We start from the raw sequence: 67,087 nt of genomic DNA, 5'->3' as shown, positions 1-67,087 counted from the left end.
CCATTCCCTAGAACTCTAGAATCCTTTCTCCTCTGGCTGGGTTCAAGTCCTGACCGTTGGCCATGAGCTCTTGGGCAGGCACTTCCCATTTTGGACCTCAGTTTCTTAATGATGCCGAGCATGTGGGATGTGGCCGGGAAAGCCCTGTGGACCTAGAGACCCCCCCAGACCTGACCCTTGTGGCCCCAACTTCTCCAGTTCCGCCTCAAACGCTGTGGCCTCAGCCACAGGGTGTACCTGGTGGAGGATCATGGCTCTTCCCACAGCCTCAGCCTCCCCGAGAGTACCCTGCTGCAGGCCGTCACCAACACTCAGGTGAGGTTGGGGAGAGCAGGGGGCCCGGGGCCCTTGGGAAGCCACCGGCAGGGCCCTCACCTTCCCAATCCCGTCTCAGGTGATCGACGGCTTCTTCGTGAAACGCACGTCGGATCTGAAGGAGTCCACTGCCTATCTGGCTCTCCTCACCCGAGCTCTGCAGAGACTCTATGAGGTAATGGGGGGCTGCCACTGATCAGGCGGGGGGCGTGATGGATGATTGGCCTGGAAAGGCCCATCCACATCTTTTCTTTGTCAGGGTCAGATTCTACGGCGCCGAACCTGGGGGGACGAGAGAGACCCTGGGGCCAGGAACCCACCCTGTTCCCTTTTCACCTTCAGTGATTTCAACGAAGGGGCCATGAAAAACAAGGTGAGCCCCTGTCTCACCTCACCCCAACCCTGTGTCCTTCCCCTTCTCCCCGGCTCTCCAATCCTGAGGCTTCCTCCTGAGACCCCCCCTCCTTCCCTCCCTTGCCAGGCCCAGTCGGTGAGAGAGGTGTTTGCCAGGCAGCTGATGCAGGTGCGGGGGGTGAGCGGGGAGAAGGCCGCTGCCCTGCTGGAGAAGTATAGCACCCCTGCCAGGTAGGTGGGCAGGCTGGCCGCCCGCCCTCACACCTGCCACTGCCCCCCTCCTTTCTCCTCCTTCCTTTCCGGGCTCGTGCGCTCTTTCCCACCCAGAAGGCCCATTGCTCACTTTTCACTGGCACCAGTTATGGAACAACAAGCCTCCGTGGCACCGAGGACAGCCATGGGACCTCAGTTTGGGGGTGGGGGAAGGGTGCAGAGTTGACCCATCTGTAAAGTGGGTTGGTTTTTTTATTTCCTCACAGGGTGGTTATGGGAAAAGCCTTCGGTGACAGCTACAGAGATAGTGCGAGGCATTGAGGCAGTGGTAGTCCCCAGTCAGCAAGGTTGTTGAGCATTCTCTGCCTGGTACTCAGCTAGAAAACAAAAAGGGCCCTGCCCTCAGGGGTCTTCTGTTCTAATGGAGGCGGTGTAGGCCTGTGTGGCTCATGTGCCAAAGTCCCTGGAGCAGTGACGGGCCCTGGGAGAGGCTTCCTTGCCAGCAAGAGAGCCAGGTTTGCTAGGAGGTGGAGGTGAAGAGGCATGAAGGTGGGAGGGGGAGGCCTGTCTGGTGGTGGTTTGGAGAGTGCCTGGAGGGGAGGCATTTGGAAAGGCTCGGTGCCAACTTAGAGGCCTGCAAAAGGGCCCAGGGAGCCCTAGTGTGCTTTTGGAAGGTCATTTTGGCCACTATGTAGATGACAGGTTGGAGTCCAGGCCAGAGAGGCTGAGCCCCTGTACTGTGCGGTCTGTCAGCGGAGAGAGCTGGGGACTGAGAGTGGGAGCTGAGGATGGTGCCCAGGGAAATTGGGGGGAAGAGACCAAAGTCAGCTGGGCAGGCACCAAGTTCAGTTCTAAACCTCCAGTGAAATTTGGGATGTGGTGCAAGGGGAAAGGGTCAGGAGAGAGGACAGCTGAGTTCAGAGGATTCTGGGTGAGTGTAGGGAGAGAAGAACCCCGGATAGGATCTTGGGGAGGGATATAGAGGAGCATCCGGCTGGAGACTGAGAAGGAAGATAGGAGAATTGGAAAGAGCAGGTATGACCAGCAGCGTCAGAGGCTGAGGAGTGTCAGAAGGATGAAGAGAAGAGGTCATTAGTAACTGTGGAGAGAACAGTTTTGACGGACCAGTGAGGTCGGGGGATCCAGGCTGCCGAGAAAGTGGAGAGAAGGCAGAGGAAGAGGTGGTGTAGATGGCTTGTTCTATGGTTTGGCTACAAAAGGGAAGAGAGGGTTAGGTCAGTTAGCTAGAGGGGACAATGAGGCTGATGGATGGTGGAAGAACGGAAGATTGGATTTGCTGAGTGAAGATGGGGGGGCAGCCACATTTCTTGAGATAGGAGTAGAGGAGGTGATTGGGGGGAGATCAAATAGTTCTGAGGACTGGAGAGATGAGAGAGCACATGGCAAATGGGTTTGATTTTCTTAAAAAAATAAGAGGTGGGGGGCAGCTAGATGGCGCAGTGGTTAAAGCACCGGCCTTGGATTCAGGAGTACCTGAGTTCAAATCCGGGCAAGTCACTTAACCCCCATTGCCCCGCAAAAAACCAAAACCAAAAAAAACCAAAACAAAACAAAAAAATAAGAGGTAAGTCTCTTTACGTGTAATTGGAAAATAATAAAATACTTTTATGACTTAAAAAAAAGTAGACCCCCCCCCAAAAAAAGAATAAGAGGTAAGTTCTTAGCTGACAGTGGAGAGAGAGAAAGATATGAGAGGTTCAAGGAGCGAAAAATAGAATCACCGAGGAAGGAGTAGTGGAAGAACTCTTTGAGGTAGGCGGTACTAATGTAGTGATCCAGATTTTACAGAAGGGGAAGCCAAGTCTGAGAGGTTAAGCATTCTCCCAGTCACACAGCTGATGTCAGAAGTGGGATTTGAACGCCCCCTCAGCCCACACGTCTCAGGGACCCTGGGGGTCTCCCTTGACTGGAAGCTTGATCAGTTCTCCCCGGGGGTTGAGGCTAGTCTCCCTGACCTAACTGTGAGTCCCCTGGGCACAGGAATAGGGCCTAGCACTCTTCTGCCCACCCCTCAGCAAGCCAGCCTTGGTGGCAAGAGGATCCCAGCATGCACTGGGGGAGGGGGTCGATGCAGTGCTTCTGCCGCTCAGCTTTTCAAAGGCTCTGTCTGTCCTATCTTGTGCTCAGCCTCCTGGCTGCCTATGATGCCTGCAGCAGTCCCCAAGAACAAGAGAAACTGCTGAGTTCTATCAAGTGTGGGCGCCTACAGAGGTGAGGGGGTGGGGTGGGGGAGGCAGGAGGGGCCTGGGACGGGGTGGCTTTGACCAGGCCTCCCCAGTCACCTCTCTCTCCCCTCCTCTTACAGGAACCTGGGCCCAGCCCTGAGCCGAACCCTGTGCCAGCTCTATTGTACCCCTGGGCCACTGCCCTGAGCCCAGCCCAGAGCAGACACAGCGCATGGCCCAGGGGTGGGGGGTGAGGGGTGGGGAATTGGACAAGAAATGTTCTGGATCTAATAAAAGTCTGAGACTCTCCGCAGGGGGTGAGTAATCACTGACTGGAGCCTTGGAGTTGGCCCCTGGAGAACCACAGTGATGAGGCGCTTTGCCCCCTTTGAAGGGCTCTGTCAGTCAATGTTGGCTCTCAAGATGCACAGGGTACCAGGGAGCAGTGGAAGTGGGGCACGCCTGGACTTGGCCCAGTGCCTGGGGGCAGCTGAGGAGGGTCAGGCAAGGACCTTCCCTAAGGCGGTTCTGGCAAAGAAACTGAGGCTCAGCCAGGAAAGGGCCTCTCCCCCTTCAATGAGGGGCAAACCTGGGCTTTTCTGAGCCTGCCTCGCAGCCTCTTCCCCACCCTACAGAAGAACCCCAGGACTAGGAACGGAGGGCCTATTACCAGCTTATGTGACCCTGGACAAGTCTGATCATCCAGACAGGGTCTGTTTTCTCTTTCCCCACCATGGCAGCCCCACACCCATCAGTCCCATAAGATTTTTCTCTTTTTATTGATTTTTCTCTATTCCTGAACAGCTGCTGATGTTTTCACAGGGAAGCCCCCCTTCCCTCCCCCAGGCTCCTAGAAGGCATAGGCCCCCACAAAGACAGTGAGCCTCAGCACAGAGCTGGCCCGGTAGCTCATGAGGGAGTTCATGGTGACCATCTCCAAGTCCAGAACATACTCACGAGGCCCCGTCACAGGCCGAGCCAGAACCAGCATCGCGCTGATGTTGTTGATTTGCTGTAAGAAAGGAGAGAGAGAGAGAGAGAGAGAGAGAGAGTTTGGACACAGTAGGGGGACTGGAGCCCTTCCCTCCAATAGTCCTGGAGAAGACATGCCCCAGGACTTAATGTTCAATGTTCTCTGTTCTCTGTTCTAAGGTTCCACTGCCCACCCCAGACATCCAGTGTTCTTTTTTTTTTTTTTTTTTGCGGGGTTAAGTTAAGTGACTTGCCCAGGGTCACACAGCTAGTAAGTGTCAAGTGTCTGAGGCCGGATTTGAACTCAGGTACTCCTGAATCCAGGGCCGGTGCTTTATCCACTGTGCCACCTAGCCGCCCCCGACATCCCGTGTTCTAAGGCCCTTCCATCACCTCTCCCACAGTCATGGAGAAGAGATCCCCAGGCGCCATGGTTTAATGTTTCCTGTTCTCTGTTCTAAGGCCCTTCCATCACTTTGGCCTCTGGCTTCCCTGCCCCCATAACTCACTCCCTGAGGGGCAGAAGGGAAGGGGGAAGGAAGGGACCAAGTTCCCTTACCTCCCTGGGCCTCGGTTTGCTCATCTCTAAAATGAATGGCTTGGATTTGATAGCCTCTGCAGTTCCTTCTGGCCCTAGACCTGGGGTCTTTCCCAAGACCGTTTGCTGGCTTGCCTTCATGGCACTTTCTCCTCACCATTTGTAGCCCACTCAAGACCCAGCTCCTGGACCCCCCAGACAACAGACTGACTTAAGTCCTTAATCCTTGGTGTCAGATTCTGGGCCCCAAACTGCCTTGTGTATCCAGAGGGTTTCACTGATGTGAGTTCTGGGTCAGGGATTCTTCTTGTATGGCACACAGCTGGTGATTACCAAATGGGACCTGAGTTCTCTGAGGGGAGACCCCAGAAGGGGGAGCCCTCTGGCCTCCCAGAGACAGAGTTAGAGGAGGGCTTTGCTCTGGCCTGCCCTGCTGCTCCCATTCTGCATACCCTGATATAGAAGTCTCCCTGGGGGTTTCCAGCCCGGATCTGGAAGGCATTGTAGGCACCAGGGTAAACAGAAGTGGCCTGAATCTGGAAGACGTCTGCAGGGACGCTGCGCTCCGACGTGATGCTCATGTAGCGGTGAACGATGGAGGATGGCTGCTCCCGGCACCGGGGGTTGGATGCTGGGCAGAGGCACCGGCTAGAGGACCAGTGAGTGGTCAGGCCAGGTCCTGGGAATGATGGTTCCAGTCCCTCTGCCCCACTCCAGGGGCCCAGAAGTTGAGAGACCTGGGATCTCCTCCTGGCCATCCCTGAGCCAGGGGCACGGCTGCCCTTCCTTGCTCTAAGACCTCTCTAGCTTGGCCCACCTGTGGTCCTGGCCACATGGGCATATTGTGCCTATGCTCTGAACCTCATCATTACCTCCCTCTCCTGTCACCTCCCAGCTCTGATCCCGTTTGGTCCCAACTCATCCCAGAGTGTAAGCTGCTTGGGGGCAGGCCTGCCTTCTGGGGTTTGGATTCCCATCACTTAGGGACCCGGCATGTGCCAAGCACTTATGCTCTCTGGCTCTCCCTGGCTGTCCGTCTCACCTCTCTCTATTGCCCCTCCCCACTCTTAGTCTGTATTCTCTTTTCTGCCTAGTTTGGGGAAGTCTTGGCTGTAGGCAAGGCACCCAGGCTCCCACCTGGGATGGACTCACTTGTCAGACACCTGGACGTAGGGCTCCGAGCACCGGTTGGTCTCCACACAGCGGTAACCTCCATGGAAATTGACACAGCTCTGGCCATCGGAACACTGGTGGGTGCCGGATTCACACTCATCTATGTCTGCCAGGGGTGAAAGGTGAGGGGTGGCCTGGAAGCCAAGCATGTGTCCCCCCAAGGTGTCCCCACTGCCCCCAGCCCAGCTAACCTTGGCAGAGGCGGGTGCCCAGCAGCTGGTAACCTTGGGGGCAGTGGCAGGAGAATCGGCCCGGCTCGTTGGAACAGTGATATTGGCAGAGGTAAGTGGAATGTCTGCATTCGTCAATGTCTGCAGGAGATGGACAGGGATTGGACAGGAAGTCAGAAATGGGTGTCTGTGCTGGACTCGGGCCTGGGGGAGGGAGGCACGGGGCCATGATAGATGGAGCCCTAGGAAGACAGCAGCCTCAGAGGAAGAGCCTGTCTCTGGCCACCCCCGTTATTCATGCTCTCCAGTTAGTTCAAGTACAGGAGGCAGGGTAGCTGAGGCTGGGCTCAGCACCCCATCAGTAGATCCAGGCAGCCAACATTTCCCGAGAGCCTGGAGGTGCACAAAGGGCCAGCAGACATCAGGCCCACATCCCCTCCCAACAAGAGGCTGAGGGAGGCCAGTACAAGAGGAGGGCTTCTGAGGGGGAGGCCTCAGGCAGAGCAAGCCCCGCAGATGGGAGCTTCAAACTCTCTTGTTCAGTTGAATGGAACTGGGCAAGAGTGAAACCCTCAGTTCTGCCCCACCCTGAGCTGCCTTCTGGGAGACCAGACACCTACTATTGAGCTGCAAAACTGAACAAAACGGCATTCTTCCACTGGGGATTCTGCTTGACTTAAAGGACTCCGAGATTCTTTCCTGCTCTGATGTTCAATGTTCCAGCATCCCTTCAGGGTCTCACATTCTGTGGGCTAAGGGATCTCCCAAGCTTCATATGCTTGGCATCTTTTTTTTTTTCTTTTTTTTTTTTGGTGAGGCAATTGGAGTTAAGTGACTTGCCCAGGGTCACACAGCTAGTAAGTATCAAGTGTCTGAGGTTGAATTTGAACTCAGGTCCTCCTGAATCCAGGCCCGATGCTCTATCCACTGTGCCACCTAGCTGCCCCTTGCTTGGCATCTTCTAAAGGACCCCCTGGCAACTCCAGTTCTGACATTCTGTGTTCTAGGGTCCCTCCCAATTTGGATGTTCTATGTTCTAAGGGCCCTCCTAGCCCTGACATTCTGTGGCTCTCCAACTTCCTGCTGCACTGAGTCAGTACTCCAGAGACAAGCATCACTCATATTCCGCCTCAGAAGGCTGTCTAGACACTGTCTAGTGGGGTCCCCTCAGGGGCAGGGCCTGGGACAGAGCAGTCACCCAATGGGGACCAGTCACCATTGCAGGAGAAGCCATCCCGATGTAGTTCATAGCCTTGGTTGCAGCGGCAAAGGAAGGTCCCATAGGAGTTGAAGCATCGTTGTTCGCAAGGTGCCCCCATCTCGCACTCATTCACATCTGGAGACAGCAGAAGCCAGGCCCAGGGCCAGAGTGGGACCTCAGCAGAGGACCTGATCCCCTCTCCATGCCCCCTGCTGCCCATCCTGGGCTCCCAGCCCTATCCCCAGGTGGTCTTACCTACGCAAGAGCGGTTGTTGGGCCCGAGCTGGAAGCCAGGCTCACACTGGCAGGTGAAGGAGCCAGGAACATTGACACATCGGTGCTGACAGTAGCGGGATCGACATTCATCTATGTCTGGGGGGGGACAGGGGTCAGAGGTCAGGCATTTCAGAAGGACAACAGAGAGGAAGGCTAGGGTTGCTGGACTTCAGCCTTTAATCACCTTCAGGGAGCAGGAGATGGGGCAGGAGGGGTGGGGCTGGGATGGTCTCACTCACCCACACACTCAGAGCCCACTTTTCTGTAGCCATCAGGACAAGAGCAGTGGAAGGAGCCAGCTAGGTTGTGGCACTCTTGACTGGGACGACAGTCATGGAGGTCAAGTTCACACTCATCTATGTCTGGAACCCAGAAATGTAGGTCAGATCCAGGGTGCATACACAGAGCCACCATGGGTGTATGGGGGACAGATCACAGCTGTGCAGGGGTGAGGAGAGACACGCCAGCCTCCGAGACCAGAATGCCTTGGGGGCTCAGAGCCAGTGAGGTATGGGAACCGTGCACAGCTTGTGCACTTGGCTACAAAGCTGTTTGTGACACCCATAAAATGAGGGGTGCCCTCTGAGAGTCTCCCTGCTGAACGCTTCTCCCACCCCAAATTGGGTCATTCTGTTCTCACAGATCTACATAAAAAAGGCAAAAATGTGGAGCAGGGGCAATGGCCCTGCTGGCCCTTGAGCACTTGACCTTGGACTCATTCTTATGCCAATCAGGGAGCATTATGGGAACTAAGATGAGGCTTTAGTGTAAGTACTTTCAGCAAAAGCTAAAGCAATTGTCTATCCACAAGCCAAATAGTTACCTGAGGCCCTGACTTCACGATCACACCCCCACCCACCCCCAAAAGACAATCTTAACCTAGGATATCTGAGGGTTTTTTTTTTAAACTTTCTAGCCAGGTTATAGTAGCCCTCCACTATACCCCGAAAGAGAGCTGGCCTTTGCCAGGAGAATCTAGTTTCTACACCCTAGCAGAAACAAAGAGAGTGGTAGATGTTCCTGAAGAGAATGAATGGCTGAAGCCCAGCAGATGGTAGCAGGAAACAGCTTGGGCACCACAGGACCAGCAGAGGTGCCCATGGATGGAGAAGGGAAACAGGAGAGGATGAAGGATTTGATGCCCAGAAAAGAGCAACAGAGTCCACAAATGGGGGCAGCTAGGGGGCACAGTGGATAAAGCACTGGCCCTGGATTCAGGAGGACCCGAGTTCAAATCTGGCCTCAGACACTTGACACTAGCTGTGTGACCCTGGGCAAGTCACTTAACCCTCATTGCCCCCTCCACATTGGAGGACTTCTGCAGCATTGGAGGCATGAGACACTTGGGCCATTCCCATATCCTGGTCACATATATCCCTCCATATGTGCGCCTTGGTCACATGGGCTCCCGGGATGTGTTACTTCACATGTGGACCCTATGTGTGCCCCCCTAAAACATTTCCCCAGGTCCCTGGTGGTCCCTGGGCAGTAATAGAAGAACCTGTAAGAGGGTGTACCACAGCTGTGCACAAGGGAAAGCCCTTGTCACTGAATTTGCTCTTCACCAGTGGGTACACAGGCTGCCCAAGCAAAGTAGACACATGGATAGGTTATGGTTTTGAGTGTGGTTGGAGCAACTTTCCGTGGGCCCCTGTGTGAAGGGTGCTACTACATGTGCACGGAAGAGGGAAGAAAGCTGCTGCAGCCAGGCAGGGAGGGAGGTGGGAAGGCCCAGCTGGGGGCAGGAAGTGCAGGGCTCCTGCAAAGGGCTGCCTGCTTGGCTGAGATCCCTTTGGTTTTCTTGCCTCCTCACAGGGAAAGAATTTGGGATCGAAATAAAAAGAATAAGAAGTCTTTGTGCTTAAAAAAGAAAAACTTCAAACAGCCAAAAAGCAATGAAGGATTGGGGCCCTGATGGTTGCCCCTCGAGCCTCTCAAAGTCATTGTGGTCCAAACTGAACTCCTTACCTCTCCCCTTAAAGTCAGTCTGCTGCCAGATTCCCCTATCACTAGAAAAGGCAGCACCCCCTTCCATGCTGCTCACTGCCCCTGGGGAGGAAGCTGGGGAGCCTCTTCCGTGGGAGAACAGCCCCCCCCCCACTCACCCACACAGTTGTCCTGACCATCAGGCTCATAACCCCGCAGGCAGGGGTTGGGTCTTGGTGGACCAGGGGCTGGAGGCCTGGGAGGCCTTGGCCGGGGAGGGGGCCCCCCCCTCTGAATGGACATCATTGATGACAGCAGCTGAGCGAGGCAGGCACAGGTAGCCCCCGTAGTGGTTGATACACTTCATCTCCCCCTTGCACGCGTCGGGGATGGTCTCGCACTCGTTCACATCTGTGGGCAGAGTGGGATGGGGAGACAGCTGGGCGAGGGGGCAGCTCAGAAAGTTCCAGCTAGAGAGAACCAACTTGGGGCAACTAGGTGGTGCAGTGGATAGAGCACCAGCTCTGGATTCAGGAGGACCGGAGTTCAAATCTGGCCTCAGACCCTTGACACTTACTAGCTATGTGACCCTGGGCATGTCACTTAACCCCCATTGCCCTGCAAAAGCAAAACCAGAGAGAACCAAGCACTGGGGATGCCCTCTGCCAGCTCAGGGAGAATCATGCCAAGAGACGTCCATTCTCTGGGAGGGGACAGAAGGGGGATGAGGCTGTGACACGGGCCTCACTGTAGAATTGGGAAATCTGTGACTCCCAGAGGGGGGGGACCTTGTGGCAAGGCCACCCAGCCCAGAGGTGATGACAGGGCTTAGAGCTAGAAGAGACACTGGGGAAACCGAGGCCACCCCCTCCCTCTCCCAGCTGGAGAAGCTGCGGCACAGGGAGGAGAAAGGACTTTGCCACTTTCTCCTGGCTTCTAGTTCAGGCCCAGGGCTGAAAGCTGGCAATTCTGGGAATTCTTTTTCTACATAGGAGTTCTTTTCAAATTGCAGGCTGCACACAGCCTCTGCCTCCCCCACTGCTTGGCTTCCCAAGTACTGACGCAGGCCAGCCTATTGACTTGGGGCTACAAGAAAGGACCCCCCACCAAAGCATTGGACTCTAGTCCTCTTCACAAGTTCCCTGTATCCTAGAAATAGCCCCGCCTATTCCCACTGGCCCTCCCCACCCCAAGGAATGACCTCATGCTTAAGGAGGTCTATGACCCCCAGAACGAGGGGAGGGCCATCAGTGCCTAGTTGTGACTCAGCCTGGGCCAGGGAAGCCCCGCTAGCAGCAATGGACAACATCTTTGTCTTTCAGAGACTGCCTGGGAGGGGCCATCTTCCAGGACCCCAAAGCAGTAGGGGGCAGAAGGCATAAGACCAGTCCGGCTGCTATAAGCCTGGTCTGCAGGTTTCTGAGAAATCAGCCGACTTTGGGGTCAGGCTGTCACAGACCAGAAAGCACTGGCCTGACCCTGGGCCCAAGTGAGCAGCAAGACCAGCGAAGGGCGATAATAATCTCCATGTCCCCTCTTTACCGACTCCTGAGCTCCACTTCCCCATCAAACTGCCTGTTGGACTTGCATGCCTGGATGTCCCATTGAATTCTTGAAACCAACATGTCCAAGCTGGAACTCGGACATCGTACATCTTCCCAAACTCATCCCTCCTCCAAACTTCTTTCTGTTTGTTGAGGATGTCACCATCCTTCCAGTCACTCACTTTTGCAAACTTGTCTCTTCCCTTTCCTTCAGTTAACAAGATCTCCCATCTGTCCCCCTTTCCTCCCCTCAATACAGCCACCACTTTATTTCTGAATTGGCCTTCCTGATTCCAGGCTTTCCCCTGCTAATCCATCCTCCACACAGATGCCCAAAGTGCTATTTCTAAAGGACAGTTGCTCCCTTGCTCAAAAATATTCAATAGCTCCCTAGTGCCTCTAGGATAAAACAAAATGCTGTGCAGTCTGGCTCCCACCTACCACTCCAGTCTTGTTCCCTCTTATTCTCCATGCACTTTCCCTTTGAGTCAAAGTAATCTAGCTAATGTTTCCCAAACTTGGGCCCTCATCTCCCTTTCTGTGCACTAGCTGCTCCTGTCTCAGAACTCCCAGCCTCCTTCAAAGAGGAGTCAAGGGCTACCTCCTACAGAGGCCTCCCTCAGTGTTCCTTTATATCACTCCTAAATACTTTAGACATACTTTATACTTAGATCCTTTACTTTGTCCTAGTCCCCCACTGACTTTCCTTCTGGGTGTAGCAGCTCCATGTGTAACTACTTCCATGTCAGCTGTTGGAATATAAACTCCCTGAGGGCAGGAACTGTTTCACTTTGATTGGGTCTGGTCTTTGCATCCAGTGCCTCTAATGTAGTAAGCAGGTGTTTAATAAAAGTTTGCTGCTGCATGGAGGATTACAAAGTGCTTTTCACAACAACCCCGGAAGAGTCAGTGGTATTAGCATTCCCCTTTTACAGACAAAGAGACAGACTCAGAGGAGTCATGGGACTGGCCATGGGTGACCAGGGGAGACTTGAAGGGTCTGAGCCTGGGGCTCCTGACACCACCTGCCTCTCTGATACTGGTGACTCCCAATGCCACAACTTAAGGCTGGTGCTTCACATTTCAAGCTCTCCACACCCCTGCAATGATAGCCAGGTCAGTCTCCTTCTGTCTCCCCTTCATAGAAAAAGGAACCAAGGAAGGCAGAGTGAGAAAATGGATTCAAATCCCAACTGGACCACTCACTGCTATGGTGGGACCCCAGGCAAGTCACCCCCCCCTCCTGGTCTATAAGTGGGGAGGTGGCACTATATGATGCCTAAGCTTCTTTCTATGGCCAGTATCAGAGCCTTCATTTTGGTTCTCTGGGAAAGATGCCCTCCTTCCTCTTGGCCCAGCTGGGAGCCAAATCCCAGTCCCTAGTTCCCGGTCTCATACTCACCCTTACAGTGCTGACTCTCTGTGTCCCACTCATAGCCATCTGTACACTCCTAGAGCAGCAAGAGGGAAGCAAGGTCAACCTTATGACAGGCTCTAAAACTCTTAACTCCTAGCCAGAAGCCTTAGTCACTGGGCTTGGGGAGGGGGGTGGCAGTGGGGAAGGGCTTTAAGGTCTGCCCAGTGCTTTTTTTTTTTTTCAGGGCAATGGGGGTTAAGTGACTTGCCCAGGGTCACACAGCTAGTAAGTGTCAAGTGTCTGAGGCTGGATTTGAACTCAGGTCCTCCTGAATCCAATAAATTGGGGTTTTTTTGTTGTTTGTTTGTTTTGCAGGGTAATGGGGGTTAAGTGATTTGCCCAGGGTCACACAAGTGTCTGAGGCCAGATTTGAACTCAGGTACTCCTGAATCCAGGGCCAGTGCTTTATCCACTGTGCCACCTAGCTGCCCCTAGCCCAGTGCTTTTTGAAGATTATTTTATTATCACAAGAACCCTCTAGGTCAGTTGTGGTTGTTACCCTGAGACAGAGAAGTGGAGAGACTAGCCCAGGCTCACAAAACTAGGATTTGAGGCAGGATTCGAACCTAGCTCTTCCCACCTCCAAGCCCAGCACTTGATCAGTCATACCAGCTGACTCTTTTGGGCTTGGCCGGGAGATTGTAAGGATCCTCCCCAAACCCTTCACCTTCCCCCAGTCTCCTCATGACTTTCTGTGGTTTCTCCTTTTCTCCTCCATGTCCCACCCTCAGTTTCCCCACGGCTCTCCCTACCCCTCCACCCCCACCCCCACCTGTCACAATTCCAGGGTACCCACCATGTAACTGTCTGGCTCCTCAGCGTCCTGGGGAGATGCCGTGCCCAGAAGAAGTAGCAGCAATAACAGCTGCCCACGGAGAAAGCAAACAAGAGGCAGCATCCTAGGGCCAGAGAAGGAGAGCCCTGCCTCAGCCTTGCCTGCCTCCACGTCTTGGTCCTGTCCCGTCGGCTGTTAAACCCCTGCTGGCTCTCAGGTCCCAGGTATCCTGCCTCAGCCCCAGCTCTCTCCCTCTCAGACAAGCCTCACATATGCAGCTCTGCCTCTGGGCAGGGAAGTGTGGCCAGTCTATTCCCCACATCCACCAAGCCCCAGATGTCTGACTTCTCTGGACACAGTCTGCTCCTGGATGTGAGGGACCTTCCTTCTTGGCTTCCCTAGCCCCCAGCCTCCAGCCCCAGCCCTCCCTTTAAGCTTTCCAGTCCTGGCTCTCCCTACAAGCACCCAGCATTCTGGTGCCTCCTTTTCCTCCCAGCCCTCAATGCCCCAGGAAGGTTCTTCCAACAGAGCCCCTGTCCAACCTTTGCTCAGAAGTGTGGAGTTAGGAAGGTTCTTATTCCTAGGTGTCCCCTACCCTCCAGTTCTCCCTTTGTAGCAGGGTTTCCTCCACCAGCTCTTCCTGTAGGTTCCAGCTCTCCCTAGAGAACCCAGCTGTTCTGCCCCTCACCTCTGTCCACAGAACCCAGCTGTTCTGCTCCTCTCTTCTCCCCAGGGGAATAAATTGTTCTTCCTTCACCCGCCCCGCTCCAGCCTTTCCCATTGGATCCAGGTTGTTCTTCCCCCACCTCTCCCCAGGGGCCCCAGCCGTTTTGTGCGCCTCCTCCCCACACCAATTTCTTCCCATAGGACCCAGACTGTTCTGCCCCTCAGCTCACCCAAAGGAAATGGGGCTGACCTCCTTCTCGGTCCCCTAGTGCCACCTCTCCCCTTGCAGCCGAAGGCACAGGACCCCTGCCGTCAACCTCCACTCCAACTCTCCCAGGGGAAGTGGGACCAACCTCACTCCTCAGCCCCAAGGCCCCAGGCCTCCCAGAATCATTGTGCCCCTCCTCCCACAGTTTGGGGTCCAAGTGGGCTGGGCTCCATTGTGCTCCTCTTCCTGCAGTTTAGGGTCCAAGAGGGCTGGGAGCTCCTTGTCAGGGCCAAGGGAAGAGGGACTCGGCCTTATCTTCACCTCCCCAAACTTTCCAATTCTCCCCTCCCCCCACCCATCGGCCATTCCGCTGAGTCGGCAGTTTCCGTTCAGCTGGGGCCCTGGCGTCCCATCTCCCAGCCCCCGGGCTCCCAACACTTACTTGAGGCTGGGGCGACCCCGAGCCCACCCCCCGCGGCCCCCGGGGCTCCGGGCTGCTCTGAGCCTGTGGGCTTGGCGAGGCTCCGCTCCCTGGACAAGCGGCCCCAGGAAGCGGCCGCCCCCCGCCCCCCAGCCCGCCCCGGACACGACACGGATTCCTGAGCCTGAGCCAGGGGGAGGGACCCGAGCCCGAGCGAGCCCACCGGCGGCCGGCCTCCGCGCAGCCCAGGCTGGCGGCCGCCCCGTCCCAACCCGCCCCGCCCAGCCAGCTCGGACTACACGAACGGGCCGGCCAAGGCCAAGGCCAGGACTAGGGCCAGGGTGGCTGGCTGCCTCCCGGTCTCCTTCGGGTCTCACTGTCTCTGAGCTTCTGATGAGCAAGAAACAGTCTGAGGCTGCCAATACTCAGGTCTGCAGTTGAGTCACCCAGAGTTCAGGCTAGAACTGGGACCCCCTAAACCCCCAATTTCCCCAGTTGGAACAGAAACACTCTGGGGCCCCCCAAAACCATCACCTTGAAACTGAGATACCCAGAGGCACTTTCCCCCATCCCCTAATTCCCCTGGGCTAGAACAGAAGAAGATCCTGATGCCCCCTACACATGCACACACACACACACTCACACTCACACACACACTCACACACACGCACACACACACACACACACACACTCTCCTGTCCCCTCCCAGTGTCTAAATTTCCAATCTTGGTGCCTCCATCCCAAGCCTATAACTAAGAGGCCTCTCCCTCCTCTGCACTCATCCTTCCCCGTTTGGACGGGAGAGACCTTGTTCTTTCCCCCTCCCCAAATCTCCCTGAGCACGAATTGAAACCCTAACCCTAATCTTCTGTTCCCTAAATTCCTGTATCTGGAGCTGAGAGACCTGAATACCCACAATCCCCACAGGCCCCAGTTAGAGACCCTAGCCCCTCCGGGCCAAGTTTGGGTGCTTGGGCTCCTAAATCCCCAGATCTAGAGCTGAATGGGTCCTCGGAGGCCGTGCAGGCTCAGAGCTGAGACACCCTAATACTCCCCAAATACCCCCAGCTTGGAGCTACAACCCTGATTCCCAACAGTTCCTGAACCTGGAGCTTAGAGATCCCTGTTCCTCCCACCTAAACCCCCTTAGCTCTGGGTAGATCAACTCCGGTCCCTCCAACGCTCCCAGGCTGGAGCTGAAGGGCCCAGTGCAATCCTGTCCCATAAGCATTTAAGGGCCTAGTGCCAAGGGCAAAGGGACGAGAAATTTGGTAGGCCGCCTCTTGGCCCTCCCCACTCCATTCCAAGCTTCGTGCTGAAAGTCCAGTCATCCCCCAACTCCTTCCAGCCCGGAACAAAGTCCACCATTTTCCAGATTCAAGCCTAAAGACCCCGATCCCTATTGTTCCCCAAGGTTGGAAGTCAAGAACCTGGTTTATTCCCCTCCCTTCTTTCCATACCTGGAGCTGAGAGATTCTAGTCCCTCCTCTTGCCCCCGCCTTGAATTGAGGCCCTCGAAACGCCCCCTGCTCCACTCAGGAGCTAAGAGCCTTGACCCAAGCTTAGAGCAGAGACTTTTAACTCCTCCTTGGTGCCTGTTTCCCTGGGCTGATAAAGCCTGTTCCCTGCTGTTAGATGATGGATAGCTAAATAGATAGAAAAGTAGATACTAGGTAGATGGGGCATAAAGTTCTGGGCCTGGAGTCAGGAAGACTCATTACCCTGAGTTCAAATCTGACTTCTGACACTCCCTGAGTGATCCTGGGCAAGTCACTTCACCCTGTTTGCCCCAATTTCTTCATCTGTAAAAGTGATCTGGAGAAGGAAACGGCAAACCACTCCAGGATCTTTGCCAAAAACCCCAAATGGGTTCGCAAAGAGTAGGATACCACGGGCCGATAACCACAACAACAGATAGGTAGATAGATCTTTTCCCCCCAGTCTGCTAAGAAATCAATCCCTAGCCAGAAGCTGAGATGCCCTGAGGGTGTCCCCAGCCCTCCCAAGGACTTTCATCTCTCTTTCCTCTTCTTTGAGCACATCCAGTCTCTTCTTCCCTCCCTCCAAAGCATGCACTTTTTACCAGCTAAAATCCTGAGACTCCAATGGTTTCATGGATGATTGTGTCAGTTATTTTTTTAATTGTTTGTGTGTCTGAATGTTTGCTTTTGACAATAGTGAATAAGTTCAGAATTTAAAATATGTGAGTCCCAGAGGTCATTCAGAGCAGCTCATAGGACCATGCATTTAGAGCAGGAGGCCATGTAGAAGTACCCGCCCCATTTTCCCCTCCCGGATCACTGCCTGGTTGTGGTGGAGGAGCTCGTGTAGCTCAACGAAACCATGCAGAGGTCCCCCAGATGGACAGGTCCTAGTAGAATGGTCTGGGCCAAAGCTGAAGGGAAGCTCAGCTCTGGATACATCTGGTGAAAAAAGGATGGTCTGATGCACAGGAACCTGGAAGGGAAGATGTGCAAACCAAGGTAAGCTACATGTGGTCAAACAGGAGATAGAAAGATGAAACAACATCTTGGGGGTCAGTGAGCTTGAATGGACAGAAATGGGTTCATTTAATTCAGGTGATCATGACCATGGGGACAAGAATCCCTTAGAGGAAATGGAATAGCCCTCATGGTCAATAAAGGACAAAAAAAGCAGCCCAGGGTAGAATCTCAACAATGACAGAATGATATCTGTTCCAATCCGAGGCAAATCATTCAACATGACAGCAATATAAGTCTCGATTCCGACCACTGATGCCAAAGAGGCCAAAATTGGTTAGTTCTATGAAGACCTGTGACATCTTCTAGAAATGCCACCAAAAGAGATATTGCATTCCTCATAGGGGCGAGGATGCTGAAGTAGAGAATCAAAAGATAGTTAGAATAAGAGGCAAGTTTAACCTTGGAGGACAAAATGAAGCAGGGCAGGGACTGGTAGGGTTTTATCAAGATGACTTGATGGTCAGAACAAACACACTTTTTCAACAACCCAAAAAGCGACTCTTCACAATGGACCTCACCAGAGGGTCAATACAGAAATCAGATTCATGATATGCTTTGCAGCCAAAGGTGGAGAAGCTCTGTAAGGTCAGTTAAAACAAGACCTGGAGCTGGCTGTGGCCCAGATCATGAGCTCCTTATTGTAGAATTCAGACTTAAATTGAAAGTAGAGAAAATCATCAGACCATATAGGTCCCTTATGAAGATGACATGGAGGTGAGGAATAGATTTAAGGGATCAGATCTAATAGATGGAGTGCCTGAAGAACTGTGGACAGAGGTTCACAATATCATACAGGAGGCAGCAACAAAAAACATCCCAAAGAAAAAGAAGAGCAGGAAAGCAAAATGCCGGTCTGGTGAGGCTTTACAAATAGCTGAGGAAAAAAGGAAAGGGAAAGGGAAAGATGTACCCAACTGAATGCAGAATTCCAGAAAATAGCAAGGAGAGGTAAGAAGGTTTTCTTAAATGAGCAATGTAAAGAAATAGAAGGGGCAGCTAGGTGGCGCAGTGGATAGAGCACCGGCCCTGGAGTCAGGAGGACCTGAGTTCGAATCCTGCCTCAGCCACTTGACACTTACTAGCTGTGTGACCCTGGGCAAGTCACTTAACCCCCATTGCCTCACTAAAAAAAAAAGAAAAAGAAATAGAAGAAAGCAATAGAATGGGAAAGATAAGAGATCTCTTCAAGAAAATCAGAGACATCAAAGGAAACTTTTGTGCAAAAGTGGGCATGATAAAAGACAAAAAACAGCAGAGACTTAACAGAAGCAGAAGAGATAAAGAAGTGACAAGAATACACAAAAATATTATATAAGAAAGATCTTACCATCACAGATAAACACAGTGATGTGGTTACTGATCTAGAACCAGACATCCAGGAGAATGAAGTCAAGTGGTCCATAGGAAATATTGCTAACAATAAAGCTAAGTGGAGGTCAAGGAATTCCAGCTGAGCTATTTAAAATCCTAAAAGATGATGCTGTTAAAGTGCTGCACTCAATAGGCCAGAAAATTTGGGAAACTCAGCAGTGGCCACTGAATTGGAAAAGATCAGTTTATGTCCCAGTCCTAAAGAAGCCCAATGCCAAGGGATATTCAAAGTACTGAACACTTGTCCTCCTTTTGCATGCCATCAAGGTTATGCTTAAGATGCTACAAGCTAGGCTTCAGCAACATGTGAACCAAGAATAACAGAAGAGCAGGCTGGTTTTCTTCTTTTTGTTAATCATAAAAATATTTTCTTATTTTCCAGTTACATGTAAAAATAGTTTTCAACATTTGTTTTCATAAGATTGTTAGTTCCAAATTTTTCTCCCCCTTCCCTCCTCCCCAAGACAAAAAGCAATCTGATATAGGTTATATATGTACAATCACATTAAACATATTTCTGCATTAGTCATGTTGTGAACAAAGAATCAGAACACAAGGGGAAAAACTCAAAAAACAAAAAAACAAAATAAAAAGTAGAAACAGTATGGTTCAATCTGCATTCAGAATCCAGTTCTTTTTTCTGTATGTGAAGAACATTTTCCATCATGAGTTCTTTGGAATTGTCTTGGATTATTGCACTGCTGAGAAGAGCCAAGTCTATCACAGTTGACCATTACACAATGTTACTGTTACTGTATACAATGTTCTCCTGGTTCTGCTCACTTCACTCAGCATCAGTCCACTCACGTCTTTCCATGTTTTTCTGAAATCTGCCTGCTCATCATTTCTTACAGCACAATAGTATTCCATTACATTGATATACCATACCTTGTTCAGCCATTCCCCAATTGATGAGCGTTCCCTTGATTCCCAATTCTTTGCCACCACAAAGAGAGTAAGCTGGTTGATTTTCAAAGAGGCAGAGGAACTAGGGACCAAATTGCCAACATTCACTGGATTATGGAGAAAGCAAAGGAGTTCCAGAAAAATATCTACTTCTGCTTCATTGGCTATACTAAAGCCTTTGACTGTGTGGGTCACAAAATGTGGCAAGTCCTCCAAGAGATGGGAGCGCCAGATCAGCTTACTTGTCTCCTGAGGAATCTTTATGTGGGCCAAGAAGCAACAGTTAGAACTGAACATGGAACAATTGATTGGTTTATGATTGGAAAAGGAGTTTGATGAGGCTATATATTGTCACCTTATTTATTTAACTTCTATGCAGATTACATCATGAAAAATGCCAGGCTGGATGAATCAAAAGTTGGAGTTAAGATTGCCAGGAAGGGGGGGGCAGCTAGTTGGCACAGTGAATAGAGCACTGGCCCTGGATTCAGGAGGACCTGAGTTCAAATCTGGCCTCAGACACTTAACACACTTACTAGCTGTGTGACCCTGGGCAAGTCACTTAATCCCAATTGCCTCACCAAAATTAAAAAAAAAAAACCAAACAAGATTGCCAGGAGGAATATCAACCATCTCAGATATGTGGAAGATACCACTCTGATGGCAGAAAGTGAGGAAGAATTAAGAAAAAATAAAGAGGGGCAGCTAGGTGGCACAGTGGATAGAGTATTGGCCCTGGAGTCAGGAGTACCTGAGTTCAAATCCAACCTCAGACACCTGACACTTACTAGCTGTGTGACCCTGGGCAAGTCACTTAACCCCCATTGCCTGCAAAAAAAAAAAAAAAACAAAACCAAATTTGGCCTCAGACACTTAACCCTTACTAGCTATGTGACCCTGGGCAAGTCACTTAACCCCAATCGCCTCACAAAAAAAAAGAAGAAGAAATAAAGAGAGAAATTAATTCTGACTATTCAGTGGAAGATTGAATGCTGAAACCTAAAGATTTTGGCCACATAATGAGAAAGCAGGACTCATTGGAAAAGACCCTGATGTTGGGGAAGATTGAAAGCAAAAGGAGAAGACAGCAGAGAACGACATGGAAGGAGAGTGTTGTGGAAACAATGAACACAAACTGGGACAGACTTTGGGAGACAGTGCTGCATAGAAGGGCCTGGTGTGCTGTGGTTCATGGGGGTCACAAAGTCTCTGACACGACTGAATAACGACAGCCACCCTCCTCATTTTATAGAAGAGGAAACTGAGGCCTAGCGAAGGGAAGAGACTTGTCCAAGGTAATGCATATTTTGGAACAAAAAAGACACAAGATTCTGGGGCCCAAGGTTTTCTTTCCTCTACAGAATTGCCCATTCTAAAAATTGCACCCTCTAGTGTTGTAGGCCAGTATTGCAGGAAAGGAAAGGTGACTGGAGAAGACTGGGCAAGGCTGGTTGGGTATCCATCTATCATAGAATTTAGAGCTGGGGGAGACCACTTACTCCAACATCTTAACTTTCCATATGGGGAAACTGAGGCCTAGAGAGAAGCAGGGACTGCCCCAAAGTCGCACAGGTAGGTTGTGAACCTTCCAACTCCAGACCCAGCAGTCTTCACAGCCCAACATCTCAGAACAGAAAGGTACCTCAGAGGCGTCCTGGACAGGCCCCCACAGCCTCTTGGCAAGCGGTCAGAAGTGCTTTGTTTGAAGGCAATGAAGGGAAATCAGGGTTGTGCTGGAGACGGCGTGAAGGCTATTTTTAGGGTGACCTCATGTTTATACCTCGGAAACTGACCCCTGCTACAAATCAGGGACCGCTTTATTGTCTGTTCAATTGATAGCCTTAAGAAAACTATCAAGAAAATGTTAATAATGCAGATTACACTTAAAAGTGTCTTGATTGCGGGGCAGCTAGGTGGCACAGTGGATAGAGCATCAGCCCTGGAGTCAGGAGTACCTGAGTTCAAATCCGGCCTCAGACACTTAACACTAGCTGTGTGACCCTGGGCAAGTCACTTAACCCCAATTGTCTCACACCCCCCCCCAAAAGTGTCTTGGTTGCATTTTTTTTTTTTTTGGAGAGCAAGTTATTAAACATTTACCAGCCTACCCCTAAGGGGAACCTGTCATTTTCCAGGGCAGCCCTCCCATTCCACTTCAGAGCAACTCTGATTGGTAAGAAGCCAGGTGGAAGAAACCTGTCCCTTTGCAACTTCTGCTCATGAATCGAATCCTTCTGTGCCTCAGTTTCCTCATCTGTAAAATTAGAGGATTAGGCTCCACAGTCTCTTAGGTCCCTTGCACTTCTAAATCTACAATCCTGTGATGTGTCGTGCTGAGTCAGCAATCGCATCTTCTCCGTTTTCTCTTCTCTAGCCTAACCCTGCCTTGTTCATCCCATGGGGAGGAAGCCCTTGTCCAACACTGCTGCTCTGCCCCACTCACTCTCCGGCTCATCAGTGTCCTTTCTGAAATGGGCAGCTCACAGGGCAGGATCCGTGACTCTCCGACCTTGGGCTGTTTCAATAAAGGGTCTGTGCCTCCGGTAGTCAGTGTTGGTGAGGAAAAGAAGAGCCTGGGGACAAAGAGCCAGAGCCAGTCGACTGAGTCATCCTAGCTGTGTGACCTTCAAAAGTGGTCCCATGTTCAAAATGAGGCACCAGACAAGACTGTCCCCAAGGCTGTCCCCAGGCCCACTAGATCCCTTTTTGGCTCTGCAATCTCTTCCACCTCTGACAGCCCAGGTTCCATGTTCTGGGCTCTTCAGCCTCCATGAGCAAGCTCAATAAATACTTGTTAAGAAAGCAGGGACAGGGGCAGCTAGCTGGCGCAGTGGATATAGCACCAGCCCTGGATTCAGGAGGACCTGAGTTCAAATCCGGCCTCAGACACTTGACACTTACTAGCTGTGTGACCCTGGGCAAGTCACTTAACCCTCACTGCCCCCCCAAAAAAAGTTTTTTAAAAAGAGCAGGGACTGAATCTAATTGAATGACACCTAATTGAGGAAAGTAAAGTTCTACACATGGCTTCAAAGAGTCAGGTAGGAGACCCAATAACATAAAGAATTCTTGTAAAAAAAAAATACCCTGGGCAGCTAGGTGACACAGTAGATAAAGCACTGACCCTGGATTCAGGAGGACCTGAGTTCAAATCCAGCCTCAGACACTTGACACTTACTAGCTGTGTGACCCTGGGCAAGTCACTTAACCCTCATTGCCCTGACCAAAAAAAAAAAATTGCTCAGTAGAACCTCTGTGTGAGGGCCAGCTAGGTGGCACAGTGGATAAAGCACTGGCCCTGGATTCAGGAGGACCTGAGTTCAAATTCAGCCTCAAACACTTGACACTAGCTGTGTGACCCTGGGCAAGTCACTTAGCTTTCATTGCTCCCCCCCCTCAAAAAAGAATCCCTGTGTGTCTGCTCTTCCCACACAATGATGGTGTGCTTGTGGTTTCTCACTCCTTTCCTTACTGTGGCATTTTAGTAAATGCTTTCACTTTGATCTAATTGTCTGAGCTCGCCAGTTTGGGCTTGTGAGCTATAGTTTTGATGAATGTAGATCCACAGAGTACCTTGGGCTTTGGGTAATTGCTCATTTGGAGGATGCAGCCTGAGAGGGCAAGCTGGAAACTCGGATCCCAGAGGGATATGACCAGGCAGGATGGGATCATTGTCTGTCTTCAAGCTGAGGAATCTGAGGCTCAGAGAGCGGATGGCATGTGCTGGGGTACACTGGGAGTTAGTGGCAGAGCCCAGGCTCTGCCCCACCCAGGCATCGTTCCCAGAGGACCCAGGACTTACTTTGAAGGAACTCTTTTTTATTTTGTTTTTTGTAGGGCAGTAAGGGTTAAGTGACTTGCCCAGGGCCACACAGCTAGTAAATGTCAAGTGTCTGAGGCAGGATTTGAACTCAGGTCCTCCTGAATCCAGGGTCAGTGCTTTATCTACTGTGTCACCTAGCTGCCCCCCAGGACTTACTTTGTGATCTTCTTCTTTTTTTGGGGGGGGGTGAGGCAACTGGGGTTAAGTGACTTGCCCAGGGTCACACAGCTAGTAAGTGTCAAGTGTCTGAGTCCGAATTTGAACTCAGGTCCTCCTGAATCCAGAGCTGGTACTTTATCCACTGTGCCACCTAACTGCCCCCCTCAGTAATTTTTAAAAAGTTAATAAATATCAATATCAGTCTTATATTAATAATTGTGTTCCTCTAATGGAACTGAACCCTAAACACAACTAGAAGACTCATTATTTTTTTCTTCTACAGATCAATTATAAATCCCTGGGTCTGACATTTCAAAGGACCTGGGTTCAAACCTGCCTCTGGGGGCAGCTAGGTGGCACAGTGGATAGAGCACTGGCCCTGGAATCAGGAATACCTGAGTTCAAATCCGGCCTTAGACACTTGTGTGACCCTGGGCAAATCACTTAACCCCCATTACCCTGCAAAACAAACAAACAACAAAAAAACCCAATTTATTGGATTCAGGAGGACCTGAGTTCAAATCCAGCCTCAGACACTTAACGCGTACTAGCTGTGTGACCTTGGGCAAGTCACTTAACCCCAATTGCCTCACTAAAAAACAAACAAACAAAAACAAATCCTGCCTCTGCCACTTGCACCCTATTTAACATTGGTCAAGTCATCACCTCCCCGGGCCTCAGTTTCCCCATCTGTTAAATGAGATGACGAGGCGCTTTCCTGCTTTAGATATATTATTCTATGACCCAGGTTATTTCCCATGATTCTCCTTCATGTCCTCTCCCGGCTTGGTCCTGCTGGCCTCCTCACACATTCTCCTACCTTCACATTTTCATGCTGGCTCTTCTTCTCAAATTCTTCTCACAGTGCAAGGACACAGTAGAGAAAGTTAGTCAGGTTAGGATTGGAGCCTAGAGAAGACAAGTCACTTATTCCTCATTGCCCCGCAAAAAAAAAAAATCTGATATAGGTTATAGGTCCGCTAAGCACTGACCACCTTTCCAAGGGGAGTGGACAGACTCAGTTCTGGCTATAGATTTATAAAGAAAAGTCACAGACCAGTACACAATGTTTATCTCCAGGTCATAAGGAAACAATTCAAAATTCTAATAATCTTAGTCTGGGATGGGACATAACAGACACAGACACCGGGGGAGGAAGAGGATGAAGAAGAGGAGGAGGAGGCAGCAATGCTGTTTGGACATGATAAATATGGGATTTATTTTGCTGGCTTACATTTTTTGGTACAAGAGTTTTCTTACTTTTTGGGAGGGAGTGACAGGTAGGAAAGTAAAATATGCTTACCTACTGAAAAAGTGTTTAAAGAAAAAATTTAAAAACACAATAAGAGAGACATAACACATTATTTTAAGGACCCCTGGATAAGATATCTTCCTTTAGTATGTTATTTATTTATTTGCTTTTTTATTTTGCATTTAATTTAAACTTTATTTTTCTCAATTACATGCAAACAAAAGAATTTTTAACATTCATTGTTAAAAATTAAAGTATTGGGGCAGCTAGATGGCGCAGTGGATAGAGCACCGGAGCTGGATTCAGGAGTATCTGAGTTCAAATCCGGCCTCAGACACTTAACACTTACTAGCTGTGTGACCTTGGGGAAGTCACTTAACCCCAATTGTCTTACTTTAAAAAAAAAGTATTTTATTATTTTCCAGTTACATGTAAATAGTTTTCAACATTTCTTTATATAAGATTTCCAATTTCAAATTTTTCTCCCTCCCTCCTCTCCCTCCTCCCCCTTCCCTAGACAGCAGGCAATCTGATATAGGTTATATATATATAATAACATTAAACATATTTCTTCATTAGTCATAAGAGAAGAATCAGAGCAAAGAGGAAAAACCTCAAAACAGAAAATCAACAGCGCCAAAAACAAAAGAAATAATTTGGTTCAATCAGCATCCATATTCCACACTTTCTTTTTTTTTTTCTTCTGGATTTGGAGAGCCTTCTACATCATGAGTCCCTTGGAACTTTCTTGTACCATTGGATTGGTGAGAAGAATCTAGTCTATCACAGTTGATCAACACATAATAACATTCATTTTTGTTTGTTTGTTTGTTTTTGGTGAAGCAATTGGGGTTAAGTGACTTGCCCAGGGTCACACAGCTAGTAAGTGTTAAGTGTCTGAGGCTGGATTTGAACTCAGGTCCTCCCGAATCTGGGGCCAGTGCTCTATCCACTGTGCCACCTAGCTGCCCCAATAACATTCATTTTTAAAATCTGGAATTCCAGATTCTCTCCCTTCCTCCCTCCCCTCCCCCCTCCTTGAGAAGGCAAATCATTTGATATAGATTATACATATACAGTCATGCAAAATATTTCCATATTCACCACGTTGGGAAGGAAAACCCAGACCAAAAACCCATACCCGAGTTCAAATCTGACCTGAGACACGAGCTGTATGACTCTGGGCAAGTCACATGACTGCTGTCTGCCTCAATTTGCTCCTTTGTAAAATAGGGGTAATAACAGCACCTCCCTCCCAGAGTTGGTGTGAGGATCAGATCAGATAATATTTATACAGCACTTAGCACAGTTCTGGCTCCATTTGCAAAGCATTTTACATATGTTTAGCTCATTGGAGCCTCACGACAACCCTTCGGAGGTAGGCATTATTATTTCCACTTTACATATGGGGAAACTGAGGCTGAGAGGGGTTAAGTGCCTTGCCCTGGGTCACAGAGCTGAGTGTTTGAGGCCAGGTCCAAATTCAATGGCTCCCTATTACTTCCAAGATTCAGAATAGTCTTTCCTCCAACCTGGCCCCCTCCCACTTTTCAATTCTTATTCTTTATTTCCCTCCTCACATCCCACCATCCTGATACACCCAGACCCACTTACTGTTCCTTGAACACAACCCTCCATCTCCTGACTCCGTGCCTTTGCCCAGGCTGTCCCCAAACCTGGAATGCCCTTCCTTCCCCCTCACCTCCCACTGTTAGCTTTTCTGGCCTTCTTCAAAGCTCAAATCCCACTCTTTGCTAGTGGTCTTCCCTTCTCAAGCCCTTTCCTCCTCATGCATCTGCATGTTTCTCTGTCTGTGCCGGTCCTTGAGACTGTCATTTCGTGGTAGCCCCAGTGCTTGGCACAATGCCCTGGCATACAGTGGGTGCTTACTAAATGCTCACCCCCGATGGACATTGTGTTCTGGGACTGCTCAGACATTCTCTGTTCTCCAGCCCCAACATGCCGGGTGTCTCTGACTGAGTCTCCCTCTCCCTCCCCACCCCATGCCAGTACACTGCGGCTTTTCACCACTGACTCATCCATCCCTTAGAGATGTGTGTCACCAAGAGCAAGGGAGAAGGAGGTGTGAACAGTAAACAGGAAGTCCCCCTTCTGTTCAGGGCCCTCTTTTTCTCCCTGCCTCTTCCCAGCAGTAACCACTTTGGGCTGGGCTGGGGTGGGCTGGGCTGGGCTGGGCAGGCATCCACAAGAGAAGCTAAGGGACTCTCCGAGCTAGAAGGATGGGTCGACCATTGAGCCCATCCGAACCTAAACAAGTATCATTACTATAATATCCCATCCGGCCTTGGCTTAAGGAAAGGCTCCGTCCTTCCTCTGCCTCAAAAATCCAGGCTTTCCCTAAATGGGGGTGGAAGCAAGTTAACAGGGATTTTTCAGACTGGGGGGAACAGTTTCCAGGACCCAGAGCCCTGGATCTGTAGAAAAAGACATGGGACCCCCAGGACTCAAGGCTCTCACCCAGGTGATAAAGCCAGGAGTCTCATCCAGTTAGTTCTAGAGACACAGAACATGAGACCTGGAGGGATCTTAGAGGTCGCTGGGCCTAACCGCACTTTTTCATTTTAATTTTTCGTTAGGTTGTTAAGGTTACTTTCACTTTCCGATATTTCCTCCCTCCCCCACCCAGAATACCAAACCTCATGTAAGATAGGAATGTGTGTGGGCTGTCTAAATGTACCCGTGGCTCACCGGTGACAAGGGTGGATATGGTCGGAGGTCTGGCCCACCGTTGTAGAGAACAGGAGCAGGGCCCAGACTGCACCAGTAGTGCACCAGCTGGGGGAAGGGATAGGCAAGGTCTAGGGGCACCAAGGTTGGACAGTCTCTCCTTCTGACTCCACAAAGGGTACTGGAGCAGAACACTGAACTAGAGCTATCTGCCACTCCTCAGATATCCCTGGTTCAGGGGTATGTATGTAGGCTCAGGAAACAATGCTGGTCCTGAAGTCAGGAGGACTCATCTTTCTGAGTTCAAATACAGCCTCAGACACCTCCTAGCTGTGTGACTCTGGGCAAGTCAATGGTCTGTCTCACCCTGTTTGCCTCAGTTTCCTCATCTGTAAAATGAGTTGGAGGGGGCAGCTAGGAGGTGCAGTGGATAAAGCACTGACCTTGGATTCAGGAGGACCTGAGTTCAAATCCGGCCTCAGACATTTGACACTTAGTAGCTATATGACCCTGGGCAAGTCACTTAACCCTCATTGCCGTGCAAAAAAAAAAAAAAGTGTATAAAGCACCTTAACTTTACTTGTGGCTCAAACAATATTAGTTGTCATCTAACTGACTTTGCTAAAATTTAAGTTCCACACAGAAGTGCTGTTTTGTCTTGCAATTTTAGTTCAAATCGCTTAAGAACTATTACCAAGTATGCAGCAAAAGCTAACTTCCAGAGCCATTCAGTGTTCAGTAATAATGGTTGAGAGCAGTTCTTCTCATTCAGAAAAATTTCAGTCTTGACCCTAAACTCAACAAATACTAACTGTTTCTTCCTCTTTTCTTGTTTTCTTGTTTTGACATAATGGGTATGAACCAGTAAGATGTCACGGTACCGCTGTATGGTGCGTGGCACCAGAAACACTGTAACTGCATCATGATGCCTTGTGGAGCACTAAGAAGCAATGCGAAGTGGGGAGATCTCTGTCTGCCCCTGGCTCCCTGCCATGTCCCAGACACACCCCAGGGACATGAGGCCAGGAGCAGGGAGGATGAGGGCGCATTTCAGGACCTCATCCTCTCTTCCCCTCCTCGTCACTGTTTCTTCCTAGATCTCTCCCAGATTCCCAGGCCCATTCACAACCTCAGTCCTTGACTTTTTCCTTCCCTCTCTCCCCCTTCTCCCCAGTCCATCCTCCTACGCAGCTGCCAAAATGATACTTTTTTGAACTGATGCAGAAGGAAAAAAGCAAAACCTGAAGAACAGGATGTGAAAGGATAGATTCAACACCTAAACACAGCCAGATTTAGTGTCTCAAGGACCGTACTTGCCTCCTCTTGGTAGAGAGGCAGGGGCCTGTGGTAAATCTGATCACTTTGTCAGGGGCTAAAGCTGAACGGTTTTGCCTTGATATAAGAGAGGGTTCAAGACAATGTAAGCTGCCAGAGGGTAAGGACTATTTTCATTTTTTCCTTTTGTCTCCAGTGTCTGTCTGGTGCATGCCATATAAGGGATAGTTACCAAATGGAGCTGTGAGGAGAAAAGAGATAAGGACAGACTGAGGTAGACGAGGTGGCCATCCCAGTCATCCAGGCAGGAGAGGAGATGAGGGTCTGTATTAAGATGGTAGCTGCCTGAGAAATGCTTAGGAGGGAGGTTTGACAAGATTTGGGAACCAAGTGGGAAGGGCCCAGTGGCAGGAACAGGCAGAGGGCAGATGAAGTGGACTGTGGAAGCCGAGGGCCAAGATGGAGGGGAATGGGAGGAATATTTTTTCCTCTGCTCCTTTGATTCTGGGGTGGGCCAACCTTAGGATGGGGAAAGAGGTATCCTGTGGGGCTGGAGACCAGGGTTAGGAGAGGTCCTCACGACCTCTGACTCTCAGAGGACCCAGATCTCTTGGAATTCTGGGACTATGATAGGGAACATGGCATTGCAGTTTTGGACCTGAGTGACTGGGAGTTTGGTGGTGCCTTTGGCAGCAATGGGGAAGGTCAGAAGGGAGCTGGCTTGAGCGAGAAAGACAACTTCTGTTTTGGACATGTTGAGTTTGAGATGCGCATTGCAACATCCGATTTGAGATGTCCAAAAGCCTATGGGACCGGAGCTCAGGAGAGAGGCTGGGGTTGGATATATGGATCTAATGATCACATCTCTAGGGATGATGACTGAACCCTTGGGAGCTGATGAGGCCCTCTGGACAAAGAAGGTAGAGGGAGAAGAAGAGCACTCAAGACAAAACTTTGGGGACACCCCAAACCAAGAGGCCCCACAGCACCTTCTATACTCCAAGGCTGGGCATCTCAGGTGGTTCTCCTTGGAGAAGGATGCCATTCATTCCCTTCAGTCTGGTCTGCCTCTCCGATGGCATGAAGTTAAGACCCTTCTCCATCTCAGATGGGGGCCTACCCAGCCCCATCCAGCCCACAGGAGGCTGGGGTTCCAGCTGCCTCTGCTTTTGACATCCCAAACTTTCCAGGATGCCCAGGAACGGAGCACAAAAGGAAGGAGACTAGGCCCTGTTCAGGAAGCGTGGGCTCTTACTCACGCCCCCGGGTCTCACCCTCCTGGTTTCCTTTCTGAGGGTAGGGTTTATGACCGCCCCCTCCCCCACTACTGAGGTTGGTGGTTGGTTTCCTGACCTCTCTCACCTATCTGACTGTTCTCCCCTCACTTCTCAGACTGCTCACTGGCTTCATGATGCCCTTTACTGAGCTCTCCTACCTCCTGGGGCTGCTGGCCATGGCAGGCCTAGCCTGGAACACCCAGTCCCCACTGGAACAGGTAAGCTCCCTATGCAATCTGCTAGCTTGCTTTGATCAGCGCCCAGTTTTCTTTTCCCATCATATTCTAATTCAAATTCTGCTCTGCTCCCATAGCAGGCTACAGACCTCTCCCCTAATGCCTGCCCTCAGTCCCACCTCAGCATCCCAGTTTCCCTCCCAGCCCCTGCCACGCCCCTCTGCCCGAGTCCAGACCCAGTCCTACCACTGGGAGCCCCTCACTCTCCTAACTTCCCACATCCCACCTTTTTCTCTCGGTCCTCCACCATGGTCAGGAACAACACTGAGAAGACTTTGGGGATGGCAATGAATTGGAATGGAGGATAAAAAGCCCTGAATGGGGTTTGTAGACCTGGGCCATAACTTTGGCTCTGCCACTGACCAGCTATGAAAGTCGCTTTCTCTCTCTGCGCCTTAGTTTCTCAATGTCCACAGCGAGGCTAAGGCCCTTTGCTGGTCTCTGAAGGCTCGGCCCAGGTGGGCACCCAGCTACCTAGGCCCATCCCTTCTCCAAGAGGAGGCAGCAGGGCCTCCCTCTACACCCACACTCCCTGTCCTTCCCCTAGAGCTTCGATGACCTGCCACCAGTCACCTGGGACCCCGTGGAGCAATTCAAGGCCTTTCAGATGCAGTATAACAGGAGCTACCCAGATGCAGCAGGTGGGACTTCTTCTATTCCTTCATGTCTGTGCACATGTGTGAGCATATGTAGATATCACTTGCACAGATCAATGGGACATGTGTATTCACATGTCTACATGTGCACTGGGTATGCAGATATCTTTGTGTGTGCACTACGGCGTGGCAGCGTCTCCAAAGCCGCCAGGCCCTTTGGTCCCCCAACCCTCATCCACTTCTTGCCTTTTCTGGCCTTGGACAGAAAGTCAGGAGAACCAGGTCCTCTTGACTTTGATCCCCATTGGTAGGATCAAGATTTTAGACTAGGTGTCTCTAAGGCCCCTCCCAGCTCTGACATTCTAGGTTCTAGGTTCTCTAAGGCCCCTCTCAAGTCTGACATTTTATGTTCTCTAAGTCCATCCCCCCAACTCTGATAGTCTGTGGTCTGTGTTCTAAGGTGTCTCTCATGTTTGACATCCTATGTTCTAAGCCCCCCTCCCCCCAGCAGACCTTCTGTGTTCCATGTTCTAGGGTCCCTCTCAGCTCTAACATCCCAAGTTTCACGTTCAGACATTTTGTATTGCTCCCAACATTCTAGCACAGAATCTCTTGCTCTAGCCCCTGCCTCATGTCCCAGCCCCAGGCCCCCCAGCACAGACACAGGAGCCTCAGCTACAGACACACTCATTCCCTCAGAGATGAGTGTGAAAAGGAGGCAGACAATAAACAGGAAGGTTTCTCTCTGTGCATGACCTCCCTTCCCCGCCCTTAACCTTCTCATCATCAGTGGCTACTTGGCCACTTAGCTGATCTGAGCTAGGCAAATACCCACCCTCAGGCCTGGCAGGGCTGGTCTCTCCATTCTGGGGATGTCTGTAGGTATGTGTGTATGTGTGTGCGTATGTATATGTGTATATGCATGGATGGATGGATGTTTATATGTGTGGTATCACTGGCATTTTCATAGCTCTGTTAGGGAAGGTCTTTACTGACCTGGGCCTTCTTGTAGGTAGCCAACCACATCTTACCAGAATGGCTTTTATGTGGAGATTATCCCATTTTACAGATGAACAAACTGAGGGTCAGAGAAGGGATAGCCTTCCATGCCCACACCACAGGAGCAGACCAGAGAGGGGTCAGCAGCAGAGCTGGCAGGAGAGATGAGCTGTTGAAGGGCTAAGACTCCTCTAACTTTTGTGGGGAGTGGTACAGGTGGGCTTGCAGGGCATCCCAGGTGGGAAAGGATGAAGAAGTTTCTGAGTGGGAAGCAGAGGGAGGTCCAGTTCTTCTTCCTACCCTCAGAGCCCTCTAAATCCCTTCTCTACTTAACTCTTCTCAGAGATACAATGATCCAAAGCAATGCCAAAAGACTCATGATGGAAAATGCTCTCCACATCCAGAGAAAGGCCTATGGAGTCTGAATGCAGATCAAAGCATAATATTTTCACTTCCTTTTGGTTTTTCTTTCTTGTGGTCTTTTCCTTTTGTTCTGATTCTTCTTTCACAACATGACTAGTGTGGAAATAGGTTGTACATGACTGTACTGTATAACCTATATCCAATCACTTGCTGTCTTTGGGAGGGGGAGGGAAGAGAGGGACGTAGAAAAATTTGAAACTCAGAATCTTACAAAAATGAATGTTGAAAACAATCTTTACATGTATTTAGAAAAAAATTTTAAATATATTTTAAAATAAAATAAAATGTAAAAAAAATTTTGAAAAGAAAAAAATCCCCTCTCTAGAACAAGCACGCCGCTTTGAGATCTTTGCTGACAACCTGGCCCGGGCCAAGCAGCTGACGGAGGAGCACAGGGGTATGGCCCAGTTTGGGGTGACCCAGTTCAGCGACCTCACAGGTAGGATGGAATCAGAACTGAAGAATGACCTCCTAGGGTCAGGCCCCTGCTCCGAGGCATGGAGCTGGAGGGGAGCCTAGAGGATGTCTGGGCCAAACTTCTCCCCCATTCTACAGATAAGGAAACTGAGGCTTAGGGGGGTTAAGTGACTGGCCCATCATCACCTAGGTCATAAATGTCAGAGCAGAATTTGGGACCAAGGTTTTCCTGACTCCAAGTCCAGCATTCCATCCAAGTTTTACCCCCACACTAGACCTGCTTCCCCATTGTCCCCCATGTCAAGTTTTTCTTTTCTGGGGGGGGCGCTGGGGAAATGAGGGTTAAGTGACTTGCCCAGGGTCACACAGCTAGTAAGTGTCAAGTGTCTGAGGCCAGATTTGAACTCAGGTCCTCCTGAATCCAGGGCCAGTGCTTTATCCACTGCACCACCTAGCTGCCCCTACATGTTAAGTTTTTCAAGATTAAAGCCCTCCACTCCTCCAGAGTCTGCTATGATCCCTCCTGAGAGGCACAGAAATATTATTGTCCATGTTTTATAACTGAGAAAATTGAGGCCTAGAGACAGGAAAGGACTTACCCAGGAGCACCCACGGTGGGGCAGCAAGGTAGTACAGTGGTTAGAACACCAAGCCTGGAATCAGGAAGACCTGACTTCCAATCTAACCTCAGATACTTCCTAGCTGTGTGACTGTGGACAAGTCACTTCACCTCATATGTCACGTGAACTGGAGAAGGAAATGGCGAATCATACCCTAATCTCTGCAGTCGTGGAGAGTTGGACATGACTGAACAACCACCACCACCCATGGAGGTAGAGGCAAAGCCAGGAGTAGAAACCAAAGGTCCTTTTTTCAGTCTGGATCTCCTTCCTTCCCACCTTCTTTCTTCCTTTTTCCCTCTCTTTTCCAAGCTCTGACTTCAACACTTTTTGGCATTGTGTTTCACTTGGCCAAGCCTCCTCTTCCTCTTCCTTACAAACAAGCTCCTTGTGTAGATCTAAGACAAGACAGCTGAAACACATAACAGCTCTCTGTAGCTGAGCTCACAGCTCAACCAAGCAAGCATTGGTAAAGGCTACCTGTCTCATTTTGAGACCAAGGAAGGAATTTCTTGGTCCTAAGCTATTTTTGCTTCCTTTGAGAAACACAATTGCCTCAATTCTGTAGCAATTTTTATTTTTATTTTTTGGTGAGGCCATTGGGATTAAGTGACTTGCCCAGGGTCACACAGAGAGGTTCAAGTGTCTGAGGCCGGATTTGAACCCAGATCCTCCTGACTCCAGGCCCAGTGCTCTATCCACTGCGCCACCTAGCTGCCCCAATTCTGTAGCAATTTTATGTGTGCAGGAAACAGTGGGGGTGCAGTGGAAAGAATGATGGACTTAGTCATCTCTTCCTTTCCATGGGCCTAAATTTTCTCATCTGTGAAATGGAAGGATTGGGCAGGATGGCTTCCATGTCTATGGTCCATTGATATAGAAGTTATTTTTTAGGATGAGACCTAAGGGATCTTTACAGGAAGTTCCACTGTTTGCTCTTTGAAAGAAGGCATTTGGAAAAAAATGCACAGGAAGGTGGGCTAGCTGTACCAAATCTAAGCTTTACTATAAAGCAGCAGTCACCAAAATTATCTGGTAAGATAGAGTGGAAGAACAATGGAATAGGCTAGGCACAGGAGACACATTAGTAAATGACTTTAGTAATGTACTGTTTGATAAACCCAAAGACTCCAGCTTTTGGAATAGGAACTCAGTATTTGACAAAAACTGCTGGGAAAACTGGAAGAGAGTATGGCAAAAATTAGGCATAGACCAACATCTTACACCTTATACTAAAATAAGGCCAAAATGGGTATATGATTTAGGCATAAAAGGTGATACCATAGGTAAATCAGGAGAGGAAGGAATAATTTACCTCTCAGATCTTTGGAAACAGTTTATGACCAAACAAGAGATAGAGAATATTATGAAATACAAAATGGATGATTTTGATGACATTAAATTTAAAAGGTTTGTTACAAACAGAAGCAATGCAGCCAAAATTAGAAGGAAGGGAGAAAGCTGGGAAACAATTTTTATAGCCAGTATTTCTGATAAAGGCCTCATCTCTAAAATATATAGGGAACTAAATCAAATTTATAAGAAACCAAGTCATTCCCCAATTGAGAAATGGTCAAAGGATATGAACAGGCAGTTTTCTGATGAAGAAATCAAAGCTATCTATTGTCATATGAAAAAATGCTCTAAGTCACTATTGATTAGAGAGATGCAAATTAAAACAACTCTGAGGTACCACCTGACACCTATCAGATTGGCTAATATGACAGAAAAGGAAAATAATAAATGTTGGAGAAGCTGTGGAAAAATTGGAAAAATTGGTGGAGCTGTGAACTGATCCAACCATTCTGGAGAGCAATTTGGAATTATGCCCATAGGGCTATAAAGCTGTACATTACCCTTTGACCCAGCAATACCACTATTAGGTCTTTTTCCCAAAGAGATCATAAGAAAGAGAAAAGGACCCATATGTACAAAAATATTTATAGCTGCTCTTTTTGTGGTGGCAAGGAATTAGAAATTGAGGGGCTGCCCATCCATTGGGGAATGGCTGGCTGATGTGATGGGGTTTTTTTGTTTGTTTTTTTGTTTTGGCTGGGGCAATGAGGATTAAGTGACTTGCCCAGGGTCACACAGCTAGTGTCAAGTGTCTGAGGTCAGATTTGAACTCAGATCCCCCTGAATCCAGGACTGGTGCTTTATCCAATGTGCCACCTAGCTGCCCCTGATGTGATGTTTAAAATCTCAATGTGTGGTTTACTTAAATTAGAAGCTTTAGCACCAGTCTTTGGGCGTTAAGCATTTATTAAAGCATACTAGGTATTAGTAAAAAGAGAACATGTGGAGTTCAGAAAGTTAAGAAAATGCCTATCTAACCTAGAGTTCCAGCCTGGTCTGGTTCTTCCTCAAGTCTATTTCAACCACAAACTGCGTGTGGAAGCTTTTTATAGGTCTGGAGAAGAGGCGGTCCTTACACACTGCTTCAAGCTGATTGGTTGGCCTCATCCAAATCCATTGGTTCATTGGATTTGAGTTGATGTCATAGTCCACAGCCTCTGAGAACACTCCCTCTTGGGAGTCAGCCAGGTCTGGCTCTAATTGAATTAACTATAAGTAGTTTAATCAGCAAAGTCAATCACTCTCAATCAGTCTCACTTAATTCAATCAGTTCTAAATTAATCTCAGGTTGGGCCTTTGGGTATTTGTCAAATCCCATTATTTTCTCACAATGAACCAGCTGTGGTATATGAATGTAATGGAATACTATTGTGCTGCAAGAAACGATGAGCAGGAGTTCAGAGAAACCTGGAAGGACTCACACGAACTGATGCTGAGTGAGAGGAGCAGAGCCAGCAGAACATTGTACACAGCATCAACAACACTGTGTGTGGATCGACTGTGATCGACTTGACTCTTCTCAGCAATACAACGGTCCAAGATAGTTCCAAAGGACCCATGAAGGAAAATGCTCCAAATGCAGAAAAAAAGAACTGTGGCATCTAGATGCAGATGGAACCGTCCTATTTCTACATTTTTTGTTTTTCTTTTTTGAGGTTTTTCCTATTTGATCTGATTCTTCTTTCACAACAGGACTAATGCAGAAATAGGTTTCATGTGATTGTACATATATAACTTATTACTTGCTGTCTTGGGGATGGGGGAAAGAGGGAGAAAAATTTGAAACTAGAAATATTATAAAAACAAATGTTGAAAAATATCTCTAAATGTAACTGAAAATAATGAAATACTTTTATGGAAAGAAGGGATTTGGGAATGAGGAAACTTAATGTGCCAGAGAGGGCTCTGGACACCTGACAACCCTATGGGCCTTACTGACACCTAACCTTAGTGGGTCCACCCCTCTCTTGAGGACCAGTTTATGGAAAGTTAGAGACAAGTGATCCCTAAGCCCCAGCAGTGTGACTGGGAATGGAAAAGGCTCATGTGTGAGGTTAGGCTCTTTGGGTCTATGGCTGCTAAGGCCGTCATTTATCTGCACAGAGGAGGAATTTCGCCAGCTCTACCAACCATCCCGAACCAGCTCCTCAGATCCCAGGCTAAAGACAGGAGGGTACCCAAGACTGCAGAGGCTGAAGGCTCGTTCCTGTGACTGGAGGAACGCAGGGGTCCTGACCCCTGTGAGAGATCAGGTACCAGATTCTACCCCAAGTGCCAGCTTCATTTCACCCGTTGTCCCAGCTAACTTTTGGGTCCCCTACCCATCCCCAGCCAGACCATCTGACTAACCCTAGTTCTTGAACCAAGTCATCCCCCAGCCCTTTCCCTGACACCCTCAAAGGAGCAGATGCCTCAAAGTCTCTCCTCTCCTTCCTTCCTGGATTGACAGAAGGATGGACAAACTAGCTAGGGCAGAAACCAACCTCTCCCCACAGAAAACATGCAACAGCTGCTGGGCCATTTCAGCTGTGGGTAACGTTGAAGCCTTGTGGGCCATCAGATACCAGATGCATTTCCAGCTCTCTGTGCAAGGTACTGGGTGGGGGGGCTGCTTGGGTGTGGGGGCATCCATTGGGGAGGAGGATTTCCCAGGGCAAGGCCTCCTCCAGTGGCATCTGTGTGTGCAGTAAGTGGGCCTGTAGCAGCTTGTGCAGAGCCACCCATACTGACTCCCAGTAACCCCAGCTTGTCCTGGGTCCTCATCTCTTCCTTGTCTGCTGATCCCAACAGCTCCATGGGTCTAACGATCCCCTCTATGCAGATGCTCCCAGGAATCTCTCTCCTGATCTGTAGCAACAATCCCTGCTTGGCATTCCCACCTGGATGTCCCTTAAGCATCTTAAGCACCTCCACAGCTCTCATCTTCTCCCCAAGATGTACCTTCTCCAGCCTTCCCTTTCATGACTGCCACCCTTCCACTCACCCAGATTGGCAACCTCGACTCTTCCCTCCCTCATGCCCCACATCCAGTCTCTTCTCATCGACAAACTAATGAGTATTGACTCAGCACCCTTCAGAAGCTTGCATCCTGCTGGGAGGAGGGAGGCCCCTGAGGGGAGCTCTAGGTTTGAGGGGGCATGGGCATCCTAGGCATGGGCCACAGCCTCTGCAATGGTCCGAGGGTGGGAGGCTGAATCTTGTGCTTAATCTCTCCTTCTTTCGATGATCATGTTTGCATGTGCAGTATGTTCCCCGTGGGCAGGTGGAGAGCAGGGACTAGTTTTGTCTTTGTATTCCCGGGTGTAGCCCACAGGAGGCTTTTCAGTGCTTTTTGGATTAGAACATGGAATAAGGGAAAGAAGGCTAGGCCTGGATTTGGGAAACCTGGGCTTGGATCCCAGACCTTAACAGGTCAGGGAATTTCTCCTCCCCCAGCTCCCCTCCCCTCCCCCACCTCAGGAGCCCATCCTGAGCCGCCCTGGCAAGCTTCAGAGGGCTGTAGGCATAGGGACTGTGGCCCCCAGGGAACCCTGCCAGCTTAAGCAGGAAGCTCCCAAGTCAAGCCTGGCCCCCCCTTTACTGGTGAGGTAAGCAGGGCCTGGAAGGGTCCCACAGGCAGGGATCAGCACTGGGAGCTTTGGGCCCAAATTCCGGTGCATGCTGCACCCCGCCCCCCCCCATGTATACACTGCTAAGTGTGGGGGGAGACATGCCACAAGCCCCTGCTTCAGTGCCGAGAGGTCAGTCTCCAGGATTTCGGAAGCCTGATCCACAATGAAGCAAGATCCTCCGATGAAGCAAGATCCTCCGCTTTGGGTCCACGGCTGATGCACATGGACGGTGAGATTGGGGGTGGGGTGTAACTGAGGCACCTTCTCCCCACAGAAGTGCTGGACTGTCGCCGCTGTGGACAAGGCTGTGAGGGCGGCTACACCTGGGACGCCTTCTCAACCATCCTCAGCCAAAGTAGGTGCACCCTCGATCCCGTGGGCCCACAGGCTCCAACTCCCTTGGACAGCAGAGGCCCAGACCAGGGGAGGACTCCACGGGCCTGTCTCTGGCATGATGCGGGGACCCTATGGGACAGGGGCGGGGACCTCTAAGTCTCCTCCTCCCAACTAGGAGGCCTGGCCGAAGAGAAGGATTACCCCTACAGAGCCCAACCCTCCCCCAGAGGCTGCCAACTAAAGAAGAAACGGGCCTGGATCTCGAGCTTCTTGATGCTGCCCAAGGATGAGAACTGTAGGTGCCAGGGCCCCTAAACCCAAAGCCAGCCGGGCCCTGCAGGATGGGCGTGGAGGCTGACAAAGGGGCTGGGCTCCCCCTCACTCCTGTTGGCAAGGTCAGCTGGGTTTCATTGGGCCACCAACTCCTGGCACCAGCCGCTCAGTAACCTTGAATGTGTCCCTTTCTCTTGATGAGACTTCACTCCCCCATCTACAAAATGGACATAACCCCTCCTGTACCTCCCTCCCCCTTTGGAAAAGGGAATTAGGATTCTCTTCTACACACAAGGTGGGCAGGTGCCCCACACTGGGATCAGTCTGAACCCCACTTCTTGAGCAGAATTAGCTGCTGTCTCTGGCCTAAGACCCCAGGCTAGTCCCCAGCCACAGATCCTCAGGTGTGAAAGCATTTGGTGGGTGGTGGGTGTGAGGGGTATCAGCCTGGAGCCTGAGATTGGGGTGGCCTCACCCCTGTCCCTGCCTCACGACTCCAAGAGGGGAGGGAAACTAAACAGCAAAATGGGGAACATAGCTGGGGAGGGGAGTGGGGGGCTGAGTGAGTCTCAGTGGCTGTAGAAACCTGACCCGAGGGCTGGGGCACTCCACTGTGACCTTGGACACCACTTCCCCTTCTGCAGAAATGAGGGGCTTTCTACAGGCCCTCCAACTCCCCCTCCCTCATTCTAGGAGACTAACACCAGCCTTTCCCACAGATATAGCTCAGTATTTGGCAGAAAAGGGACCCATCACTGTGACCATCAATCAAAAACTCCTGCAGGTAGGGATGGAAGAGCTGCCCTGAAGTTAGCTAGTGGACCCTAGATCTCCAAAGACTCACCATATTCTACTTCCTTCTCCATCAGACCTACAGAAGAGGAGTGATAAGACCCTACCACAATTGTGACCCCCAGGAACTGAACCACTGCGTACTGCTAGTGGGCTTTGGCCAGAGTGAGTGTTTGGGGGAGACTTGGGGGGACTTTGGCCTTAGCTTGGGGTCTCCCCCATCACCCTGGCTTCTAATCTCCCTTGCAGTCCACAACTTTACCTACTGGATCCTAAAAAACTCCTGGAGCAGCAGCTGGGGAGAAAGGGTGAGGCTCAAAGGGGAGAATGGGGAGCGGGGAGGCAAAGCGCAGCTGAGCCTGGCCCTCTGGCCTTCACCTCAACCCCCATCCCACCCACCAGGGCTACTTCCGGCTGCACCGAGGGAGTAATGCCTGTGGCATCGTGGAGTACCCAGTCACCGCTCTCATGAAAGAAACCCAAGCCCCCAGCATTCGCTGCCCCAGCTAGACTCCCCTGTGCCGCCTCTCCTGCCAGGATGCTCATTCCCTACAAAGCATCCTGTGCTTTGAATGCAATAAAGCTGTTGGGCCAGTCTCCAAAATGAATTGGCAAATGGAGGGAGGGAAAGCTCATCGTGAAAGAAGCAAACTTAGAATGTGGGAGCTAGAAAGAACTTCAGAAGAGCCCACGGGACGTCCGTGGCCGTCTGGTCCAGCTCCCACTAGAACATGCTTGCTGAGGGGTCAAAGGGCCATCAAGGGTCTGTCTGAAGACCTCCAAGAAGAGGCCTCCCACTTCTCTAGGGGACAGCCCTAAGGGTTCGGAATAGATGGGGGCTAAACAGAGTGTGTGTGTGTGTGTGTGTGTGTGTGTGTGTGTGTGTGTGTGTGTGTGTGTGTGTGTGTGTGTGTTTTCATCTCCCTATCCCTAGAAGTTCAAAGCAGCCCAGGGCTGGCCACATATACTCTACTGCTGACTCACATTGAGTCTGCAGTCCACTAAGATGCCCATATCCTTTTCAGAACAAATGGTTCTTCCCCCTCCCAACAAATGCAAATGCATGACTCCCCCATCCTAAGCTTGTAAAGTTGATCTGTTGTGCCCAATTATACGGGCAGTTCAGTGGCTAGTGCCAAATTCACTTAGCTTGTATGTCACAGTTTCCTCATCAGAAAAAACAGGGATAATAACAGCACCTACCTCTAGGCATCAAACGAGAATAATTGTAAAGAGCTTAGTGGCCCATCAGCACCATAGAGGCATGAGCTGCCATCACTTCCTCACACACTCAGCCCAGAGCTCAGGCCTCTCAGACATTCTCAGGCAGTATTAATTCTCCTTCCCAGCTTGGAGGGGCAGGCCTTCAAAGTCTTCCTTCAGTACTGGGCGCAGATCCCTGAGGCACCCCACCAAAGACCTCCAGCCAGGTGGACACTGGGCCATCAGTGAGGACCTCCAGTCCAGCCTAGTCCTTAAACCATCTGACTGTATTCGTCTAATCCAGGGGTTCTTCACCTCAGGTCCATGGATAGATTGGGGGGAAAACCATTTCTTTTCACCAGCCTCTGACTGAAATGCAGCATTGTCCTCCATTATGAATTTGAGAAGCAAAAACCAAGCCTCTGATGAGGGGCCCCTGAGGGAACCAGGACCCAGAAGGAGGAGGAAAGCCCCTGCTCCAGTGCAGGCCTCCCCCCTTCTCCACAAGCACAGGACAAGATGCTTCACAGAGAGCTTTGCTGATGCAAAGTGAGCTCTCCCCTCAGCCTCCCACCCCCTAAACAGATGAGCAGCCTCCAGTGCCACGGCCTGGAGTTCCAAAGTGACCTCAGACGCCCCCTAGCTGTGTGACTTGACTTCAGCCTGTTTGCCTCAGTTTCCTCATCTGTAAACTGAGCGGGAGAAGGAAATGGCGAGCCACTCCGGGATCTCGGGTCACCGAAGGCAGGACATGAAACAAGTGAACAGCTTCGAAAATGGAACTTTAGACCTGGGGTCCGGGGGTAGGGAGAACCTTGACCTCAGAGGAGCGGCCTTCAAAGGGACCCAAGGTCAGAGCTCAAAGGGGCCTCCAAGGTGATTTCATTCAACCTCACTCCACCCGACCTCACATAAGTAGAAGCAACGGGGACCTCTGAGGCAAGGCCCCCTCGCCGGCCCCACCCAGATGTCACAACTACGTCCAGAATCCTGTTTCAGGCCCAAGAATCACCCTTGGTCAGACTCTCCAAGGTCAGGGCTCAGCCCTAGGTCTGCCCATTTATTATCAGCACAAAGCGGGGCTTTGGCCCACAGGGCCCAGGGCTAGCTAGTGAGCCGCTGGGGTCTGGCTGAGCTGCCCTTCCTGGGGCCTGGTTCCCCACTGCCCCACCCCAATCCACAGGGCAGGAGGGGCTGTACCAGGGGACCTCAGGCCTGGGATACCTGCCCCCAGGTCGAGTTAAGCTCCCCTCCCAGGGCCTGGGCTCCCGCCTGCCCACAGTGGAAATGATGAGTTGGTGTGTCAGGGGGCTGAGCTGCCCTCTCTGGGCCCAAGTTCAGTTTCCCCTTCCTCCCATCCACAGAGTAGGCAGGGCCCAGGTGAGGAACTGCAGAGCAGGTGTCCTGGGCCTAGAGGTGGAGCCCCGGGCCCTCAGTCGTGATACATGCGCAAGAGGCAGCTTCGAAGAGTGGTCATGTAGCGATCCCAAAGGGCCTGGTGCCTGGGGGTGGAGAGAGGAGCTACTCAGAGAGGGCTCAGTCCTGGCAGCTGCCACAGCTAAGGAGCCACCTTGGGGACCCAATGCCAACGAGGGCCTGCAATGCAGCTGGTGCTGGGGAGAAGGGGATGGGCAGCCAGGAGCATGGGCACCAGACAGACATCTGCAGGGGCAGGAGGGCTGGGGCAACGGAAAATGGGGCAGGGGCCCTTACCGAAAGCCATCCAGGGAGTGGACAGAAGCTGAATACTGGTTCAGGAAGAGCCGGACGTCATTCAGCGGCCACCGGTCGGAGCGGCACGGCTCTATAAACTGGGCAGACAAGAGGATCCAGCCTCACTCTTCCCGACCCCAACCCAATCTTTTCTTTTTTTTTTTTTGCAGGGCAATGGGGGTTAAGTGACTTGCCCAGGGTCACACGGCTAGTAAGTGTTAAGTGTCTGAGGATGGATTTGAACTCAGGTACTCCTGAATCCAGGGCCAGTGCTTTATATCCACTTTGCCACCTAGCTGCCCCAACCCAATCTTTTCTGCCATCATAAGGCACAATTGAGAAGGGCAGGACAGGATGGGAGGGGGAGGCAACCTGACAGTGAAGGGCAGGGAGGTCCCCACCTTCTCCACGAGGTCCACAAACAGGTCACGCACATCCTTGGTGTGGGTTAGCTTGGAGGCGATGTTGACCAACCCTCGAGACAGGTTCTGTGGGGTCAGGAAGCCAGGGGTCTTGGAGTTTGCCCCTCTCACCCGAGGGACCCCAGAACCCCAGGGCAGGGGGACCCCTTCTAGACAGAGGCAGTTGGTAGCACTGCCCTCCTCCCACAGGGCTGCCAGGTCAGCTTGGCCACCTTGGGCCCCGACAGGAGCAGCAGCATCTCCTGCAGTCACTACAAGAAACCAGAGTGTGTGTAACCGAGCTGGGCAGGGGGAGGCAGAGCAGCCTGGGGCCTCAGGAGTGACCCTGATTACATGCTATGCAACCCGAAGGCAAGCTGCGCCCCTCTCTCTCTGGGCGCACAGGCAGCAGGGTAGGGGGTTAAGGGTCCCCTGGCAGGACCAGGGGAGACAGACCTTGAAGTTGGCTTCTGCCTCTGGAAGGACGCTGAGTTTCCCTCGGAGAGCAGTGCACACCAAGCTGTGAGGGAGGAAGCAGCTCACCCTGGGCCCTGGGTCCTCCCCACCCTGGCCCGGGGCCCCTCCCTCCCTGCTTTAGCCACCTTTTGTGCAGATCAAGGAGGTCCTTGTCGGCCACCAGCACCTTTAGCTCCTTCAGGTCCTGGAGAAATTCCTTGTCCAGGTCTACGTCGGTGTCATCGACCTGAGAGTCTGCAGAGGGGCCCAAAGAAGCGGGGCAGACTGGCTGAGGCCCGGCCACCGGCTACAGGCAGCCCTATCTGGCCAGAGCCTGCAGAGGAAGGGGCCTCGGAGCAGAGAAAAGCAGCCTGGCTGCCTGGGAAACAGGAGGCCTGACTTATAGGCCTGGCTAAGTCTTTTTTCGGCTGGTGGACCTGGAGTTGGGAAGGCCTGGGTTCAAATCATGCCTCAGATGTTAACTAGCTGAGTGGCCTTAGGCTATCCCTTAACTGGGCACCAGTTCTTGATCTGGCCTCTGAGATCTAAAGGCCTCTGGCCCCAAATCAAGATCCTATGACTCAGTTTCTCCCCAGAGAAGGATGGGACTAAAATCTGGTAGGTCTCTAAGCTTGGCTGTTCCTACTCTGGCTCCTAGGGTCCCTCCCTACATTAGTCTGCCGGGCAGGAGTGAAGGCCCATTTGAATCTTGGGAAAACAGCAGGTGGGACCCAGAGCCAGGAGTCCTCTGTTGGGAGCTGCCAGTGTATGTGTGGGAAGCAGCTGTTGGCTAGAGTCAGGGCATCCAGAACTTCCTGACCTTGAACCTTCTGGGCGGCAGGGGGGAGGGGAAGCTACTCACCCACAGCACCAGGCGTCCAGTTCTGAATCATCAACTCTGCACAGAAGGCCAAGTCCCCAAAAGTCAAATATTGCAGCTTCTTCTTCCCTGTCTCAAAGCGGTTGTTGGCGAAAAAGACGACAGCAGCATAGTCCCTGGGGGAAGCCCGGGCTCTTAGCCAGACTGCAGATGCCCAGGGTCAAGCCCTCCCAGCCCCCCCATGCTCCTCACCTGGCCAGCCGGTCAGAGAGGAGGAAATGCTGCTGGATATTGCCGGCCAGGGAGCCCCGCATTTCCTCCACCACCTTGAAGACTCTCTTGAAGTTGTCAAACTGTGGGGCAGAAGAGGCAGCTGAGGAGAGGCTGAGTAAGCAGGCAGGGTCTGGGGTCCCTGCCCCCAGGGAGCTCAAAGGAGTTATTAGTGTCTAAGGAAGGACAGTGCTGGGGGATGAAAGCTAGTGGAAGGGTCTGGGAACTCACCGCCTAATAAACTGTCTTCATTTCATCTTCAACTGGGAATGAATTCACCCTTTTCATTTTGGATCCTGGTCATTTGGATTTCTTCTTCTTTTTTTTAAATCAAATTAACCAATAGTTTATCTATTTTATTGCTATTTTCCCCTCATAAAACCAGCTACTAGTTTTTTATTAATTAGTTCAATGGTTTTCTTTTCATTTTATTCATCTCTCCGTTGATTTTCAGGATTCCCAAACTGGGGTTTAACTGGGGATTTGTACTTGTTCTTTTTCTAGTTTTTGAGCTGCACACCCAATTTGTTGCTCTGCTTGTTTAGAGATGAAATTTTCCCCTAAGTGCCGCCCGGGCTGCATCCCCCAAGTGTTGGTGTCCTGTCTCAGGAAACTCACAGCCTGGAAGACAGAGGACTCAGGGTGATCATACAGCTGTCTTCAAAGGTGCCCCAGCAATGTGAGGGGCCAAAAAAGGGCACACTTGAACATCCTAACAAGCAGCAGGGTGCCCAGGGAGGGCGAGCTGCCCTTAGGAGGTCTTCAGGAAGAGCCGGACGGGTACTTCCTGGGGGGGGGGGTGAGGGGGCTGGGTCAGAGAGAAGACTCTTATTCTGGTTGGAGTTAGACTACTTTGCCTCTGAGGTCTCTTCTGATTCTAATGTCCTATGGTTCTGGGCCAGGAAGACCTGGGTTTAGATGCTGCCTCAGGCACAGTGTCACCTGACTGCTCTCTGCCTCAGTTTACCATCTGTAAAGTGGGGATAATAATGGCACCTACAGCACAGAGTTGGTGCTGGGATGCTCACATGAGATCACCACCATAAAACATTATAGTCATAATAATATTACTACCAGGTTGGGATCCAAAAAGAGATGAAAAACAAAAAGGTGAATTAGAAATTGAGGAGATGGGGGCAGCTAGGTGGCACAGTGGATAAAGCCCTGGATTCAGGAGGACCTGAGTTCAAATCCGGCCTCAGACACTTGACACTTACTAGCTGTGTGACCCTGGGCAAGTCACTTAACCCCCATTGCCCCGCAAAAAAAAAAAAATTAATAAAAAATAGAAATTGAGGAGATGCCTATCAATTGGGGAATGGCTGAACAAATTGTGGGATTGAGATTATGATGAAACACTATTGTGCTATAAGAAATGATATGGGGCAGCTAGGTGGCAAAGTGGATAGAGCACTGGCCCTGGATTCAGGAGAATCTGAGTTCAAATCTGGCCTCAGACACTTGACACTAGCTGTGTGACCCTGGGCAAGTCACTTAACCCCAATTGCCTCACCAAAAAAAAAAAAAAAGAAAAAGAAATAAAAAAGAAAAAGAAAAAAGAAATGATGAGCAGGATGCTCTCAGGAAAAGCTGGACAGACTTACATGAACTGATGCAAAGTGGAATGTACTGTATACAAAGTGACAGCAACATTGTAAGATGATCAGCTGTGAATGGCTTAGCTTTTTCCAGCAATACCATGATCCAAGATGACTCTGACTTATGAAAAATGCAAACCATCTCTAGAGAAAGAACTGATGGTGTTTGAACACAGAATGAAGCATCATTTTTTTTAGTTCCTTTTTCTTAAGATTTTTTTTTTGGTCTGTTTTTTTTTACAACCTAACATGGAAATGTTTTGCATGAATACACATGTATAACTTATATTGAATTGCTCATGTTCTTAAGAGGGAGTGGGGAGGAAGGGAGGAAGAGAATTTGGAGCACAAAGTTTTAAAAATCAATGTTAGGAGGGGCAGCTAGGTGGCGCAGTGGATAAAGCACCGGCCCTGGATTCAGGAGTACCTGAGTTCAAATCCGGCCTCAGACACTTGACACTTACTAGCTGTGTGACTCTGGGCAAGTCACTTAACCCCCATTGCCCCGCTAATAATAATAATAATAATAATAATAAATGTTAAAAATTGTTTTATACATAATTTGGGGGACAAATTCTAAATTAAAAAAACCCAAAAACATTAGGGTCAGCTGATGTGTAACCAGCATGCAATGAGGGCAGAGCTCAGAGGAAGGGGGGAATTCCATTGTGAGGGGCGGGGATGGGGGCTGGTGCATCAGAAGTAGCACTTAGGGCAGAATGCCCAGGTCATGTTCAGCAGACAGAGCTGTGAGAACGGAGTGGGAGAGGGCAGATGTACCCAGGTCAGAAGAGGCTGAAAAGGGCTGAGATCATGTCATTTTTTCCAACAAGCATTTATGAAACGCCAGGCATTGTGCTTAGTGCTTTACAAATATCTCATTTGAATCTCACAACCTTGGGAGGAAGGTGTGATCATTTTACAGATGCGGAAACTGAGGCAGGCAGAAGTTATATGACTTGCTCTGGGTCCCACAGCCGAAACCAGAAATGAACTCAGGGTTTCCTGACTCCAGGACCAGTATTCTGTTCACCTCTACAGGGAAAACTGAGGCCCAGAGAGGTCAGCCAGTAAGGTAGTGGCCGAGTTGGAACTAGAGCCCAGGTCTCTGACGGCCCATTTTAGTGCAGAGGCTGCTTTCTATGGGGTCTGGCTGTAACTAGGACGTTGGTGGCCCTGGACAAATTCAGCTGGGGTGGGACTGGGAAGTGGAAAACCTCTGACAGGTGGGAGAAGCCCAGCTCAGGGTGGGCCCCAGGAAAGGGCAGGGTTGTTCAGAGGGTGGATGCAGGTACCTTGGGACAAAGCCCCACTCTCTGTTCTAGCTCTGCCTGGGAGCTAAGCTGGGAAGGGAAGGGCTCTGAGTGCCAAGCTCAGGAGTGTCCATTGTCTCAGGCAGGTACTGGGGAGCCACAAAGGGTTCTGAGCAGAGCTGTGGCGTTAGCGCCTTCGAGGAGGCAGTGTGGCTAGGACACAGGATGGGCTGGGGAGGGAGGCCAGAAGACCCAGGGTGGGTGAGCCCAGTTAGGTGGGAGGCTGCTGAAGGGTCCCAAGGAAGAGATGAACAACAAGGCACTGGGGCATCCCAGGGCCAGAACCCAGAGCCCTGACCTGTCTCCGGCAGCTCTTGAGAGTCACTCCAGTCTTGGCGCTGATGTCATCTAAGTCCTTCTTGGTGCCCTTGGACAACTTCTTCCCCAGCACCTCCCGGACAAAGGCTTCATCAAAGGCGTAGTACCTGCGGGGGCGAGGGGGATAGGCCTTGGAGGAACGGGTTGGACTGGGCCTGGGGGCCTGATGGAGGAGGGAGAAAGTGGGGAAGAGGCCCAAGAAGTTGGCAGTAGAGAAGGCTAGCCGTAGGGGAAAGGCCTCGACTGTGGTTTTTTTTTTTTTTTTTTGGTGAGGCAATTGGGGTTAAGTGACTTGCCCAGGGTCACACAGCTAGTAAGTGTTAAGTGTCTGAGTTGAATTTGAACTCAGGTCCTCCTGACTCCAGGGCCGGTGCTCTATCCACTGCGCCACCTAGCTGCCCCAGGCCTCCACTCTTGAGAAACATGGGATGTCTGGCCAAAAGGAAGGGGTCTTGAATTGGGGATGCTAAAGCTGTGGGGGTGGGCAGAGTAGGGGACAGAGCTGGGGGGCCCCCCCGGAGGGGTTGAACAGCTGGGGATGGGGCTAAGGGGGTGGGGCCAAACAGCTGGGTGGAGCTAAGGGGCAGGGCTGAGCAGCTGGGGTGGGGCTAAGGGGGTGGAGCTGAGCCAATAGGTGGGGCTAAGGGTTAGGGCTGAGCAGCTGGGGTGGGGCTAAGGGGGTGGAGCTGAGCCGATAGGTGGGGCTAAGGGGCAGGGCTGAGCAGCTGGAGTGGGGCTAAGGGGGTGGAGCTGAGCCAATAGGTGGGGCTAAGGGTTAGGGCTGAGCAGCTGGGGTGGGGCTAAGGGGGTGGAGCTGAGCCGATAGGTGGGGCTAAGGGGCAGGGCTGAGCAGCTGGAGTGGGGCTAAGGGGGTGGAGCTGAGCCGATAGGTGGGGCTAAGGGGCAGGGCTGAGCAGCTGGGGTGGGGCTAAGGGGGTGGAGCTGAGCCGATAGGTGGGGCTAAGGGGCAGGGCTGAGCAGCTGGAGTGGGGCTAAGGGGGTGGAGCTGAGCCGATAGGTGGGGCTAAGGGGCAGGGCTGAGCAGCTGGGGTGGGGCTAAGGGGGTGGAGCTGAGCCGATAGGTGGGGCTAAGGGGCGGGGCTGAACAGCTGGAGTGGGGCTAAGGGGGCGGGGCAGGGCAGCCGGGAGAGGAGCCTGGGGCCCCCACCTCTCGATGAGCAGGGCCTGCCGGGACGGCGGGATCTGGAAGACGAGCTGGTGCAGCAGCTTAGGCGGTGTATGCAGCAGGCGCTCGAGCATGTGGAAGGTGCGGTAGTGGTCCATGGTATCGCTCTGCAGCACTCCCGCCGTGGCCCCCGTCTGCTCCAGGATGCCCGAGCGCACCCGCAGCCCCACGGCATCGCTCACTGTGGACAGAGAAGCGGCCATGGGGGCGGGGGAGGAGAGGAGAGGGCGCACCCCGTCCCCACGCAGCCTGGCCCCCGCCCGAGGGTCTCCCAGTGCTCCCCCGCGCTCTCCCCCGCCCGCACCCGAGTATCCGTCCAGCCAGAGCCGGTATACATCCTCGTCAATGAGGGTCGTGTTCCCCACGAAGATGTCCAGCTCGTTGGTCATGGCGGAGCTGGATGCCCGAACCCCACGGGACTCGACCCCGGGACTAGCCACCGCTTCCGGGTGCAACTGGGCCTTAGCTCCAGCACCCGCTGCGAGCCAGGGACCACTTCCGGTGCGAAGCGGAGGGGGCGGGGCCTCGAGGAGGGGCTCAGATCCAGGTCCCGCCCCTCGCTGGGCGGTGGGCCCTCCCTATTTTCCCCAGGGGTGGGGCCTTCTTTGGCCCCGCCCCGTTCTCAGAGCCGCCCTCGGCCCAGCCGCGCCCCAAGAAAGGGGAAACCCCAGCGCAGGGGAATTCCCCTCCCCCTCGGCAGCTCCTCCTCCTCTTCCTCCTTCCTCACCCCCAACCCAAATCCCCCTCCCCTTTACCAATCTACCAGTCCCCCTTCCCAAAGCTCATCCTCCTTCCCCATCTCCCATCCCCCAGTTTTCCATTCCCTATCCTCTCCCCTTGATTAATCTCCCCCTCCTTCCCTCCTATTCCCAACTCCCCTTCCCCATTTCCTCATCTCCCCATCCTTCCCTCCCCCCTCATCACCCTTAATAAATCAGGAAATCAATTTTAAAAACCATTTAAACATTTATTAAGAAAAAAAATGCATTAAGCACCTCCTACACGCCAGGCACTTCAGATACAAAAGACAAACATGGAAACAGATTCAGCCCTTCGAGAGTTTCCCTTTTCTTGGGGAAACTACGTGGAAAATCTATACAACGTCTTTACGCGAGAAAGGAGGGAGGAGAGAGGCACTAGGCAGGGAGGATCCGAGAAGCCCTCAGGTGGGAGGTGATAAGCCAGTTGAGATTCTAAAGGATCCGGGGCTTTTAAGGAACGGAGGTGACAAGGGAAGGCATTCCAGGCGTGGGGAGGTGGGGGTGGGGAGGTTCTGGAAAGGCACGGAGCCCCCCAGTAGGGTCGGCTTCTCACACGTTTCTCCGCTCCACTTCCCCCATGCTCCTTCCCAGCCTCCTTTCCTCCTCTCGTTACCTCCTCTTCCCCAGTCTTCGGCTCCCCATCCCCTCTCATCCAATCTCCTCTTTTTCCTCCCTTCTCACCATCCTCCACTGGGGCCCCCTCTCCTCCCCACCCCATCATCCCTAAATCCTACCTTCCTCCTCTCCCTCCCCCTTCCTTCATCCTCCTTCCCTCTGCCCATCTTCCTCTTCCTCCGCAGTGCCGTCGTCCCTCCTTTTTTCCCTCCCTCCACTCTGCCTCATCACTCCTCCCCACACTGAATCCTCTCAGTCCTCCTTCCTCTGCCCCCGTATGGTGAGAAGCAGTCCAGCAGCGAATGTGCGGGGCCCATCTCTACTGGGGTACTCAGGCTCCCCACCCCACTCCGGGCTTGGAGCTTCGGGACTAGGCTGCCCATTCAGAGCGAACGGAAGAAGGAAAGGTGGGGCCCGAAGAGGAAAGGAAGAGAGGGGGGACTGGGACTGGGTTCTACTGGAGATAAGATAGCACCTCCAGGAAGGGACCTGGAATGCATGGGTCTCCTCAGAAGGGAGGTGATGAGAGGATGGGAATCTATCCCGTTGGGTTTAAGATTCAAAATAGGACAGCCAAGCCCTTAAAGGACAGAGCCTTGGGGAAGGCATAGGGACTTCTAGGTCTAGATATAAGATACAAGATAGATATAAGAGCTTGAAGCCTGGGTCCAGGGTCAGGAGAGATGAGGATAGCACCCCGGGCTTCTTCGAAGGCACAGGGACACCCGGATGGCAAGTTAGGGCACTGAGGACACACCCCAGAGCAAGCGCGGAGCTCTTGGAACTATGAGGAAAGGAAGCAAGATTAGAAACCTTGTGAGAATAGATTCAGGCTGAGGTGGGAGAACAACCCCCCACCCCCGGGGGGGGGCAGACACTCGGACGCCTGGGTTCTGGGGAAGATGTAAGCCCTTTGAGGACCGGGAGTTGGCACACCTGAGTCCTGGATTCTGGCGGAGATGGGAGGATAATCCTCTCCCCACCCCCACAGGCACGGGGACGCCAGGGTTCTGGGGGAGAACAGGATAGGAGGCTTTTGAAGATAGAACCTTGGGATACTTGATTCGGTTTTCAGGCAGAAATGGGAGGCCAGCGCACAGGGACAGGTATGGGATGCCTGGGTTCTGGGGAAAACAAGATGGAAGCCCTCAGCGTGTGAGCTCAGACTTCTGGGTCCAGGGTTCAGGTGGAGATTCGGACAGCATCCCAGGCCAGGCACTCGGACGTCCGGGCCCTAGGGAAGATAAGATGGGAGCCCTTTGATAACGGGGAGCTGGGACACCTGAGTCCCGGATTCTGGCGGAGATGGGAAGATAATCCTCTCCCCACCCCCGCAGGCACGGGGCCGCCAGGGTTCTGGGGAAGCTAGGATGGGAGCCCTTTGTGGATAAGACCTTGAGAATACACGGTCCCAGGTTCAGGCGGAGATGGGAGGACAGCGCCCCAGGGCAGGCACCGAGACGTCTGGATGCTGGGGAAGATAAGATGGGAACCCTTTGAGGACGAGACCTCAGACTTCTGGGTCCAGGCTTCAGGCGGAGATGACGATAGCACCCCAGGGCAGGCACCAGGACGCCTGAGTTCTGGGGAAGATAACATGGGAGCCCTCTGAGGACCGCGAGCTGGGACACCCGAGTCCTGGATTCTGTCAGGGATGGGAGGAGAGGCCCTTCCCCACCAGCGCAGGCACGGGGATGCCAAGGTCGCGTAGAAGCTAGGATGGGAGCCCTCTGAGGACCGGAAACTCAGTCGCCTGGGTTCAGGGTTGAAACGCTGAGCAGAAAGGACCCTTCTCCCAGCCAGGCTCCCCCGCCCTCCCCCTCTGGGGCCCCAGCCAGGCCCGAGCATCCCTGGGCGGGGCCCCCTCTCCCCGGGCTCCGCCGCGGTCCGACCCCATTGGCCGCGTCCCCGTGACGTCGGGGGGCCCCGCCCCGGGCCGCCCGCTCGCCCCCGGGCCCCCATTCTCGCCGCTGCCGCCGCCGCCGCCTCCGCCGCCGCTGCCTCGGCTCGGGCTCGGCCTCGGCCTCGGGGCCGCTTCTGCCTCGGCCTGGGCCCGGGCCGCCTCTGCGCCCCTGCCCCGCTCGGCCGGCCCGGGGGGCAGCGGGCCGGGGGGGATGCGCCAGCGGGCGCCCGGCCGGGGGCCATGGAGGGCGGCGAGGCGGCGGGCGGCCCGGGGCGGCCGCTGAGCGACGCGGAGCTGGCGGCGCTGGCCAAGGAGGAGCTGGTCCGGCGGCTGCGGCAGGAGGAGGCGGAGAAGCTGGCGGCGCTGGTGCAACGCGGCCGCCTCATGCAGGAGGTCAACCGGCAGCTGCAGGGCCACTTGGGCGAGATCCGCGAGCTCAAGCAGGTCAACCGGCGACTGCAGGACGAGAACCGCGAGCTGCGCGACCTCTGCTGCTTCCTGGACCACGAGCGCCAGAAGGGCCGCCGCGTGGCCCGCGAGTGGCAGCTCTTCGGGGCGCACGCGTCCCGGGCCGTGCGCGACGAGCTGGCCGGCTGCTGGCAGAAGCTGGCACAGCTCGAGGGCCGCCAGGACGAGCTGCTGCGGGAGAACCTGGCGCTCAAGGAGCTCTGCCTGGCTCTGGAGGAGGAGTGGGGCCCGCGGCCGGCCGCCGGGGCGGGGGCCGGGGCCGGGGCGGGGGCCGCCGCCGCCGCCGCCGCAGGAGGAGGAGCAGCAGCCGCCGCCGCAGCAGCAGCAGCAGGAGCTGAGGCCGGGGCCGAGCCCGGAGGAGGCCCGGGCGGCTCCGGTCCCGACGGCCCGGGAGGCCCCGGGCCCGAGCTGGGACTGCCCCCGTGCGGGGCCCGGGACGTGGGAGACGGCAGCTCGAGCACTGGCAGCGTGGGCAGCCCGGACCAGCTGCACCTGGCCTGCTCTCCGGACGACTGAGCTAGCCCCCCAGCCCCCGCCCCTGCCGGGTCCCCCCCGCCCCTGCCCCTGCAGAGCCCGGACGCGGCCCCAGCTCTGTCCAGCCTGGACGCACCCTTGCCCTCGGGCAATAAAACTGCGAGAGATCCCAGCCCACGGGCCTGGACCTTGCGTCTCTTTGGGGACCCGGAGGAGGTGCGGGGGTGGGGACGGGCAAGCGCGGAGCCAGACTCCTCCGGAGGTTGGGGTGACTTCCCTCAATGCTTAATATGTAGGGGAAGGATCGGGACCTTAGAATGGTGGCTAGCGCTTGGAGATAGATCCCTGGGGAAACCTTGACATTTGTCCTCCACCCCTTTGACCCAGAGAAGATGGAGTGGGGAGGCAGCTGCCACCGGGAATTTTTTTTGCGGGGGGGGGGGGGGAACAAGTCTTTTGTGGGCACCCAAGGTCCGGGGCTCCGAGTGGTCTGGAGAGTTCTATGGCAAAACTAGGCCCAGATCCAAGTCCTGAAGAGGAGCCCCCACCCTATCCAGCCTCCTTCCTGCCCAGACCAGGATGTTTCTGGCTAAGACAATGGGGCAGGAAGCAGGTGGTGCGGTTTAAGGTCCAGATAAAGAGGAACCCGAAGTGAACCCCCCCCTCCCCTGGGACTTCAGAGCTGGCCAAGGGGCCGACTGGGATTGCAGGGAAGTAGTGATTGAGAGACCCCCCCCCCCAATTCCCAAGCTTCCTAGCATCTTTGGAAGTACTAATGAAATGGGTCTTACCCTGGCCTAGCCACAAACTAGCCACCTGCTCCTCTCTTGGCCTCAGTTTCTGCATTTGTAAAATGAGGTTAGATTAGATGATACCTAAAATTCATTCCAGCTCTGACATTGTGTGTTCTGTGTTCCAAGGTCACTCCCTGGTCTGAGATTCTGCGTTCTAAGATCCCTCCCTGCTCTAACAGCCAATGTTCCATGTTGTAAGGACACTGGCATTCCCTGCTCTGTGTCCCTCCCTGCTTGGATAGTCTACAGTTCTATGCACTCAGATTCCTAGGCCCCAGGGAGACACCACCCAAAACCTTCAGCCTTCAGTTCTTTTATTCCATTTGGCCAATTTGTACAAAAATAGTCTCTTTAGGAAAATAAATAGCAGCCTCTCGGGAAAAGGAGCAGGTCCCATAGTAGGGTTTGGGGGGAGCCTCTCTGAGCTTAGAGGGCTGAGGGCCGCTCCAGCCCATCACCGAGGCCGGTGAGCCCTTCTTCCCAAGATGGGCCCTGCCTAGTGAGAAGAAGGGAACCAGAACAGGTCGGGGTGGGGGGAGGGAATCCACATCACCTATGCTGCTGGGAAGGGATTTGGGGTTTAGTGTTCTGTTGGACATCTGGTGCTACAAGGGAGAAAGTTGGTCCCCTGTGAAGCCAAGGGGCTGGGGGCAGTAATAACCCCCGGAAGGGGGTCAGGGCTTGGTAGGGAGATTCCCAATAAGTCCCAGAGGACAGGAATGCAGGCAGCTGGGCCCTGGAGCTCTGAGCTCTGTGTCAGGGGAGGGGAGCAGCCACATGTGTTCTTGCAACAGTAGGAGTTCCTACACATAGTAGGCACTTAAATGTTCCTTGCCTTGAATAAGATCAATCTCAGACTGAACCCTGGGAGGTGGCTGGAGAGCCTTGGTGGTCCCCAAGATGCTCAGGACATGCTAGGACAAATGAGGCCCCAACCAGATGCCCAGGGACGTGCTAAGCCAGGATGGAGATGGGAGCCAAACGAGAAGGGGGTGACCTGGGCTGGCTGGAACAGGGTAAAAAGGTGCCTTGAGCTCTTGGAGGACCAGAGGGCTTGGGCTTTATTGTCACTCAGAGGGCTAAAAGTGTGGGAGAGCCCAGGGGGTCAGAGCCAGGGTCTCCACTGCTGCTGCTGCTGCGGCGATGGGCAGAGGAACAGGGCTCGGGGGTCCCTGGGTAGGTGAAGACCAGGCTGGGAGTAAAGGGGGTGAGAGAGGGGGTGGTCATGAGAGTAGGAGTGTGTAGAGCTTCTGGCTCCAGAACAGGACCAGGGGAGAGGGAGATTTGGGGTCGGCGACGGAGAGGAGCCGGGGTGCTGCCTGAAGCTCTCTCTGGTGGTGGCTCAGCCTCTTCCTCTGACTCGCTGGGCACCTTGCACACAGGGCGGTGAGCCTCCAGAACCAGCTCCAATTTCTCTTTCTGCTTTTGCAGCTCCTCAATCTCTTTCTGTAGCTCTGACTTCTCTTCTTCCAGTTTATCTGTCTCCTGTGAAGAGAGGCAGGAGGTTTGAGATGTGAGGCGTCAGAAGCAGGGCAGCCTCCCTTTAGCCTCCTCCCCTTGGAGGATCCAGGCTCTGGATCAGTCCAGATGACTATTCCCATCAGGCTCCTGAAGGCAGAGCTTCATGGGATCTTTTAGGCCAACCCTGTCATTTTACAGAGGAAGAAACTGAGGCTCAGAGATGAGATGAAATGATTTTCCTAAGCCCCCCCCCCCCAGCTGCTAAGTGACAAAGCTGGAATGTCAATTGGTTCCCACCCTGACATCATTTACTCAATTCAATAAACATGAAGTATTGGGAGAGAGAGTTGAGAAGCTTCCTAGTCCCTGCCCCCCTAGGGAGCCGAGAAGAGGAATAAGATACAAATATAGGTGTCATTTAATACTGTGCATCAGTGCAAAATGATGTCCCTTGGAGATCAGAAGGGGAAGGGGGTGAAGTGGATAGAACCCTTGACCTGGTGTCAAGACATCCTGAGTTCAAATCCAGCCTCAGATATTTATTAGCTGCCTGACCCTGGACAAGGATCACGTAATCATTGACTGCCTCAGTTTTCTCATGTTAAAAATGGGGATAATAGCATCATCTCTAATATTTTTAAGGTGCTTTGAAAACCCTTAAGCATGATGCAAAAGCAAGTTAAGGATGATTATTTTTCATTTTTTTAATGATCAAAAAAGGTTTCCTGGGGAAGGTGGCATTTTTATTTGGGCTTTAAAGGAAAGATTTGGAATTGGCAATGGAGAAAGTTTCAAGCAAGGGGACCAGCCTCAGTAAAAGCTAAGAAGTGGGATTTGGCATGGACAGGGAAAAGGAAGTAGTTTGGTGTGCCTAGAGAATAGAGAGGCAACTAGGGTAAAATCAGGTTGCTAAATTAGGGTAGAAGGCCTTGAATGCCAGGCAAGGACCTGACTTTTACTTAGAGGGTAATAGGGAGCCACTGAAGGTTTAGGAGCTTTAACTCTCATCAGGCTAAACAAATGATAATAATAGTTTACATTTCTTCAGTGTTCCAAAGGTTTACAAGATACTTTTTATCACTACAATCCAAACTTCCAAGATAGGTAGTACAAATATTATCCCTCCCATTTTGCTAGTGGGAAAACTGAGACTCAGCAGAGAAGTATCTGGGGAACACAGCTAGTGTCAGAACCTGGACCTGCATTCAGGCCACAGACTTCTAAGTCCACAGCAGCCAACAGAGAGAAAGCAGAACCCCCTCACACACACGCCCTCCTACACATCCCATCTCATCCCTCCAAGCTCTGAGAGCCTTTGCTCCAGGGCCTGATGGAGGCCCCCTCCTCTCACTTACTGCCTGCAGGAAGTCAGTCAGCTCCTTCCTCCTGTTCCGGCATTTGGCCGCTGCCAACTTGTTTCTCTCCCGCCTGACCCTCCTTCTCTCCTCCTCCTCAGGACTTATCTGCAAGGGGTTAGAGGAGAGGAGCAAAGATGAAAATCATCGTGAGTGGGAGGTGCTGCCTTGGAGAGTGGGAGCTGGGAAGGAGGAACCCCTCCATCCCTTATACCCTAGGAAGAGCAGCCCAGAATCAAGGGATTGTGGAATCACTGAATTTGAGCTGAAAGGGACCTGAGAGATCCTAGACTAAACCAGAATCTTGTGTTCAGTTCTAGACATGATTGTTTCCAAAGGACACTGACCAATCAGGGAGTGTCCTGGGAGGGCAACTAGGATAGTGCAAAGCCTTGAATGCATGTCATCTGAGGACTGGGTGCAGGAACTGAATGCATCTGGCCAGAACAAGAGAAGACTTAATTGGCCAAGGTCACTGTCTGAGGGAAGAGATTATCCTGGCTGTCTGCCCCAAAGGGCTGAACCAGGAGCAGTGGGGGAGGTCATGGAGCTAATTTCATCTGGGTCTCAGGAAGATCTTCCTTTCCTAAGGCTAGACCCTCTTCAAGTAAGCCCGGCTTTCCCTGAGGATTGGTTGGTCACTTGCCAGGGAGCTTTGAGGCAGGATTTTTTGTCAATGGAGTGGACCAGAATGATGAGGAGGTCTCTCCCAAATCCCAGGACGGTTCAACCGAGCCCCCCACCCCCACCCCATTTGAAGGCTCAGAAAGATCACCTGCCCTGCCCTGTGTCATGCATCCAATAGGTTAGAAATGGCACCTGAGCCTCTCCAGCACTGGGCCCTGCCCCCCCCCACCTAGAGTGCCACACTGCCCAACCTGGATGTGACCTCCGAAAGGGAGAGAGGGAAAGGGAGGGGTCCCCAATCTCCCCCCCAGATAAAAGACTCTGGAGCATCAAGTGACCCACATGTTTACTAGGCACATGCCATGACCTGGTCACTGCCAGCACATCCAAAATCAGCCTGTGCCCCATAAGGAGCTGGGAGCAGAGATCGGTGGTTTGTCCTGGGCCTCGGGGTTCAGAAGTGGAAGAGAACTATGGTTCCTCGAGACCAAACCCCTCACTTTAGAAATGAGGAAACTGAGGCAGGCCACAAGGGAGTACATGAGAGGTGGCCTAGGAGCTCTGTATTGGCCCTCCTGGTAACATCATGGCTGACAGCCAGCTTTGGGTTTGGATGGGTCACAGAGAAACTGCCCCTAGAAAAGGCAGCTGATTCTGGGGAGCAAGAGGGTCCTCTTCCAACAAGCCCAGTGCCCAGGTCCCTTCTCCTGGGGCCTCTGTTTCCTTCACTGTAAAAGGATTTGCTCGCTGAGGCTCTAGGTTTCGGAGCCAGTGAGGCAAAGATCAAAGTGTCCCCAGAGTTCATCTTGTCCAACCCCTCATTTTTCTTTCTTTCTTTTTTTTTTTTTTGGTGAGGCAATTGGGGTTAAGTGACTTGCCTAGGGTCACACAGCTAGTAATTAAGTGTCTGAGGCCAGATTTGAACTCAGGTCCTCCTGAATCCATGGCTGGTACTCTATCCACTGTGCCACCTAGGTGCCCCCAACCCCTCATTTTTCAAAGGAGGAAACTGAGGCCCAGGGAGGCTCCTAATTCCATTTTTTGTAGAGCCTGCTAACCCAAGCCAGTGAGAGCTGTGGTGCAAGGATTGTTTCCAGTTTACAAAAGAAGTTGAGGGTCCCTGAGGGAATGCTGTTAAGTCCGTGTCAGAGAGCTGCTGAGAGGCGGTGGAGCTAAGATCCTTGGGCTCTTTCGTTCATAAGGGGGAAGAGGGACCCCAGCAGCTGACTTTGGCAAGGGTTCTGCCATCTCAGCCAGAAAGTCTGCTGGGGACCAAACTCTGCCCCGGTGGGAAGGGTCTCTCACCTGTTCACTGTGCCTCCTCCGCACCCCGGGCGGGGGCCCCACAGCACGAATGACCCCAGGTCGTCCCTGGAGGCTGTAGGGCTGGTACGAGAGAGGCCTGGGGTAGTCACCGGGTCCTAGGAACCGGGGCTGCGTCATCCACTGATAATCCTGGCTGCTGCTGACCGCGTTGAGGGTGGGGACGAAATGGAACTTCTGGGGGGGGGGGAGAAACCAAACAAGGAGCGGGTCAAAGAATACCTGAGCTGGGGAAGGCACCGGGAAAGTGGGGGAACTCCAGGGACGCGGCGCTGCTTGGGACAACCTTAGGGAGAGCAAGGCTACCATCCCACAGAACTCGGGTACCAAGCGAAGAGGGAGGAAGGGGCTGCCTTCACGGGCTGCGGCTGAGTCCAGGCAAGAGGTAGCCTCAGCTAGAAGAATACTGGCACCCCTTTCCCAACGCCAGTACCAGACTAGGGGGTCAGGCCTCCGGAGCGGGGGGGACCTGAGGGACTGCGAGCAGGTTCCAGCTGCCGGGAGGCCCGGGCATCGGAATGACCTCGGGGCCCCGAAGTCCGGGTTTCGGGAATGGAAGAAGCTAGGAGCGATTGGGGCTTGGGGCAGGAGAGGAAGAGGCAAGGGAGAGCAAGGATGGGAAGAGCCTCGGGCTGTGGGTCAGGAGGGGCCGGGACCCCGTCCGGGAAGCGGATTGCCGTGCCCGGGCCTGTTCAGACTCAGCCTTCTCCTGGCTGGGGCGGCCTCGGTGACCCCAGTTCCGTCCCCTGAGGGACTCTGGAGTCGCCGGCTTCCTCCTCCCTGGGCACCCAAAGGCGTCGGCATCGCGGACAGGAGCGCCTCTGGGGGCCAGGAAGGGAGGGGCGCCCCCCGCAACCCCCCCACCCCCGGTGACTCAGCTGCCTGTGACTCGGCGCTTCAGGCCCTCGGCCGGCTAGCTCCCCACGCGGGACACGTGCTCGCCTGGCCCTGGTTCGGCAGGAAATGGGCACCTGCCCAGGGTCGCCTGGGTTCTAGGGGACAGAGTGCTGACTCTCGCACCCACCACCCCAATTTCCGCAGGCCCACTCTCAATGGCCAGTGGTGGGAGGTGTCAGGCCATGATCCCAGGGCTCCGCCCCCTCTCCAGTGCAATCACGGGGACCCTAGAAGCCCGAAGAGAAATGAATTTCTCCTCAGCCTCATTCTTTGGGAGGGACGTGAAGCCGAGAGTCCCAAAATGAACCAGACATCCAGGAATCTACCTCCCTACATCCCCGCTCCAGATCAGGGTGAGCGCAGGCCCGGATAACTGACGTGTGGAGACAGGGGAATAGCGGGCTGGGAGAAAGGGGGAGGGGGGAGGAAGAGGAGGAGGAGGAGGAGCAGAAAAGGGAGCAGAGCCCCGAGCGGGAGGGTCGGACTGGGTACGGACAAGAGACTTGGAGCGATGGCACGCTCGACCCTGGGGCGCCGGTGGAGGGAACAGCACCTGGCCAGCTGCCCTCGCGGGCACTCCGGACCAGGCAACCTCAGTGAATCCCATTCCCACGAAACTGAGATCCTCGACTGAGGCTGAGACCCACATGAGCCCGAAAGAGGCGAGGCCGGGCCCTGGGCTCTTCATCCCCGTCCGGGTCTCGCAGCAGGGCAGCAAGTACCCTCCCAGCCCTCCTGCCAGCCTCCCAGCCCATCCCGAGTCGTTTCGGCCCTCCCCCCGAGTGCAACGTCCTGGCTCCCGCGTCCTCCTCACCTGCTGGCCCGAAGCGGCGGGTGGCTGCGGAGGGGCGCCGTACGAGCTGCCCCCGGAGCTGGGCCCAGCTTCCCCGAAATCTCGAAACATGTCTTGGCTAGTATGGAGTGGGTCCCAGGCTTCCCGCACTCCCCGCGTCCCCACTCGAATCTGACTCACTTGTTGCTTGGTCGCCTCCTTTGCTTTTTTAATGAATGAACACTTTTATGGAATAAACCATTTTCGTCTTGGGGGGGGAAGATCCCTATCCACCTTCTCGACTTTAACTTCCAAAAACAAAAATCTTCTTTGAATTGCACCTTTTTATATTCCGTCTCTTGGCTTATCTACATCTATCATCTCCTTTTCAGAAAAAGAAAAACCAGGCCTGTGCTTTTCGGAGCCAACACTCCGTGCGTGCCCCCTAGGATCCAAATATATTGGTACAGTCGGAGGACTGGTGACGTAGATGCCCATATATGGAGCAACTTCCTACACCACGCCTGGACTTGGTAAAGGATTCCCCCAACGCCAGACGTCGTCTCAGGTTCTAGGGCACCTGGGCTCTGCCGCCTGTCACTCAGGCTCTGATCGCCCAGAGGGATCCGAGGCCAGGCGGAGAGGCAGCAGCCAGGCCCGCGCACCCGCAGCCCCGCGCTGCGAGGGGCAAGGAGACGGAACTCAATTCCTCCATCTTTTATTAAGCACCAGCTCAGAGCCAGACGCGGGCACAGCGATAATAAAGAGATAAAACCGAAGCAGTGCTTACCCTCAGGGAGCTTACATTCTCCTGTGTACTTCTCTCAGATAAGTACGCACAAAATAATCGGGGGCCAAGGACACGCTGTTTGGTACAAAGTTTGCTGATTTATTGATTTGGGTGGAAGTGCACTAGGGAGGTCAAGAAGGGCCGAGAAACTGAAACGGACTGAATTCCAGATCCCTGCTCTTGGGAGGCTGACCTTTCTGGAGAAGGGAGAGAGGGATGCTGCATATACAGGGATAATGGGAAAAGACAAGGCGATCTGAAGAAAGCTCCAATGTTGAAGAAGAGGGAACTAGGGCTTCCCAGAGGAGAAGTCACCTGAACTGAGGCTAGAAGGAAGAGAAGGCTTCTGAGAGGCAGAGATGACAAGGAATGTACCAGGAATAGATAGTTTCTTATGCAAATGCAATAGAGAGATGAAGCCTGGAGTTTGGGAAACAGCTCGCAGATTCGAATCAGGAGGCCTGGACTCCCACAGCAACTTTTTTTTTGGGGGGGGGGTAGGGCAATGAAGGTTAAATGACTTGCCCAGGGTCACACAGCTAGTGAGTGTCAAATGTCTGAGGTCAGATTTGAACTCAGGTCCTCCTGAATCCAGGGCTGGTGCTTTATCCACTGTGCCACCTAGCTGCCCCCCCCCCAGCAACTCTGACTCTAGCTGTGTGTCACTGGGCCAATCGATGAACATTTCTGAATCTCAGTTTCCATATCTGTGAAAAGGAGTCAATAATGGAGCCTCTCTCACTTGGTGGTTGTGGGGAAACCTCATTCATTCATTCATTCAATACACTTTTATCAGCACCTAGTATGTGTTAAATTCTGGGTATACACAAAGAGGCAAAAGACATTCCCTGACCTCCAGGAGCTCATAATTGAAGGATGGAGAAAACATGCAAATACTTACACAGCAGGCTAGGTACAATCTTAATAGGAAGTAATAAAAGAGGGAAAGCTCTGAGATTAAGAGGGGTTAGGGAAGGCTTCCTAGAAAAGGTAGGATTTTAATTGGGACTTTAAAGAAGCCAGGGAGGTCAGTAGTCAGAGCCTGTCAGGCATGGGGCATAGCCAAGGAGAATGCCTGGAGTTTAGAGATGGAGGCTCTTGTTCGTGGAGCAGCCAGGAGACAGGGGTCGATGGGTCTAAGAATATATGGTGGGATGTACAAAAATATTTATAGCTGCTCTTTTTGTGGTGGTGAGGAATTGGAAATGGAGGGACTGCCCATCAGTTGGGGAATGGCTACACAAGTTGTGGTATTTGAATGGAATGGAATGCTATTGTGCAGGCAGATTTCAGAGAAACCTGGAAGGATTTACAGGATTTACAGGAACTGATGCTGATCGAAGTGAGCAGAACCAGGAGAACATTGTATCAACAACATTATGTGTTGATCAGCTGTGATGGACTTGACTCTTCTCAGTAATACAATGGTCCAGGATAGTTTCAAAGGACTCATGATGGAAAATGCTCTCCAAATCCAGAAAAAAAAAGAACTATGGAATCTAGATGCAGATTGAACCACACTATCTCTATTTTTTTTGTTTTTCTTTTTTGCTCTGATTCTTCTTGCACAGCATGACTAATGCAGAAATATGTTTAATGTGATTTTATATATATATATATATATCTCACCTATATCGGATTGCTAGCTGTCTTGGGGAGGGGTGAAGGAGCGGAGGGAGGGAGAAAGAATTGAAATTAGGAATCTTAGAAAAAACAAATGTTGCAAACCATTTCTCTGTGTAACTGGAAAATAATAAAATACTTTTATGGAAAAAGAGAATATATGGTGGGGATCAAAGTAGAAGAAGACTGGAAAGGGAAGAGAGGGCAGGTGATGAATAGCTTTGAAAACCTCTGGAACACTATAGAAATGGGAGCTGGCTGGCCCTGAACCAAGTGGAAGCCAGTGAGTGAACTTTTTGTCCGTGCTTGAAAAAAAAGGGGGGGAGGGTAATACAAATTGGTCAAACTCAGTTTCCAGTTTTCAAAGGGAAAGGGGAAGGGAACAATGAGGTTTTCCAGGTTATCTTTCTGCCTAGTGGAATAAGAAGTAGATGGGAAAGCCTCTAAGTCATCAGGACCCCCTTTTCCTCAGCAAGGGGCCTTCATGACTTTTTTTTTTGGTCCGGGCAATGAGGATTCAGGAGGACCTGAGTTCAAATCCGACCTCAGACATTTGACATTTATTAACTGTGTGACCCTGGCCAAGTCATATCACCTGGTTTGCCTCAGTTTCCTCATCTGTAAGATGAGCTGGAGAAGGAAATGGCAAACCGATCCAGGATCTTTGCCAAGAAAACCCCAATGGGGTCATGGAGAATCAGATAGGACTGAAATGACTGAACAACATCGACATCCCTACACGGCTGCCTTCAGATCTCTGTGTTGAGCATTCACTCTGGACTCACTGAATTGGGTCTCCTGGGGAGACTTTTGTCTTGATCCATGAATGATATGGGTGCATGCCTACACATATCAGCATGAACCTGGGCAGAGAGCATCTGTTGATGCATGCCACGTGCTAGGGACAAAAGGACAGAAGCAGATGTGAACTCAGATGCTGAGACATGCAGACATGCTTCAACACACAGTTGCTGACACACACTTGGCATGCTCATTTCTACTGAATCGGACCCAATGCACACCCAGATCCACCCCCACCCCCCCTACACAGAGGCAGGAAGTTGTAGGGGAAAGAAAAAGGGGTGAACCATCAAGAATCCTGACTCAACGCGTAACTCTGGGAATTGTAACAACACAGAATTTTCCCCATCTGTAAAATAAGGGGGTTGGACTAGATGGCTTCCAAGGGTTCTTCCAGCTCTGACACTTCCTCGTCAATGTTCTAAGGGCCCTTCTAGAACTGGTGTCCTCTGTTCTAAGATCCCTCCCATCTGGACCAATGTGTTCTAAGGTCACTTCTAGCTCTAACATACTAATGTTCTAACGGTCTTCCCAGCTCTGATAGTCTGTGTTTTAAGGTTTCTCCTAGCATTGACATTCTATATTCTAAATCCCCAACTAGTTCTTACATTCTGTTCTAGGTTCTAAGCCCCTTCCTAGCATTGACATTCTCTATTCTAAGGTCTCTTCCATCTCTAACATTCTGTTCTAAGATCTCTCCAAATTCTAAGTCTCCTCCCAGCTTCGACATTCTGTGTTCTACAAGAGGGTCCTCCCAGCTCAGACATTTTATGTTCTAAAACTCCTCACAATTCTGATATTTTTAGTTCTAGGTTCTAAGGTCCCTCCAAGATCCAACATTCTACCTTCTATATTCTGAGGGCATTCCCAGATCTGAATTCTCTGTTCTTAGGTCTCTCCTAATTCTGACATTCTACATTCTAAGAATCCTTCTATTTTTGACATTCTCTGTTCTAGGTTCTAAGAGTACTCCCAGCTGTGACATTCATTAGAATACAGAACAGAGAAAGTCCGAGCCAGGAGGTACATTAGAATATAGAATATACGGTTGGGAGGAGTCTTAGAACATAGAATATCAGAGCTAGGAAGGACCTGAGAATATAGAAAGCTGGAAGGGGCCCTGGAACACAGAATTTAGAACATAGACTATCAGAGCTAGAAGGGACCTTTGAAGAAAGAAAGTCAGAGCTAGGAGAAACCTTATAAAAGAGAACACCTGGAGAGATGTTAGAACATAGGCTAGAGATGTCAGAGCTGCTTACTGTGAGCCAGGCAAAGAGCCCAAACTCTAATTCTGAATGTTAGAGCTAGGAAAGACCTCAGAGCATAGGTGTGTGTGTGTGTGTGTGTGTGTGTGTGTGTGTGTGTGTGTGTGTGTGTTTTGTGGGGCAATGAGGGTTAAGTGACTTGCCCAGGGTCACACAGCTAGTAAGTGTCAAGCGTCTCAGGCCACTTCTCTCTCTTTTGTGTGTGTGTGTGTGTGTGTGTGTGTGTGTTTTTTTAATTTAATCACTTTTTTGGTAACATTTTAAGTTCTGAACTGTTTCCCTCCCTTCCTCTCTACCCCATAGTGGGAAAGGCCACCATTTGACACATACAGATAGATATGTAAATATGTATATATATGATCATACTCTACATACTTCTGTTTATTGGTTCTTTCTCTGGAGGGAGTATAGACTCTAGAACATCAAAGCAGACAGGGACTGAGTCCTCAGCCTTCTGTTTGAAAATGGGAAAACTAAAGCCCAGAGAGGAGAAGGGATCTGCCTGAGGACCACATGTGGCAAGGCTGGGACCACAACCTGGGCTCCCTGACGGTCAGCCTGGCATTACTTCCTCGGGTTTGGACAAGAATCAGGAGAAAACAGTGGAAGCCAAGGACAGAAAGAGCTTCAAGGAGAAGCAGGTCAACAATTTTAATGGCAGCAGGGAGGGCTTCAGGCCTCAAGGAGAACCAATGGGATTTGGTCAAGAGGAAGGAGCCCAGAGAGCCCCTTAGGAACCATGGCTGCTTCAAGACTCCATGAGCTTGGGAGATGCTGCCTACCAAAGTTCCTCAGTCCTTTGCTAGGGTGTCTCTTGTCTCCTCTTTCTGGGTGCCAAACTAAACCCCAAGGATTCCTGAGGGTAGAAGGAATGGGCAGAGGTGAGTCCCTTCCTGGTTTCTCCAGCAGACTCAGCTGCTGATACCTCGATTCATTCTTTGGTACACAAAGCCAAAGCAGACTTCAAGTCCTCTCTAGTTCTTTGCCACTAGGGTGGTGTCTTGGGCTCTTGAGAAATTGTTCAGTTTTCAGTGTGAGCATTTAACACCTCAGAAACTGACACGATACAAATCAGTACTTGGTTTATTTTGTTTTGTTCATTGTTGAGGCAAGAGAAAATAATGGAGAAAATACAATAATGCAGGTTAGACTTAAAAGCATGTCAGCCATTCTTTAGAAAAAAACAAAAAAGAACATCTGCTTGTTAAGCATTTACCGGCATACCCCTAGTCCCAGGTCTACTTGGAATGGTTTTAAGCCATCTCCACCCCATCCCACCCCACCCCCTCGTGTGCCCGGGTGTTGATGTGGCTATTAGGAGTGAGGACCAGGAAGAATGGGTGTGTGTGTGAGGGGGTCCTGTTTACATGCAAATGCAAATACACACACACCTTCTCCTAGCCAGTCACTGCCTCACTCTGGGAAAGCAAAAGGTTTTGAGTTCCTGGGATGAAAGGTACTAATGGATGATCTGGTTGGCCAATAAATCTGCCACACCTCACTATCGGAGAAACTCCAACTGCCTGGGGGGAAACTGAGTCACAGAGGGGGAGCAGCCCAGGATTGAAGGATGAGTCACAGAGGACCTGAGAAGGCACGGACACACCTTCTCACGGCTGCCTCCTCTAACCTCTGCCTCTCCTCAGCTCAACTCCAAGTCCCAGCCCTGTCACCCTAGAATCAGTGTCTTCATCAGACCCCAATGAAAAGAGGAGAGAAAGAATGTGTATCAGGTTCAGTGACGCACCTAGAACCCAGGAGTCCCACCTCCCAGGATAGCTCTCTTTGCTAGGAGCTGACAAAGGGGGTGGGGGTGGGGTGGGGAACAGCAAGGTACCAGCTGGAAAACCAATCCCTGCCACAGATGCAGAAAGCCAGACAGCTGGCCGCTCGGGCCTTTTCCCTCCCCCCAGGGCCCAAGCTCAGGCAGACAGGAAGCTTCTGACTCCAAAGAAAAGGATTTTGGGTTTGGAAGGGATTCAGGGTTCTGAAAGAGGCTTTCTTCAGTGAACAGCTCCCTCTTGCCTCTGGCCAGGCCACTGCTGCCTGGCCCTAGGGCTGACCTGTGCTCAGGATAGAGCAGCCAGTGGCATGGCTGTGAGGTTCTTACCTTCATTCTTCCCCTGCCCCCAATCAGCCCTCTCTCCCCACTTCTCCTGCCATACAATGCAGACCTTCTGCCTTTTCAGGACAGCAACGTGACCCCCTAAAGCAGGAAATGGGGATTGGAGAAAATCCTGAGGTCGTAGAAAGGGTCAGGAAGGGAGACGTTCTGGGGCTGGTCTGGGGGCCAGAGGGGTGCAGACCCTCAGAAAGGCTCCCATAACCCCGAATTACCCCCTCGCCATTCCAAGGGTGGGAATCAATGAAATGGGGAGTTTCCCCTGAGGATGAATCAACCCCATGTGTCAGGTTGCCAGGGGCTGGGGCGCCTTACAGCCACTCCCTCCCGGCACTAAGCTGGAGTCAGGGCGCCTCAGCCAGGGAAATTCCCCATTTGGGGGCTTTGAACCCAGTCCAAACCCAATCGATTTCCCTTGAGCCAGTCATTTCCTGTTTCCTATAGCACATCCCTGTCGTCCCTCCTGGTAGGATGGTGGGGCTCAGT

General features: G+C 52.0%; 6 protein-coding genes across 11 annotated transcripts in view; 3 read left to right on the top strand and 3 right to left on the bottom strand.

The window, feature by feature from the left end:
* MUS81 (MUS81 structure-specific endonuclease subunit) overlaps positions 1–3,862 on the top strand; it is a 10,032-nt gene extending 6,170 nt beyond the window's left edge. For 4 of the 5 annotated variants that reach the window (XM_043970679.1, XM_043970678.1, XM_043970682.1 and 1 more), the window contains 6 exons: positions 199–315; positions 395–490; positions 575–688; positions 797–900; positions 3,031–3,114; positions 3,209–3,862. In XM_043970679.1, coding sequence (XP_043826614.1) covers positions 199–315; positions 395–490; positions 575–688; positions 797–900; positions 3,031–3,114; positions 3,209–3,275 — 582 coding nt within the window. In that variant the 3' untranslated portion in view covers positions 3,276–3,862. The remainder of the gene's footprint in view (positions 1–198; positions 316–394; positions 491–574; positions 689–796; positions 901–3,030; positions 3,115–3,208) is intronic. The other variant, XM_043970683.1, reaches the window with a different exon arrangement.
* EFEMP2 (EGF containing fibulin extracellular matrix protein 2) lies at positions 3,852–14,488 on the bottom strand. The gene is given in 12 exon segments (XM_043970684.1): positions 3,852–4,080; positions 5,031–5,226; positions 5,731–5,857; positions 5,943–6,062; positions 7,138–7,257; positions 7,378–7,494; positions 7,638–7,760; positions 9,504–9,609; positions 9,611–9,735; positions 12,271–12,319; positions 13,082–13,184; positions 14,377–14,488. Coding segments are annotated over 11 exon segments (1,347 nt in total). The 5' UTR covers position 13,184; positions 14,377–14,488; the 3' UTR covers positions 3,852–3,918.
* Positions 14,489–29,734: 15,246 nt separating this feature from the next.
* CTSW (cathepsin W) lies at positions 29,735–39,927 on the top strand. The gene is made up of 11 exons (XM_043971989.1): positions 29,735–29,828; positions 30,394–30,487; positions 32,190–32,303; positions 36,361–36,509; positions 36,753–36,849; positions 38,143–38,223; positions 38,380–38,499; positions 39,197–39,261; positions 39,347–39,434; positions 39,519–39,577; positions 39,672–39,927. The coding sequence occupies exons 1-11, from the start codon at positions 29,742–29,744 to the stop codon at positions 39,777–39,779; spliced, it is 1,062 nt and encodes a 353-aa protein (XP_043827924.1). The 5' UTR covers positions 29,735–29,741; the 3' UTR covers positions 39,780–39,927.
* Positions 39,928–41,496: 1,569 nt separating this feature from the next.
* On the bottom strand, positions 41,497–49,049 carry LOC122733052 (FGF1 intracellular binding protein). The gene is made up of 10 exons (XM_043973544.1): positions 48,852–49,049; positions 48,530–48,728; positions 47,342–47,468; positions 44,115–44,215; positions 43,905–44,038; positions 43,189–43,297; positions 43,043–43,106; positions 42,587–42,673; positions 42,186–42,283; positions 41,497–41,974 (listed from the first exon to the last, which is right to left on the bottom strand). Exons 1-10 carry the CDS (start codon positions 48,934–48,936, stop codon positions 41,905–41,907), a joined length of 1,074 nt encoding a protein of 357 aa, XP_043829479.1. The 5' UTR covers positions 48,937–49,049; the 3' UTR covers positions 41,497–41,904.
* A 2,923-nt stretch (positions 49,050–51,972) lies between these two features.
* CCDC85B (coiled-coil domain containing 85B) lies at positions 51,973–53,030 on the top strand. The gene has a single exon (XM_043971601.1). The coding sequence runs from the start codon at positions 52,067–52,069 to the stop codon at positions 52,808–52,810; it is 744 nt and encodes a 247-aa protein (XP_043827536.1). The 5' UTR covers positions 51,973–52,066; the 3' UTR covers positions 52,811–53,030.
* Positions 53,031–54,294: 1,264 nt separating this feature from the next.
* Positions 54,295–60,179, bottom strand: FOSL1 (FOS like 1, AP-1 transcription factor subunit). 2 transcript variants are annotated; one of them, XM_043971599.1, is made up of 4 exons: positions 60,040–60,179; positions 58,311–58,505; positions 56,379–56,486; positions 54,295–55,047 (listed from the first exon to the last, which is right to left on the bottom strand). In XM_043971599.1, exons 1-4 carry the CDS (start codon positions 60,127–60,129, stop codon positions 54,634–54,636), a joined length of 807 nt encoding a protein of 268 aa, XP_043827534.1. In that variant the 5' UTR covers positions 60,130–60,179; the 3' UTR covers positions 54,295–54,633. The 2 variants fall into 2 exon arrangements, with proteins under 2 accessions (XP_043827534.1, XP_043827535.1); XM_043971600.1 differs by lacking the exon at positions 60,040–60,179 and having other exon boundaries at positions 58,311–59,603.
* Between the last annotated feature and the right edge of the window lie 6,908 nt (positions 60,180–67,087).

This window comes from Dromiciops gliroides, chromosome 6 (genome assembly GCF_019393635.1).
Source record: "Dromiciops gliroides isolate mDroGli1 chromosome 6, mDroGli1.pri, whole genome shotgun sequence".
NCBI lineage: Eukaryota > Metazoa > Chordata > Mammalia > Microbiotheria > Microbiotheriidae > Dromiciops > Dromiciops gliroides.
This window is presented reverse-complemented; position numbering and strand designations above follow the sequence as displayed.

Excerpts from the sequence above, each read along its gene's own strand:
- LOC122733052 (XM_043973544.1), bottom strand. The coding sequence starts at position 48,936 with ATGACCAACGAGCTGGACATCTTCGTGGGGAACACGACCCTCATTGAC. Across the intron at positions 48,729-48,851 it reads CTGGCTGGACGGATACTCGG|TGAGCGATGCCGTGGGGCTG; the intron begins GTGCGGGCGGGG and ends CTCTGTCCACAG. Across the intron at positions 44,216-47,341 it reads TCAAGAGCTGCCGGAGACAG|TTTGACAACTTCAAGAGAGT; the intron begins GTCAGGGCTCTG and ends TCTGCCCCACAG.
- CCDC85B (XM_043971601.1), top strand. The coding sequence starts at position 52,067 with ATGGAGGGCGGCGAGGCGGCGGGCGGCCCGGGGCGGCCGCTGAGCGAC.
- FOSL1 (XM_043971600.1), bottom strand. The coding sequence starts at position 58,637 with ATGGTAGCCTTGCTCTCCCTAAGGTTGTCCCAAGCAGCGCCGCGTCCC. Across the intron at positions 56,487-58,310 it reads GGAGGAGGCACAGTGAACAG|ATAAGTCCTGAGGAGGAGGA; the intron begins GTGAGAGACCCT and ends AACCCCTTGCAG. Across the intron at positions 55,048-56,378 it reads TGACTGACTTCCTGCAGGCA|GAGACAGATAAACTGGAAGA; the intron begins GTAAGTGAGAGG and ends CTCTCTTCACAG.
- CTSW (XM_043971989.1), top strand. The coding sequence starts at position 29,742 with ATGATGCCCTTTACTGAGCTCTCCTACCTCCTGGGGCTGCTGGCCATG. Across the intron at positions 39,262-39,346 it reads TCAATCAAAAACTCCTGCAG|ACCTACAGAAGAGGAGTGAT; the intron begins GTAGGGATGGAA and ends CTTCTCCATCAG. Across the intron at positions 39,435-39,518 it reads GCTAGTGGGCTTTGGCCAGA|TCCACAACTTTACCTACTGG; the intron begins GTGAGTGTTTGG and ends TCTCCCTTGCAG.